Raw genomic sequence first — 60,948 nt, 5'->3', positions numbered from 1 at the left:
CCTATTCTGCATCCTTGTTTCTTCTCTAGTGCTGTTGAGTTATCTTAAAATATCGATGGGCTGGACAGTATGGATGATGCATAAGAGTTAGATCGGAAATGTTATGGGTTAGTTGGGCACCTCTTCGGTCTCTCAGGGTTTAACTGAACCAAATCATCACTGCTGAAAGGCTGATAACAGATGTTTTATTTTAAAAAAAAACATCCAACTATTTAAACAAGCTAAATCTAACTGATAGATTTATACATAAAAAGATAAGTCTACAGATTTGATCAGAAACTGGCCAAACTTTTTTACTAATATTGAACTATGTAATGGAGTTTCTTCTACTGTTTACCCTGCACACGCAAACACACACATGAAAGCTCTTATACTGTATATTTGCATGAAAACATTTTTTCAAAACTGATCTTATCCGTCTGAAATACAATCAAGATCCTCTCAATTGAAATGAGCGCCGTGTTGCCACTTCCATATTAATCCTTTGCGATTGGCAGGTTTTATTTTAGTGTCTTTATGAAGAAAATTAATGTCTTTGTGTAGCAAAAATGCAACCCTAGACTAATGTCACATAATCGTTAAACAATCTTAATCCTGTCCCGAGTTGGAAGCTGAACCATATGGAAGGCCTTTAGACAGTTCAAAATGTGATACAGAGAGTGGCCACCAGGAGGAGTAAACAAACCAGACAACACAAGCTGCAACTCATAAACACAAACCCAGCAACAAACATTACTGGGGTCCATTAACACGTTCTGACCAACAGAGTGGGCCAGAGAGTGTGGAACAAACACTGAGTGAACGATCTGCACTGTGTGTGGCAGTGGGAACGTCATGAATACAGGTGACTGAAGTCTCATTAGGGTTTATAGCATTGATGATGTATAAAAAATGCTTCTTCTTTTTTTAACCTTTCTGTACTTTTAGCTTGCCCACCTTCTCAGTTTTTACTTCCCGCTCTTTACCCGTGTCTGTCTCCCTCACAGGTTTGCAGCATGCCCTACAGCTTCTCTTTAAACCTCAGCTCTGCATCATGGATATGTTGCCACAGGGAGAAAAAATGGAAACTGGATGGATGTTTTTTTGGAAAGTTGAAACTTTGTTTAATCTTGTGCTTTTATTGAACTTCTGTGTTAGTCAGCTGGGAGAAAACTCACTCTTGACGCTTAAATCCCTGTGACATTTGGTTTTGGTAGAGACCCTATTCTAAGCCTATTATAGGCTGAAGGCACACATGCACAGGCATAAAAACACACTCACTGGCATGCACACATTATGAATACTAAACAGAAACTTAGTACCATATACTTGTACAAGGTGAGCCAGGGTGCAGAGCAACACAAAGGGGTTATTCTTGGTGTGGGATGGTAGTATTTGGCACACACCTGAATCTGAACCTTGGCACATGTTTCTTAATGCTCATCTGGACAGAGTAAGCATTAGGAGGCCTGAATGTGAGCGTGCTTCATACATTTGTTCGACAGTCCGGAGGTGGATTGTACTCTCATGCATCTGCCTATCTGTCCATGTGCATGAGCTTGCGATGCTAAATCAATATGCATGTTTGTGTGACTGGGTGCACGGGTGGGTGTGAAAGGACATTAGTCCCAACAGCATGGAGAGCACTGAGGTCCAGGCAGACCCTGTGAGTCACAAAATACATTTACCCAGAGCAATGCTGACATCTCTGTCTCTCCCCTGTTCACTCACTCTGTCTGTCCCTCTCCCTTCTTCCCCTCAATGTCTGTGGCTGAAGCTGTGGGCTAGGCTCCAAACAGTGCACTGACTCACTGCAAACAACACATCAGTGTATATCTGCTGCTGCATGCATCCACATGGATCTGTTTATTCAAGGCTAATGAGCTTAGACTCTTTCTCCTCTCTGTGTCTACCATAAAAGACAACCCAAGAGGTTTTTTTCTTCGCTAAAGCCAAAAGAAAAAAGCACTGTAATATACTTTTCCTTACTGGTGGGCCACTGTGCATTTGCCCCTATTATATTTAAAACAATGTAACAAAGAAAAGCATAGAATTAGCACCTATTATTGCATGCAGTGTGACTCAGTTAATTAATCAAAATTTGTTTTGTCGGATTTTGCTTGTAATTCCACTTCAGCCGACCCTGCAGCAGCACGTTTAAGTGAATATGACATTTTTAAAAACTGGTTTGGCTTTTTGTATGATCCTGTTAATAATAAACATGTGGAAATACACTGAAATAGCGTTGCTTCTCTTTGTGAAAGCCTGTTGACCCAGAGGCATGAGCTCTGGTTTACGTGTGGATTGTGCAAGTTCTCCATATGCCTGAGCTGTTGCTGTTTGCTCCCATGGTCCAGCCAAATAGATGTTAGGTTAATAAGCTATTCTAAATTGGTTGTAGGTGTGGATGTTGGAGTGAATGGTAGTCTGTCTTGCTGTGTTTTCCTTGTGTATGACAGGCAATCTGCATGATGTCAGCAGGGATAGGTGGGATCAGAAATGTTATGGGTCAGTTAGGCACCTCTTCAGGCTCTCACTGATCCAAATGGCATGTTACATGGCAGGAAATGATGGGCGCCGGAAAAATGCAAACAAGATGAGGACATAACGACAGATGTATTTTACAAAACAAGCAATACAGGATAAGAGAGCAAGAAGACTTTGGTATATAATGAATCATTAAGTAAATGGTGCATAGCATATAAATTTAGTATGCAAGCAGCTCAAAATTGCACTCCTAGGACACGCTGGAGTGTTATCCTGCTTTTTAAATAACTATCCTTGAGTTGTTAGTGTCTCGCAAGTTGTTTTTTCTTTAAATCACCACAGGAACCCTCCCCTGAGAACCCATAAGTCAGATGAGAAAATGGATGAAGCTCCATCACTACATGTGTGGCAGTGTGTGTGTGTGAGAGAGAGAGAGGGCTCCGGCCACAGAACAAAAGCATCTTTGTGAGTGATTGGAACCACATTTTTCACCCTCCCGTCTCTCTCTCTCTCTCTCTCTCATATTCACTCTCTCTTCCAATCACCATATCATTCAGAGACACTGAAACTGTTAAGAAAAATACTCAGATATGGACACTCATACTCCGAGTGTGCCCAGTTCCAGTTTCGCTTCTCTTTGAGCACCCCCTCCGTGTACACACACACACACACACCTCACTTTCTATGTCTCCGTCTGGGCTAACTTCCTCTCTCAATCTCGACATTTCCTCCATGTGTCCTCCCACCACATGAGATCATCTAGTACGCTCAGAATCCCTTTGAGAAGTGGAGCAGCTCTCTCACCTTTGTCCCCCACCCTAGGCACTAGTTAGCTAAACACAGCAACCTGTTCTTTCCCTGCTGGTTATCAGAGGACTGTAAAGCCTCTAAAACAGGCGTGGGGAACTCCAGGCCTCAAGGGCCAGTGTCCTGCAGGTTTTAGATGTGTCCTTGATCCAACGCAGCTGATTTAAATGGCTAAATTACCTCCTCAACGTGTCTTGAGGTTCTCCAATGAACTAATCATTTGATTCAGGTGTGTTGGCCCAGGGTGAAATCTAAAACCTGCAGGACACCGGCCCTTGTGTTCCCCACCCCTGCTCTAAAGCATCAGATACCTAACCCAAATGAAGTTCAGGTCAGTGTACTATGAAATCCATTCAGAATAGTTAAGAATGATTTGATTGCCTTTGGACCATTTGCCCGTGGTTGAGTCTGAATTAGAATTTATAGCCTCCCTGTATGCACTGCATATTTAATACCAGCTTTTAACGTATAGTTGTGACTCAGCTGATTTAAGAAAATGAGTACTGTAAGCAGACTTTTTCAGCAGGAGAAGAAACTGAAGAAACATTTCTCCTGCTGGAAAACGCTACATCCAACAGATTCAGCTTTTTGGGATCAGTGAAAATGGTGATATTGTTGACTTGTTGGCTACAGTGCAGATCATATACTGTACTGTTGCATATGCTTACAGTGAACGGTAATGGACAAATTATTCCATACTTTTAGACTGTCATTACAAGAAACAGTTACATGCGAGTGTCTCACTCTCATCTCTGTGAATTACTGAGATTCTGCTTGTTGCTTGGTAACTGAAAAATAGTCCAACAAGACCATCTTTAAACCAATAAATATTTCTTTATATTTCTTTTTACAATTCAGTTTTTGACCCGATTAAACAAATGAACAAAAATGTGTTAATAATTATGCTTTAAAAGTTGTTACAAATACAGACTAGTTGTTCCCCTTATTTCTGGTCTATGTATCAAGTGTGTGATTTAAGTCCTGGCGGGACAAAAGACACTAAATTAACTTGAAGTGGTCACAGAGATATAAACAGTGCATCTACCACATGAACTGGTTAATCAGATTTTTTTCAAAACTGCCTAAAAGTTTAATGACTTTGCCCCAAAATACTCCTACCAGCATATATGCTAGGGCTGAACGATTATGGAAAATAATCTAATTGCGATTTTTTGCCCCAATATTGCGATTGCGATGCGATATGCGATTATTTTTTAAGGTATTTGTCTTCTGTATTATTAAACAAAGACAAGCAATACATCATATAGTATGGCCAATACTATATTACATTAATTTTAAACTGTTCTTTCCTGGAAGACAGACCTCTGTTATGATGACATGAGGTGATGCATGAATTGATGACTGACATTTTTATTTAACTTCTTCAATCACAACAGTATATTTGAACATACACAATAGTTTATTTTTAGCTTACAAACATCTGAGCATAAAGTGCTGACAAGGAACCCTGGTGTAAACATTAAAATGAAAGTCAGTACAATGTGCAGATTGCAGAAATATACATAAAAAAAAATCAGTGGCTTTACCACACTCAGTTTTTCGACATCTGTGAACTACTAGACAGTCATTCAATTAAAAAATAATATTAAATAAATAAAACTAATAAATAAAAAATACACACATCTTACTGATCTCTGCAGTCAGTAACATTACACATAAAGTGCAAACATAATAGCAATTGTATAAACACACACACAAACACGCCTTTAAAGTTTAAAGGCGTGAAATTGGACGGTCTAGCCTTCTGAATCAGAAGGCTAGTTCTGATTAGCGTCACCGCTGTCTCGGTGGAGTTTAATAAACTCGGCCGTCTGCTTCTTGCTATCTAAAATATAACCAGACACTGGTGTAAATTCTCGACTGTCTCATACTTCTGTTTAATAAGTTTTCTGTTTGACGTTTAGTCAGCTGTGTGAAAACCAAGGAGGAACCCACCCGGGGGATTAATAAAGTTTTATTTTATCTAATCTAATAACTTTAATCTCAGCCAAACCGATTTACTCACGAACAAACAAAACACTGAAAAAAGCCCAACAATAACATTTTTAGGTTGTCTAAGTGACTTATATATTACGTTTAACCCGAGCAGCGAAACTCCGCGGTGATCTGAAAATGCCGTTCTCGGCCGCATCAGTAACCCTCGAGCTCCCGGCTAGCTGTCGAGCTGGTGGGTAGCAGACGCCTCTGAAAACGTCGAAGCACTTTTGCAAATATGGGATATCTTGATAAACCGAGCAGATATTTGATGTTTACACAACTACTTTCTCGCCTGAAAATATGTTAAAAGTTTATTTTGTGACCCAGAAAGATTAGTATGAGTAATTTTAAAACTTAGTAGCGGCCGCCATTGCTGGAAACTGGAGTTTGGCTGGGCCGCGCTATGAATTCTGGGATATGGTAGTAATTTGGACAGCCTTCGGCGCGTCGCTGTGACGTAATCGGTCTACAAATGCGGCCTCAGGAGGATGCAGCCCATGAATTGTATAATATAATCGCAGTATAATCGCAGCCTTTGCGGTTAGAAAATTGCACTTGATCATGTCGTGATATTATCGCAAATGCGATATATCGTTCAGCCCTAATATATGCTATTGCAAAATTCTCACACATTTAAATTTCTACTTAATGCTTTGAGTGCCTTGTCCATTGAATTGGCTTGATTTTCTGTATTTCCCAGAATGTCAAACTATTCATTTGACATAAATTATAAAGCTGTTACCCTTTTGCTATTCCTCTGCACAGAATAAATGGTTTAGGAGAAAGTGTCTGCATGTGCATCAACAAAAAAAACCTCTCTCCCATTATTGTATGCTGACTTGATGGCACTGCTGGAGGTGTGGAATATGGAAGGGCAGTGGGAAATTCATTTGGCTGGTCCATTAGAGCCTGAACAATCCAGTGTACCTGTTCACCTCTACACAATGCTGTCATTAGAACCAGAACAAAAGCAATCAGAAGACTGACAAGGTGTGCGGCGCCTACCACACACTCTGTGACAAATATGTTTAAATAATGAAGAAAAACCTGTTAAATAAGGCTAATTAAATTAACACTCAACACCTGTGAAGCAGCATATAAATAATTGTCTAAATAAAAAAGGAAGCAACGGATATTAAAGCAGTTAGGCTGTACTGTGAATAAAAACAGAAGCAAGATGATTGAGAGAATAACTTCTGTGGCTGATGACAAAAATGTCCCCGGTGCCATTGTTCAGTGCAGGAATTAGAGCAGAAGGGGAAACTGGATCTTTTAAAAACACACAAGACATTAATGGATCCGTGGGCTAATGGCCACCATTCATCCACGCATCCATTTCTTAACTGCTTATCCACTTCAGGGTCACAGGGTGGGCGGGAGCCTAACCCAGGTGTCAACCACTTTCCAGGGTTTTTTTTGTATGTGGTTAATTTATCTGGCACGCGTGTGTGTGTGTGTGTGTGTGTGTGTGTGTGTGTGTGTGTGTGTGTGTGTGTGTGTGTGTGTGTGTGTGTGTGTGTGTGTGTGTTAACCTAACTCTAATTGTACTGTATGATTTTTAGCTGAAAGTTTGATATCACATAAAAACGCAAGAATCTCCTCATTAGCACATTGTGATGCTGCAAATTACCTAAGATGAACTCTGAATTTTAATATGATAAAATTTGGGAGAGCACTTATCCCACTCTGTTAAAAACTGGCCTGCAGTAGATGACGAAGTTATGCATGTAAAGCTACAGGGAGGGCAACCACTCAAAATGTGTTGATAGGAATTATCTCACAGAGACTTTGAAATGCTGATATCAGTACTTTTTTAAAAGTCATCCATTAGCAACATTTATAAATGAACAGCCTCTCTAATATTTTATTTTTCAATTATGTGTAAAAAGTATTTTGACTATTAGCTGGTCTGAACTTAAATTACAACAGGGGTGGAGGATTTATGTAGCATAAGGTACAATAAAGGAAAATCAACCTAAGAATAAAAAGCACGTGCAGTCCCACTTACAGAGTGACATCTGGTCATCCTAATGTTAATTCAACAAGACTCGTTTCTTGTTAGAGTATTGTAATTTTTCCCCCCGGTTCTTTTGATGCCAAAACGTACTTAGTAACTGTTTACCAACCTTCATTTCAAAACTGAAAATGGGATTTTTAAAAGCTATCAAACCCAGTCACCACATTGGTTAGTTAGCACTATAAATCTTCATTATCTCTACAAATTAGGCGTCGCTTACACTAAGAACAATAAATATAACAGATGTATCATACATTTATGGTTTAATCTCAAACTGTTTCAGCATCACCATCACTGAAGTCATCTGAGTGTGTTTATATGACTATGAAGTGTAACATTTTGATATGTTGATTCATGCTGACATGCATTTGTTTCATAAAAAAATGTCTCTCTTATTCATTATTTCTACTTAATACTAATGATGATAAACTACTTTCAAAAGAGCCGGTATTTAGAGCCAGTTTTAATAATGGCACTTGTTGTTATCAGTGTAGCAGATTTGAAAAACAAGTGGCTGATGTCAGTGGTATGTACAGTAAGTACAAGGCAGGAATGTGCACCGCAAGATCTCTTGTTATAACTCTTTAGTCCATACTTCACACTGTGAACATGAATCACTGAGTGTCTAACTTGGCCTTAAAAGACTCTGAGAGCGCCGGAATGAATGATGAAAATCCCCAAAGTGACTAGCAGCAGGACATAAACTAGAAACTGTAAAAATTGTTTGTTTCTTGCAAGGAAAAACAAAGGTTTAGTCAGATTGTGTCAAAGCGCTATACATGGACTTGGCATCTTACCAAACACTAGTAATTAAAAAACGCAATAAGTTACTATCACTGCTAAATTATATTTTTGTTTTTAAAACAGCAGCTAATGAATATTTTCCTGCATATACGGGACTTTTATTGACTTTCATTAAGAATACAAAACGACAGAGACTCCACAGCAAACTAGAGAATGTCATACAGTGGCCTGTTTTATGTTTGATACATTAAAATGTTATAGAGACAATAAAGTAACTGTAAACATACTGTATTGTGTAAGTGTTTTTGAGCATAAATGTTAACTGCATTGCTGCAATTTGGCAAAAACGATTATCTTTACAGACTATTATTAGTGCCAAAACATATTTCTGGGCTCATAATTCCTGATGAAAGCTTGCCTTAGTTAGTCCTGCGTCTGGTTCGGGTTTTGGGGGTAATTATATGACAGTACAGCTCAGCCCAACTACTTTCTAGCCTGGAGGAAGCACAATCACTGCTCACTGTAGTTTCCTGTCCAACAGCAGGAGCAGAAGTCTGAGTCAAGTAGGATATAGAAGGAGTCAGGAGGCGAAACGGGTTGCACGAAGCGGGTACTCAATTTAAGATTGTAAATAAGTTTGGTAAGGTGGTGCAGAAACGCAGTAGAAAGCGAGGAAACCTGCAGCGCAGACAAAGAGATTTCAGCCTTGCAGCGTTAAACCTCCCAACATCTGGTTTGGAGGACGGGGCGAGCAGGAGTGAGAAAGTTTAGAGGCGGAGAGAGAATTATCTCCGCTGGCGAAAATGCTCTGAATTTGGAGTTTAGTTTACCTGCATGAGCCATAGACAGACTTGGTGTTCGTGTGAAGTGACAAGAGTTTGGGGGGGAGATTGGATTGGAAGAGGGCTTGAAGTCCACCTGGAGCGACCAGAAAATGAATTAGTTCAAAGGCCCAGTTGCAAAGAGTTCCAGCCAGAAAGAAGGTAAGAAGTTTTTTCCTGCGGTGTTATTGTTGTCAAAGTAAGTTGCATTTAGATTTTTCAGCCGCACTAACTCAGGCAGAGAAATTATCCTCACGCTGGAGCGGAGCTTGGTCTGAGCATGCAGAGACTCGTGTCGAAGATAACCAGAGCACGTCCGTCATTAGCTATCACTCATATTTGCGTTCATGTTCAATATTTCAGTCTGAATTTATTATGGAAAATGACACTTTATTATTGTTATAAAAAGCTCGCTACAAGTATACATGTTTCAGCTAGCTCTTGGTGAGCGTGCGCTGCAGTGACTTTTCTCTTTTCCCGAAACTTCTTCAAACTTTGTGGCCATGCCGTTTAAAACACTGAGAAACTCACCCGTGGGGGTGGGTGGTTGATGGTGAAGCTTACCAAACTCTGCTTCTTCGAACTTTTTTTTTCGCTCTAAAACTTGGCAAAGGTGGTCAAAACTTTTTGGGAGGCAGCGAGTGCGGAGCGAGCGAGCTACGGGAGCGCGCAAACAGCTGCCCAGCTGAGTTACTTTGGCAGGAAAAGCGCGTGCCCAAACTGGCACGTGAGGTATACGCTGAACTTCCCGATAATGATTTACAAAACTTGCTCCGATGGTCGAGGGCTCTCAAAAACGCATCTTTTACTTTAAACAAGGAGCAAGTGTAAGCAGTAAGTGCGGTGTTATTGGTTTCCGAGATTTGTATACATGTAGTATGATAATTTGTATTTGTAAAATAGAAATTATGTCTGTTTTCATGAATAAGTTATTTGACTTATACGACTTTTTTTGTTCTTGACCTATTCCTGTCTCTCTACCTCACGTTGCAGTGTTGAAGTGGCTTACAGTGTTATATATAAATAAATACTTGTTACTGTCAAAGCATACTTTGAAGACGTTATTTAAAGCAGGCTGTTATTAGACGTTTCCTTTGTAAACACGCACTGCTTCCTGTGGTGAGGATCCTGCCAAAAGGCGCTGATGGTGGTTCAGCAGTACCTGTAGTCTGTTAGCTTCTTGCTCATATCAAAAAGAAAACGAGAAATCTTCCACATGACTCATCTCTATGAAATTCTTTTTTGGGCTATCTCGTCTCCCTGCTTCAGGCTCAGTCACCTCCTCCCTAAAGAGCCAGGCCTACGCCCATGGATGAGGAGAGGAGTGCCGCTGCCATTTCGCGAGAGCCACCTAACGATGGAGACCCCGGTTTGCCAGCTCCACAACCAAGTTTGCAAACAAGCTCAAACGCAGAGAGAGAAAACAGCTGTCCGAGCCCACAGCCCTGCCCTGGTGATGGTAAGAAAGAGGTTGTTGGGGGAAAAAACAAAAGAGAAAAAAAGAAACATAAACATACTCCATGCGTGCCACGAAGGCCCAGTGTTTACAATAACCAATGTTGTCATCTTTGTGGAGGCGGTGTTTGAAAGTAGTGAAAAAATGAGTTAGTTATTAAAGAGATTAGCCATTTGGTATGAAAACAATGGAGCACGATTATTTGAGAGTGAAGCTTCACCATTTACTTTCATGCATGTGAAGCTTGTTATGTTAGTAGGTCATCCAGAGTGTGTTTGACTGTACAGTAGAACTATTGTAATACAGTTTTCTGAAAACAACATTGGAATGGATTTATTCACCCCAGCGAAAGTGTAATATAGGTTGATGTGAGTTCTCTAAAGTGGAAAAGTCTTGAGTCACTGTGGTGTTTAAAAGTTTGAGACTGAGTAATTAATAATCTCTAATGGTAGACTCAGGTAGGGGCTACACTGTAGGAACTCACACTTTATCCTGGGAAAACCACTGTGTGTTTTTGCTGGATGTTACTGAGATTTATAAGGTCAAAAGCCTTCTTAATGACACAACTGTTGTGTAGTCAGGTAATTGCTGAGACTGGTCCGAGGAGGGGCCGTGCTCTTGGGTGATCTGAGTGGTCAGGACTGATTCAGCGCTATGGAACACTTAAATGGCACAATTAGGCTCCTGGGAATTTGGGAATGAACCTGTGACCCTTTGGCTTTGAGAGATCGGTCATGCTCAGAGGTAACTGACACAGAGGCGGGGAGAGGAAGATGTGGACTCAGCTTCGGGCTGTTTTCATGTGAATGACTCATGCAGAATGAGCCAAAATTACTTCAGTCTCCTCAAGCTTCAATGGGAAAACAACAGCACTGAGTGTACGTAGATCAGAGCGCAGGTTCTATGGGGTAATTAGGGTAGGTGTGGTTAACAGTTAGGGTAGTGTGCAGAGATTTAAGTGCCTTGTGGCCATGGGAACCAGCCACAAAATTGCTTAATAGTTGATGAAAATGTTTTATTTCCTTTTATTTTTTCTGTCTATTTTTTGAAATTCAAGTCCAGACACAACTCTTATCATTACTGTGTTTAACATCAACACACACATCTCCGTTCAATGCTACATTGTGGTTAACCATGACTATAAGTACAGCATCATTTTTAATGATAACTCTTGGAGAGTTTGAGAGTTATTAAATTGAAGGTTTGTGCCCAAACATGTTCTCCCGGCTGTGCTGACTTTACCTCTGTTTGCTCATCAGGAAGCCAGCACAAAGTGTAAATGATCCTTCTTCTGCTAAAGATAAGCTTCTTTTGGCCGTCTGGTCTGTGTGTTTGAGCAGGTTTAAGTTATATAGGTTCAGGCTACTGCTGAGAGCAACAAGGTCATCCTTTTAGCTCTGTTGGACCTTTACCTATCCCTTTGCATCAAGAGTGGGCTGCTTTGCAACACCACAACAGAAACATGGGGCGGTTGCACACATGCGCTGTATCCTTGAGCCTTTCTAGACATTACTCAACAGAGTTGCATGCGAGAAAGTAAATGTCTGAAGCAGATGATTGGACATCAAACCGTTTTTAACCTTCCAGCATTCCATTTCAAAGACCGTGGGAATTTACAGTGAGCGAGTAGATGTCCTGTGACCTGTCCGCTGGATGCTCTTTTAAGAAAGCTCCCTTGACTAAACAAAACAGAGAATTTCCAGAAGTAAGACTGTCTCATGCAGTCAATCTTCTATTGTATGTTACATGCAGGAGTAGTCAGTTTTCCAGAGATCGTGTGCAAAATCAGCCATGTATATTTTTAATTTAGGCTTCAAAGAAAGATTTGACCACTGGTCCATAATTAGAATGGGGGTAACAGCTTCTAGGATGGCATCCTCTGTTCCTGTGAGAGGTACTTAACCAGCATAACTGATGATGTGAGTTTTAGTCTCTTTACCTTTTTTCTTTTTTTTTTGCCTGTCCCGTTTGGTTCTTTAGCGTCAGAATTGTTGTCTGAAGGCCAACAAAGATACCCAATGGTATCTTTGTCTCTTTACCTGCTCCTTACTAGCCTAAAAATTGTATTGAATTGACTGCTTTGCATATTTTTCACAGATGCGTCAGTATCAGATGTGTTTTTTGCTGCTTTAGCTAGGTAGGAAGCTAGCTTTGAGAGATGGCATCCCCATTCTCATTGTTGTCTTCTGAGCACCGATTAGCATTGATTCAAAGGTGCTGCGCTGCATTCATTTCTGAACACTTTTACCAAGTTATGCAGATAAGACCCTTCACAGTTAAAAAAAAGCAATAATTAAATTGAGAACAATTGATGCTTTGCCACAATATTTAGCACTCCTGTCTTCCAATATTAAAACAGTCTGATTATCTGAAGGTGAATGAAGCTCTCTCAGTCATCACTTGTCCATAAACTTGCGTTATGTGCGTGTTAAAATACATGTTCTTCTTGTTGTTGTGAGTAAGGCTCTCTCTCAGGCATGAAGATGCAGTGAAGGAGCCTTTTCTTACCACATCTGAGGCTTTCTAACCACTAGGAGTTCTTGCACTCTATTTTTTCTTCCTTTCTTCTGTAATCTTTACCCGATTCTCTGCCATTGTTTTCTTGGTTCTTTCTCTTTGTTCCCTGCCTGCATGAAGGATGAACTGCAGCCTTTTTTATAGTGAAATTACAATTTTAACAAATGTTATTTGAGATTTCAAATAGCTATCAGCGTCTTAAGATGCTGGAATTTACAGTTTAAGATGACTTCCATTGTTTTTCCAGCATTGATGGAAACAATGGAAAGCAATTTCAATCAGCTGTAGTTAGTTAATGTTTGACGTTATGACCAAGCAAAATGAAAATCTTGGCATTTATTTGACTGCATTGATCTCTGTGGGACAGAGTTTAAGCTGACTCAAGATTGGTGAATGGGTATAAGAGAAAAACAACTTGTGTGGTTTTTTTTATGTTGAAAAGCAAAATAAGAAAACACCAGTGTTATTGTGTCATTCGCATATAAACAGCAGAATATCATAGTTCTAACCTTATTCTACTCTGGCAGTTGCTTTGAATTATGACCTTCAGGCTTTCAAAGTGTGAGGTACTTCTTGTGTCAGCCTGTGAGTTGTCATAGAGTTTGCTGTCATCATCTGGGTATAGAACTACAGTGCTTAGTCCAATGCAACAATAAATTTGAATACCTTTAAAAAAGCCACGTGAGGCTATATTACCGCAAACAGATTAGATTTTTACTAAAATGATTTACTCTTTCTTTTTCTGTATTTTATTTTTTTAGTTAACATGATTGATAAAATTCTAATTTAACTGAATGTTTACTATGGATCAACATCCAGCAAGTGGCTACCTTTGCATAAAGATAGGAACAAGAGTGTAACAGCTTGCCTGACTCTGTCCAGACATGACAAACGTGCAGTCCCAGCAATTTGCAAATGAACTGAAGACTGAAGTATTAAATCGTGCCTGTTGTTGACTGTTGCTACACGTAATAACAAGCAACTGCTTCATTTATTAATTTATTTCTTGGGGGGTGGGGTGCTTGCAGATACAATTTTTGTCAACATCTGCACATCAAAAAAGCTTGATGAAAGCAAGCAAGTGTCCACCTTCTTCATCCTATGCCTCTTCAGCCTTTGTGATCAGCCTGGTGCTCTCTTCTGTAAAATGCACCTTCTGTGTCACAGTCTAACCTGTTTCTACCTATTATTTCATCTCTCTGTCTCATACACTAACTCATTCTCTTTGCCCGCGTGTGTAGATGCTATTTTCCTGCTTGTCCTTTTTTAGTCCTTGAGGTTTGTTGAGGCTTGTGTCTAATTTGGTTTCTCACAGAGATTGAAATAAACTCAGAGCAGTTTGAGGCATTTTTATGGCGTTTTTGACCAACGAAAATGAGCGTGCTTTATTTTACTTTACTACCTCACAAACATTTGAGAATGGCTCATTGCTGCTGCTCTGGTGGCCTGCGCTCTTTCTGTTTCTCACACTAATGATTTACTATAGCACTTTCTTTAAATCGTAATCAATCCTGTTGTACAGATAATGTCATCGTGGTATGAGATCACAAATTACAAATTTGAACAAGGGGCTTTTTATTGTGTATGTGTATGTGTATATATATATGTATATGTATGTATATATGTATGTATGTATGTAGCACGATCTGATATTGTCGTGTTGGTGTTGTTCCCAGATCATCATACTAAATGTTGTTCCAGGATCAACATTGCAAGTGACCAATCAGAATGTTGTGACGTCATACTTTTGCGACTTCGGGAAAAACCGCCGTAAAACAAAAAACTGTACTTAAGCTGCGAGAAACAGTCTCTGTCCGCCGATCAACGGACCCTGACCCTAACCCTTTAATAAATGGTAAGCAGAATTGATATTGTCCTTGCAACATTGGAATTTCATAAATGCACGAATGGCTTGGCGCGCAAAAGAATAATGTCACAAGAATGTGATTGGTCAGTTGCAATGTTGAACCTGGAACAACATTTTCATGATGATGTGGGAACAACACCAACAACACGACAATATCAGATCATCCATGTGTGTATATATATATATATATATATATATATATATATATATATATATATATATATATATATATATTTATATATGTGTGTGTGTGTGTGTGTGTGTGTGTGTGTGTGTTATGATGCTTGTTTTGTAAGTAATGGTATTATTTATAGTTAAATAGATATTAAAGCAGTTTATGCTTGAAGTCAGGTCACTACCACACAATGAGCATACAGTGTCCTCAGTTATCATTATTCCTCTCTCAGGTTTTTTCACATTTCTCTATTTGCCTCCATCATGAACTCTGTGCTGAAGGACGACTCACTTGTTAAAATGCATCTGGAGGAGAGATGAGTTGTCAGACGACTGATAATCAAGGGAACACAGGTATATTCTTTGTGCGTTATTACCCATTTTCCAAGAAACAGTCATGGGTAAAAACACATGACCCCTGCTTACTAGGGGTGCAACGATACACAAAATTCACGGTTCGGTTCGATACTTTGGTGTCACGGTTCAATATTTTTTCGATACAAAAAAAATGTTCATGCCTTTTTAATTTGTCATTTATTAAAATTATAAATATATATTTTAACTCAAAAGTACAGTTTTTAAATTTAACCCTAACCCTTGTGCGTGTTTTTTATTTTGACAGCGAATGCGCACCTGCGGACCACTTATATGCAGCCCTGGTTATTTAGCTCGTCATATTGCAGCCACAGAAATTATTTTGTCCATGAAACCATAAAGCTGCACTTTCTTTTTGCCTTATAGTCTGATTTGTCATAACTTCTCCATTTTGTGGTAAGCTTTTCTTTGGCTGTCACTTCTTCACCCTGACCTGTCTTATTTGGCTCAGCAGAACTAAAATATATATCTGTCTGTGAAGGTTCTCAGTCATCCAGGTCATCGTAGTCAAATATATATCCTGCTGCTTTTACACACGCACTCACATAAGCTCAGCGATTCTCTGCGCGATCAACCTCTCACATGTTTAAGCTGCGGGAGATTTCACTTGTCATGTTTGCATAGTAAGCTAACAATTAATAAGACGATGTCAGAGGAATTGGTGCACAAATTATCATCACTCACAGATCAGTGCTGTCGCTCTCTATACACAGTTCGCGCGATTGCAAAGTGAAAGCAAAAAAACAAGAGCAAATTCAAACGCGATTTCAATATGTCACATATTGACAGTGGCTCACCGATGCCAATGACATAATTACCCAGCTACATTTCCGAAAGAATGCAAAAGCATTGACATATATTTTTCCTTCCTACAATAGCCCGACGGGCAGGGAAGAGATAGATTTTGGTACCCCGACTGAAAAAAATCGCTAGCTCCAGGACGTTGGGCTAGCGATATTGCGAGCCCTGTATCTGATTGAGGAATCACTCATCTTTGGAAAAGAGAGTTTATTACAGAGAAATGTCTCTTTCCAAAATAAAAGCTATACTATCCGCTTCTTCTGGGCTATATTCTCAGCAGCATATTAAACATATAAGGAGAATCATGTGCTAACAGCTGTCTAAATGACTCGGCTAAAGTTAGTAGCATGCTTGTTGTTTTTTTTCTGCTTCCACTTGTCTTTGCACTAGGATGATGTCGGCGTAAATGTGCAGTCATATTCGTCGTGTTCCCACTAGTGCTTTCAGGTTAATCTCGTTGAAATGACCTTAACGCCACTATACGGCAAATCTCCGTTAATGAGCTACCGCCGATCGCCCGTGCATGGGGCTAGACGGCCAACACGTTAACGAGCTAACTGCGCTAACACACTAGTTCCCACCCATGTAATTGAGCATTGCATGGCACATCCAACATACTGTTTTACTTTAGTCCATGACTCGCTTACCTTCAGGGTCATACGTCACATGAAAACCAAAATAATTCCAAACGCCAGATCTGAATGAGGGTGGGGGAGGTCCATGTTGTAAGGAGAGCTTAACTTCTGTCTCACTAGCTTGCCCTGCGCTCTTCCTTCTGACGATGCTGTCTGTGTTGAGCGCTCAGTGAATCTGCGTTCGACTACTCCGCCTAGGCTGCACTGTCGACCCTAGGCGGAGTAGTCGAACGCAGATTCACTGAGCGCTCAACACAGACAGCATCGTCAGAAGGAAAGTTGATAAAATAAATTACAAATTTTGTATTGTTCGATACATATGCGTACCGAACCGAAAGCACTGTATCGAACGGTTCAATATCGATACGAATATCGTTGCACCCCTACTGCTTACATGTGACAAAAAAAAGATCTACAGAAATGTTCTTTCTATCTTTATTTAAGGCAATTGGCTTTGTAACTTTCTTACTTTCTCTGTTTGTTTGTGTGTTAGTTTAAAAAAAAAAAATCAAATCGTATTGTAGTAAGCTGTCACATTGCACAGTGGTGTGAACTAAAAGTAGGCTTGAATTTTAAAAGTTCTCATGAAGACTGTTATGCTTATATGGCATCTGGGATCATAAAATGTCGAAGTAGTTGGGCTGTAACAAAGCAATTTCTAATGCAGCTGTGCCAGACGTCATATTTAATGACATCACTTTGAAATGACAGCTCCAAAGCAGGGATTTTGTTGGATTTTATAAAATGCCTGTTGTCTCAACTCCCCTCTCCTCGTGTTTCTCCCCCTCCCCTTCCACTTGGATCTCTACTAAGATGATACAAATTTTTGCCAATTCAAATTTTTTCCTACGAACTTTTACATGTCAACACATACAAACAAAAATAGAATTTTCGTCAATGCAAAATATTTTTTTCATAATAAAAAAAGAAATGATCAAAGTTTGCAATTTTCCCCAAATTGTGGTAAGTTACAGCTGCAGTAAGTCTCACTTGGAACTGCTGAAGTAGAAATAATTAACTGAAAATTAGCTGCTGTACACCAATCTTTACCTGATTTATTTAACAAAACAAATCTCAGTTACTCCCATCATTTTCCAGTGTGTTCATAAGTTTGGTCAATGTCTGATTAAGATTTTTGTTTCAAACATTTCCACGATGGTCCCCCAACAGTCCCCAACATTTTCGTCTTCACTTACAGCAAAGAGTTTCCACGCTAACAACATGTTAGCGTATGCCTGTGAGTGTCTGTGCGACTGTTGGCTCATGCTGCCGCATCTGACTTGACCGGTAACCTACTCATAATCTGACGTGAAGCTGACAGGGTGGTCACCATTCAAGGCTCATAACGCTCAAAATCGTCCAGTTTCGATATCTGGCTGATCAATCAGTACCTCTGTAATAAATACAGTTACAGTAAATACATGAAAGCAATAAGAGGAAAGTGTTACTGTACACTATTATAAAGACCTAAAAACTAAAAAAAAAAATCGAAATAAAAACCGTTTTAAACAATGTTTTTCTAATGTCAAATCTTAGTGAATTTTGGATACATTACTCTGTTCATGATACTAAGACTGAAGCACAGTGTCCTTGTTTTACATCAGGTGTGTTTACATTCTAATACAAATAGAGTTCTGTTAGCTGCTTTGCTAACAGACACAGCCGTGTAGCATCTGTTAGCAAAGAGCCAGTATTTTCCCACGAACCAGAAGAATCCCACAGACAGAGTGGCACAATTAAATTCTCCTTAAGCCTGTTCAGCAGCAGACATTTTTTGTCTTTAATGAGCTTACACTGCTCCATTCTCTCACAGCAAGCATAATCTCTGATTTTCGACTTATTCTGTGAGTGTATGCTTATGTCAGTGTCAGTTTCTTGGTGTGGGATTTTCCAATTGGCTAGAATTGCAGTTTAAACATTGCTTCTTCTTCCCTTTTAATTTCTGTGTGTGTGTGTGTGTGTGTGTGTGTGTGTGCGCGTAGATCTGTGTTCTTGTCTTTATATTTTACTCCATCTTGGTCAGCACCCCACTGATAGTGTGTGTGTTTTCAATCAGTTCGAGTCATTACTGCTGCTCAGATAACTGCTCGGCTGCTCTTCGGCATGTCTTCTTCTATGCTAGTTTCTCTGCTAGTGGGCCTGAATGAAGTGTTTTAAAATGCTGTATGAACACAGGAACACAACTGCAACATTTATTTGTGTCAATATTGTCACAAAATATTAAGAAGGAAGTCGTTTACAAATGTATTTTTTTGTTTTATGAACACAAATTCAAATATTTCAAAACATCCAAATAATATTTCTATAAAAGAAGGAAAATTAGTGCAAAAAATAGTGAAAAAAGTCACATGGTGGGGATATTTTGACTTTATTAAACAGCTTTAGTTTTTAGAGTTTTAGCTGTCATCACACAGTGAAGGTTTTGCTTTATTTCAGCACACGTTTGTTTCTTTCTTTCTGTCAGTAAATGTACAAAAGTTTAAATAAAGCTTTCACAGAAAGTTTTTGCATCTATTTAACACTTCAATATTTCATGCTGCACACTCATCCTAAACTTGACTCTTTTTATTTATTTTCTGAGTTGCACTCACAGTACTTTACTATGACAAAACATTTTGAATATTTAATTCATGTACTAAAACTAAGAGACTAACTTATACCATTCACACAATTTTAAGACCCTTGACCTATACTTATTGCACCTTTGGTAGCTATTACAGCCTTGAGTCTTCTTTGGCATTATCCTTTAAGCTTGCTGCTACTTCTTTCTTTTCAAGTCTCCTTAATGTTTAGATAGGGAAAGCTTGCCCACACCCTTTTTTAGGTCTCTTCTTAGATACTCCACTGTGGCCAGGTTAGGACACTCTAGGCCTTTTGCAGAATCACTCATATGTTTTGTAGTAGCATGCCTCAGGTCTTTGTCTTGTTGAAACGTAGCTTTTGCCTCAGTCTGATACAAAATAAGATAACCTTCGTTGCATTGTAGAGAGTTGTTACATAAGGTATGAAAGATTTCCTGTATCTGCCCCTGTGGGAATGGAGCTGCTAGAGAAATAGCTCCAATCCTGGAGTCATGACCACACTCGAAAAGGTTTTCAACTCAGGATTTTTTCTCTATCTATATTAACCTCCCAGTTCCTGATACTGCAATCACCACATTTTACTGTGCAGATGGTATTAATGAAGTGATGCCAAGTATCTGTTTTGTGGCATGGTTTAATTTATGTCTCATCAGACCAGAGTTCTTGGTCTAAATGTGGTTAAAATGTCAAACTCCCAGCATGCTGTCATGTGCCTGCTAGTGAGTAACCGCTTCTGTCAGGCCTTTGCTGTTGGAGTACTGCGCCGTGTTCTTCTCTAAGGTTCTGCCAACTCCAGAAAAAGACCACAGTGTTTGTTTGAGCCTGCCTGACCAAGGCTGCCCATCCCCAGTAACTCACTTTGGCCAGATTATAGAAGACTGTTAAACTCATCCTGTTGGTGGTTCTCATTTTTTAACCTCATGGCTTGGTTTTCACTCTGACACACCATCAACAGTGAGCCCTAATACCCATAGCTGTGTGTGTGTGTAGATTATTTTAATTAAGCACTGGATTCAAGTCAAGTTGTAGAAGCATCTCAAAGACAATTGATTATGGTAGGATACACCAGGTGTTTATCAACGATTTTGGTCTTTTGCTGAAAATGAATTAACAAAACATTTCAAATTTGTTCTTGTTTTGTCTTTGTGGGTTTACATGGATGAATAAATGAATGTAATCCATTTTAAAAAGGCGTCTGGAATATAGCATAACATGGAAACCTTTAAAGTGTCTGAAAACATTCCAGGCACACTGTCTTTGCCACAGGGCCTAAGAGACCTCCTTTTGCATACACATTAGACATTTGCGTTTTTAAAGATGTCATAGTGGAGCTGTAGAAACAGTGTAGAGATAGTTTGAAAGGAAGCAGGTAAACTCAGCTCAGCCCTCTGTTCTCTATAAACCAACACACTCCATCCCCAGGAGGAACAGCAGGAAATGCTTCCCTTCAGGTAATTCAGGATATGTCACATCATTTTCACGTTCATGTAAATAGTGTCTGTGTGTGTTGTGTTTATGCTAATCATTACCCTATGGGATCCATATGTTTTTGGTTTAATGGTTAACTGTTTGTTTACAAGGAGACTAAAATTGCTCTGAATCGCCCCTTCAGGGCCACCGACACGTGTACATATACCAAACTACAAACCCACATGAACTTGCAAATACAGAAATATACACAGGTATATAGTCAAGCTTTGACAAACAAATACCCACAAGTGTAAACACATAGTCGTATCTCCTCACCGGCTCTTGATTGGTCTGGTCTGATTTTAATTAGAGGCTCATCTTTCATGGTCCTCAGAACTGGCTCTGAGGTCGAGCGGTTATGTGTTTTGATCCTTATGCCAACGCAAAATTGGTTGATGGCCTGCTTGGATGGCACTGAGGGTTTGTGGGAATGTGTTTCGATCCAACAATCGTGGGTTCGAACATCTACAAAGGGAACGCTTTGACTAGCTAAGTCAAAAGTCCCATACACTTTTAACCCTTGCTACCCCACAGTCAAAAAACAAAGACAAACTGTAGTGAAGGATTCAAGAGTACATAAGATCATATGATCAAACGGCTTGGGGTGCTCCCTTTTTCTGACGTGCCCTGCTTCAGAGTTCAAACCCGATATTGTTTTAAAGTCGATCATTAACAATAACAATTGGAATTTCTTTTGATAAAAGTTTGAACGATAGCATCAGCAAACTCTTTATTTATTTTTCAAAAAATTATATTTATTAACCATAGTTTCATATTCACACTGTTTGTATGTGTCCCATCTGCAACTCACGAATGGAGCCTATCCCACTTTTATTGTTTTTTTTGTTTTTGTTTTTAAGCCATCATGGGGTTTTTCCAACAGTGTCTGCGGTATTCTGTAGACTTCTGCTGCAAAGTTGTTTTAGTTTTAGCAAATTCTGTATTTCAATTGGATTCTTACTGGGGACTCAAATAAGACTGACTTTTAGTTTTCAGAAGGGTTTTTTTCTGTGCTTTGTGTGACTGTGGTAATTGGCCCCAAAAGCAGTTTCCAAAGAATGAGGAAAAACGAGAAACACAATGACTTGAACTGATAAATGCCCTTTTTAAAAAATAAACTATAATACTGATCTCAATATTTTTAAAAACTTGCCAGCTGTCTAAAGTTATCAGACTCAGTTGTTGCCTACCAGCATATGGTGTCTTATTATTTTTTTACAATCCATTCTCAAACATTTTATCAAATTGATACCAGTTGTGTAGAACAATAGATGATTATATGTTACTTGCAATTTTGAGTGATAGCGTTATCATTGATTATAGGAATATGAAACACAATGTTCAATGACTTTATGATTAGCCTCCTGAAGTTACACATACTGTTTTTTTTTTTATTTGCTTCTAATTTACTATTTACTGAGTTTCAGCACTGAGTGTTATTTAAGGAATTTGATAAATATATAAAGGTGGGTTATTGCATGCATAGTACATAGACATGTACTGCTTGCCAGTGATACATGTCGACTACAACACACAGTTACCTCTAAATCAGACATTTGGTGTCAGGACAGCTGTTCTAACTAGTGGTTTTCATATCTGAGCAGACTGATTGAGTCTAATGGACAAAATATGGGTCTTGGAAAAATCGCTTCCACATGGCAGAGATAAAAGTATGTGTGATGAGAGTGAGTGTGAGATGCAGGAAGGTATTATTGGAGTGTACGGTAAGTGTTTTAAGTGTGTTTGTATGGGTGTGAGTTTTGTGTACCGCTATCAAATAGAAGAGAAAAGCAGGAAGTATTTCCCGTCTCCTCAGCTCCTGTTCACATGGTCTCCCACACAAAAATACCCACACATACAAAACGCCCTTGAGAGACACAGATATATACATATGCACAGGTATACAAACACACGCAAACCTTTGCAAGAAAATCACGCAAGGCTTAAAACACTAGGCCTTTTCATCAAGGTTAGCTCAAGTAACATATTTTCATGCTCCATGCTAAAGAGCCCAATGGCCTCAGGGCAAAGCGTCTAAAAACTACATAGGAATGGCGCGAGGAACACAACAAAGAGCCCAAATACTGACGTTCCCCAGACCCATCAACATCCACGGGTTGCAGAACAGGCCGCTGAGGCCACAACCCACAGGACCCAAAGGATCTGCTGCCAATGTCCTGAAAGTGCCAGACACCACAGGACATTTCATGGTTTTAAAGTTGTGGCTGATCAATAGGTTTGTCATTGCAACATTTCCAAAAGACTAATCACCAACAGATCAATGTAAAAAATAAATAAATAAATAAATTCTAACATAAAATAAATCATAATACTTTTGACGGCATCTTTTTCGTCGTGTATATTATATGGACTTAGTTTTATTTTTGTCAGATGTGACAGACATAGCAGTGCTCATAGTGATCAAGCTATATAGATGTCTGTAGTTAATATTACAATTTATATATTTCAAAGTTTAGTAGCTTTAAATGTGGAATTAGAATGATTATTGCAGAAAGTTTTTCTTTTCTATAAAATTTTTAAAACCTATTTAAGAAAAATAACAGTCTGATATTTTATCTGACCGACAATGCAGAACCCCAAAAACTGTGTTAACAGTAATAAATAATAGGACAAAAGACAAATTAGTGTGTGTGAAAACCAAAAGACATTTGACCTTAAGATTGGCATTAAAATGCAATTATTGCGCAACTCTACAACATTTTTTCAAATGAATAAACATATTTATTCAAGTTGTGAAATCCCATCATGTTGTTTTCATATGTTTAGGTGGAACAGCTAACAGTATCGTAGCCTAGACCTAATTTTAATCATGCATGTTACTAGAAATGACATCTTAAGAAATGCAAATGTCATTGCTTCTCAGTTTAGTAATTACATTTACTGTCATGTGCATTGATTTGTATTTTGATTTTTTTTCATTTAGCTAAATCACCCAATGATTTGCTTGCTGCTGTTTATGACTTCACCTTGATAACTATATCTTTTCTCCTTCTCGTCCTACTGCACAGCTATCAGTAAATTGCAGCATATATTGGAAAAACCTATCTCACGACCATCTATGTATACTCTAAAAAATTACACAGCTCTTGCAAAAAATTATTTTTTGTTTGTTTGGGTTGTCTTTCTTGTTTTGTATAATTACTCAGTTTGCTTAAAGCCTGTGGCTTGCTTATTTATTTGAATATTACATTTATACGGTCTTTACTGGACAGACTGTATAAAAGTTCAGCCATAAAAATGAGAATGGATCCATAGAATTATGCCAGAAATGCACAGGAATGTATCTGCGTCAAAAGGGAATGTGAACCCGAGAAGCTGGGGACAGGAAAGAGAGAACAGATAGAGGAGTGAGGGAGAGTGGATAGAGTAAATAAACAGAGCCGGGAAGTGTTGAGTCCATGCACAGGACGTGGTTTGGTTTGTATGTGTGTACGTGTATGTGTGTGTTTATCAAGCCCAGCTGGCTCCCATTTGCCCAGGAATGAGTCTTCACCTCTCAGAGGCCTGCCTCACTTTGAAGGCCTCTGTGTTTTGTGTGTGTATGGTGTGCATATGAGTGCATGTGTGTGTTGGTATAATAACAGCTTCATTAGAGGACTGCATGGTACCTTTGAACATATAAAACACCCAGACATGTATTTACTGCATATATATTGTGTGCATGCACTCTTATGTGTTCAACAGACACTGGCTTGCAAAAAGAGACATGCACACACATATAGACCCACAAAGATTTCAGGTTTCACAAGCATACACATGGACCCCTAAACAGTCACAAGGGTTTGGATTTAACTACTTCCAGATGCAAGTTTAGGACAGAGAGAGCACACACCAACACATAGACAAAATCTTTTGCTTTGTTGAAGTCAGCAGAACTACTCTGTTAAAATTAATTAGGTGCTGGTGGATGGGAAATGACAACAGAGTAGGCAAGTTTACCACAAGTGGGGAAACAGCTTGCTGGTTATTTTTGATAATAGGAAACAAAACTGGGAATCTGTTCAAGCATAAACATTAATACATTCATAAAAGTCCCCCCAGCTACTCAGCACATAACATACAGTAAATCTAAAACACTGAGATCTGGTTTTAGACGTTTTCTTTAACTTGTTCGTGTGTGTGTCTGTGTACCTGTGTGTTTTGCAGATGTGGCCCACACCTACACTGAGCCCCTCATATTGAGGTTAAATGGCACCCCGGAACGGTTGCAAGGCGATGATGGCGACAACTGCAGCTCCGGCACCAGCCATCCAGATTTGGCGCTTACAGCACCTTACAAGAGTATCACATGTGAGTAAATAGAATAGAATAGAATAGAATTCAACTTTATTGTCATTGCACATGCACAGGTACAGGGCAACGAAATGCAGTTTGCATCCATCCAGAAGTGCTTTAGTGATATAGATATATTACAATATATATTAGCAATAATATAGATATGTGAGTATATTACAGAAATGGGTCTATTATGGTATGTTATAATGTACACGGTATGAAGTATGTTGTGAATATTCTATAACTATAAGTATGTACAGGCTGTAGTGAGTACAAGCTATGTACAGGATATGAACAGGATATAAATATGAAAAACTATACAGAATATGAAATAAATAACTTTACAGAATCTGGGATATACAGCTATACAGAAATGGGAACTATGCAAGTTGTAAACAGTTGTAGGATTAAAGATTATCGAATGTACAGAATGATTATTTACACAGAGCTATACAGTAGTGCAAAGCACCCTCACAAACACACATGCATACACATTCACACATCGGGACACACTCGCACACTTGAGAGACCAGTGAGACTTTTTTTCCATTACTGATCACTGGTTTGATGAGTCACATTGTCCTGACCTTTAACAAACACATTTGCACACCCTCAAGAAATAGGTCAGGTAATCATACACGCAGACAGAAATATCTACATCCACATCTGTCAGCTAAGTAGGTTAGCTTTCTGATTTTTTTTCCCAATACAACCAAGTGTGCACCCAAGTCTGAACACTCAAAATGAAACACCTTTTACTCTTTTCTTTCACTTTCCTACATTTTAATCCTTCCCCAGGTTTGTTAGAATATCACCGTAATAAAAATAGTCGCATGACAGCAACTTTTCTTAAGTTAGTTTTTCTTCTTCTTCTTTTTTTAGGTTTTTATTATTATTAATATTCAACTTTGAGTTAGTCAAAACAAGAGGAGTCAAATCACATAGATTTCATGTAATTCTGTAATCACCTGCTCTGTAGCCCCAGCTGTCACCATCTTTGGGTTTTTTTTTAAAGGCCTAAAAAGCAAGGAGGGAATTTGACTGATACACATGGTCAAATCCACATGTTTAGTAGCATCTTGTGAATCGTAATGTAGCTACACTGCATTACGAACAAGCCCTGCATCTGGTTTGCTCAAATGGGGATTATAATAAACAAAATGAAAATCATGTTTTTTACAGATGATGTTAAACACAATAAACGTTTCAAGAAAGTGTTTACAGAGGTCATAAATCAAGTTAGCAGCAAACTAATTTTCTCAAAGACATCTATGCAGTGAGACTTCTTCTTCCAAACAGAAGAGACTCCCGCTACTGGCCATTAGAAAGAGGGCAAGTACATCTGCATTAGCCCAAGTTTTTGGTAGCAGAAGCTGACTTAATCTTTCATATTCCCTCTATAGGTACAGCTTATTTGTTGCCTCTCCCCACTAAACTCATCCATGATGCACAGAGCAGGCCCATGGCATAGAGATCATTATATAGTGAAGGTGGATATTGGAAATTACACTGTTCTAGCAGCAATTCAAATACATTGTAAAAGCACATATATTACTATAGTACACAACAAGCTAAATATATATACACAAAATTAAAAGGTAATGCGACGGAGTATGCTTTGTTACCACCTCAGTGTCATACAAATTTCTTTTTTTTCCCCCAACTTAATGCACCTCTTCACTTTTCACTTACATTCTAAGCTGGTGGATTGATTTAAATTTCTTTTTCTTTATTTTTTTATTTGTCTTGTCGCAATAGTCTGCACTAATAGCTTAAAATTGCTTGCAATGATTGTTGTGGTGTGTGTGCATGATACACACAATGATAGGGAATGATCAGATAATGTCATGCTGCTTGCTATGCTGGTTTGAGAGAGACAACAAATGCAACATGGCATGCAAAGACTCTTCTTTAACAACTATCCTGATCTCGCCCAAGGCATCAAAACGATCCTGCAATGACTCATCTCTTTTGTTGTATTTTGAGGAAACATAACCAGTCTCACTGTGCTACAGGTCGCATATCTTCATGAATCACACTTAAGTTTTGAAATGAGTCACCTGAGCCTGTCTGAGTTAAGCGTACTTGGATGAGATTAAAAGAAGCCAGTGTTTCGGCTTCTTTGGATTTATAACTTGGTCAACAAAAACACATTTAAGAGTAGGTGCAACTGCATGCAAAGTTAATGAAATGTGGCAATTAGAGACAAATTCACATATGGCATTCTTCCACCATTTATCCATTTGCTTGCTCGAGCTGTCATCCTCATCATCTTTAGTTTAGGCTTGTGGGACAAGATTTAAGTTGGAGGGTACATAAAATTTAAAAATAAACAAAATAAATATTCTCATATTCCTATATCAGTTCTCATCCAGGAAAATAGATTTAACAACACAACATACTGTTTGGGATTATGGTAGATTTGAATCGTTTTAAAAAAAAGTCAGTGTGATTTATTTGTCTGTTTTATTATTGCTGCAATGCAAATCCAGATTTCAGTTTTAATGTCTTTGTTGGTGCTGTTTAATTCGACCCGTGAAACAGGTCTACTGATGCCAGTAACATTTTTCACTGCTGTAAAATAAAATACCTATTTGGCAATAGCACTGAAGAAAGAAAATTGCAAGAGGAGAGGTTATTGTGTTTGCTTTATTTACGCCCTTCAAGTCTAAACTACTTCCTAACCTCTCCAGCTGTCCAGTCATCACATTCTACACTGGGTGTATGCACAGCCCTCAGTATCAATTTGCTCATTTGCTGGTGACTAGTAGCACAACACCTAACAATTCTCTATACAAAGTAGTGATGGGTCGTTCGCGAACGAAATGGCTCTTAGAGCCGGCTCTTTGACGTGAACGACGCGAGCCGGCTCCTTATCGCGAGCCGTCACGTGGGTTTTTTTTTTTTCTTTTTCTCAGCCTCTCTCTCGCACTTTTTTTCCGCTTCACTCTGCACGCGAGCCTTGTGCTTTACGCTGGGCAGAGGGGGGAGGGGCGGTAGTTACACTCAGTAGCACAGGAACAGAGCCAGAGAGAGAGAAAGAGAGGCAGGGACAACAACATTAGAAAGGTATAGTAATCATCCACAACTATTTTCGGTTGCAGATGATAAAGGATTGAGAAAGTTTATTCATGCAGGTCCATATGACAGAGAATATGCATGTTCTTTTAGTTTTCATATTATAATTTATATTTAATTGTGTTGTGGTTTGCAGTGTTTTGTGTTCTTTTCACTTTAAATTTGTGAAAGGAAAAAGCTGAAAATTTAAATAGTTAAAAGTTGAAATGTGAATAGTTGATTTTTGTATTATATGATTTATTTATTACATTTTATGTGGAGTGAATAAATAAAAGTATATTTACGGTGGCCCCTAGAGACAAAGCACATACAAACTTCAAATCACGTACGAACTCTGAAGCATGTACAAACTCCAAAACACGTAAGAAACACGTACAAACTCCAAAACACGTAAAAACTCCAAAACACGTAAAAACACGTACAAACTCCGAAGCACGTAAAAACTCAGAAGCATATAAAAACTCAGAAGCACATACAAACTCAAAACACGTACAAAAGACAACAGAAGTGCTCCAGGATGCTGGGCGCAGTGTTGAGCCTTTGTTATCTTGTGGCTACACAAGCCAGCAAGTACCAACGACCGGATTTGGTGTGTGGTAATAACAGGTAAATGAACTTTTTTTTAAATTATTTGAATATATATATGAGTGCCTGTGTATAAATACACAAATACACACATGCTTTCAATTGTGTAATTTAAGTGATCTAGTAGCTCTGCTTTGGAAGTTCAGTTAATGCTAGAAATGTGTTTTGGAGTTTGTACGTGTTTTGTCTCTAGGGGCCACCGCATATATTTATATATAAACATACATAAATAAAACCACTTGTTTTTACGTTAGTAATTCCTTTTGTACATAATTTTATATTATTGTTAATAATAAATTAATTAAAGCAACAAAACAACCTGAAGAGCCGGTTCGGAGCCGAAAGAGCCGGCTCTTTTTAGTGAGCCGAACCGAAAGAGCCGGATCTCTAAAAAGAGCCGGAAATCCCATCACTAATACAAAGTCACACAGTTAGCACCAAAACCCATTTTCCTCCCTCCTATTACTAGTCTGGTGATTTTCTGTCTGCACAAAGGAGCTGCTTTTACTTTCCATGCTGTGCAGTAGCTCAAACTCTCTGTGTCAAAGCCAAAGATTGCACAATTTTGCTGTCATTACCAAATGGCATTTATTTTTATTGCCTTTACTCTGTTTTGAAATTACAACATTCTCGGCTTAACTTCTAAACTATTTCTAATATGTTATATGTTATTAGGTCAAATTTCACAGTAAAAACACTCCCAAATGTACCTAAAAAGCATGAGTCTCAATTTGTCTAAAGAAAAGAATGGTGATGAGTGAAAGTGTGATGAATGAAAGGAGGAATTCGGGGGTGAGAAGGTGGGGGTTGAGCATAGTCAGAAAACTCTGAGCGCATTTCCTGGAATCCAGGGCCAATATCTGTGACAAACACGAACACACAATGCTGTCTCATCCTACTTTTCTAACTATATAAAGAGTATTTCAGATTTCAGGCAGGAAACCTATAAGTAGGTTAACAGAGTTTGTTTTGAACTGAGTAGGTGTGTGAATGTCTGCTGTCTTGGACTATTTTTTGCCTCTACCTGTCCTGTCTGCTGTGTGCGTCTATTTTCAGACCTGAACTGGAAGCCCTAGAAGTTTGTCTGCCTTTCCCTGTCTCTTTCCTTCTGCTTTATTTGCCAGTAAAAACCGTGAAACCCACCAGCTCCATTTGCTGCACAGAGTGAGTTATGTAACTATAGTGGGCTTAAACAAAATCTGCTTCCATGGACTCGTCCTCATTGCCTTCATCCATAGCTTTCTCCATTTAAAACTTACACAATCACACAATGACCACAAAGGAAACAATACTAGTTTCTAAACTTTATCCCTCACTCAGGTGAATACTGACAGCTTATGTCTGCTTGTCTGCATAATTATACGTCTGAGGGCCTCTATCAGTATGAATGCAGTTTAAATATGGTCTGCAAACAGTCAATCAATCATCTGTGTATCTGGCTTCATAATGAGCATGTAGACCTCATAAAGTAGCTGTGACTCAGGTCTGTGGTGAGATCATGGCTGTGTGACATCTGCGTATATGTCTGCATGTGCATCAGAGTGTTTGGGAGCGACGGCGTGAAGAAACAGAAGCATAAACAGAAAAATCCACAGCTCGTATGTTCTGTCTCCCGGTGATGACATCACAGTTTCATTATGTGTCTGGCCCTGGGCAAGCCGGCTGAGAACAAAGTGCCAAGAGATCTGCAGACATATCTGAGTGTGTTATGGTTTAAGTGGAACAGACACACACACACACACCTTCCCAAGCTCCCTCAGACACACACTTCAGTCACTGATGTCATGAAACACCACTGTCTTTGACGTCATGGTCACAGCAGGACACACGTGTTCACAGCTGTTCCTGCTTACACTCACTGGTACTGGAAACAATAAAACGCGTAGCCTAATCAGCGACACAACTGAAGAAATATTTCTCATACTTCCATTTCCTTATCTTTATTATTTTGCAGCATCTTCACTGTATGAGATGAATGTATATGAGAAAAAAGGCGACCCAGAGCAGAGCTGTTTGTTATTATCTTGTCATCAAAGGGGAGGAGTGTGCAACGTGTTGTTGTCGGGAAATCTAACAGTGCTGTGACGTTGCTTTTAATTAAAGACCAGTCACTGGGCTCAAACTGTTTTCCCTCTCTGTTTTCGTGACTAGATTCTCTTTCACCTTACCCTTTCTTTGCCATCTCTTTTTAGTCATTTGTAAATATGCACATAGCATGGTGACAAGGTGAAGGATGGCGATTCAGTTATGAGATGTCACAGGGGTCATGTGTCAACAAAGTGTTTGGCTGGTAACTCAGGTCAAGTAATTAATGCTGTTGTGTATTATATTATACTTGCATGTTGACTGGCTTTGGTTTCAAATTCAGACCTAGCCTCCTTCTTGAATTTGTGATTTGCACACTGTGTTGTCTGTTGAAAAACACACAAATGAGGCAAATGTTGCATTTGTTTCCAAATGTCATATTTCATCTTTCAGTGCAAAAATGCAATATAGAACTGTACTTGGCAAGTTGCAAGTCAGACTTTGTTGTTGTTTTTTGTAGTATAGAAAAGCTTCTGCAAATATGTGCAGACACAAAGTCAACTTGTAATCATTTAGCTTTGTGAGAGATTGTTTTGATCTTGCGCTGGCTTTCCTAAATACTTAGAGGTGTAGAGCGTTTTAATTAGTTGCCACAGTGTGCGTTTTGTGAAAATTGCACCCCATAATTCAGCAGCTTGTACAACCACCTCCAACAACAATAACTTGAAGTAATCACTTTCTGTGTGACTACCAGTGTCTCACATTGTTGTGGAGGAATTTTGAAACACTCTTTACAACGTTGCTACAGTTCAGTGAGATTTCCGGGCATTCATTTATGCACAGCTCTCTTGGGTTTAAGTCTGGACTTTGACTAGGCAATTGCAACACCTTGATTCTTTTCTTTTTCAGCCATTTTGCTGTAGTTTTGTTGATGTGCTTGGGATCATTGTCCTGCTACATGACCCGATTTAAGCCAAGCTTTAGCTTTCTGAAATTTGACCTCACATTTGACTCTACATTATTTTGATAAACAGACGATTTTATGGTCAACTCATTGAGTCAAAATGTCCAGATCCTGTGGCTGCAGAACAGCCCAAATCATAACCCCTCCACCACCGTGCTTGACGGGTGATGTGAGGTGATTACACTGATATGCTGTGTTTGGTTTTCACCAAATGTGGTGCTGTGCATTATGGCCAAACATTTTCACTTTGGTTTTTCTCTGCCCTTGAATCTTCTTTTACCCTGACAACCTTTTAATACAAACCAAACTTGTTCAGTCTTCTTCTAATTGCACTGTCACTGACTTCAACAGCTGCCAAAACTTTCAGAGAGGCGCTCACTTTTTGCAGATGATCACTTAGCACACGGTTGCTACTTACACTCTTAATCTCTTCATATATTCCTAATAGTAAGAGTGTACTTAGTTTTTTACATGATTTCATAGAATGCTTTGTTTTTCAAATGCTTGTAAGAAGCTAAGTTAAGCAAACCAGACTCCTCCATTTGATAGCTTAGCTAGCACTTACAGTAAGAAGTAATTGGTTGCTTGCAAAAATATATTTTCAGAATTGTTTTTTCAACACTGGTTTTAACATAACTGCAAGAAATCTTTAAATCTGTCTCTTGCAGAAATTTGGTTTCTGTGATGCTGTGTTCAAATCTAATTTTATGAATAGTAGCAACAACACTATAAGAAATCCATCAAAGTTTTCAGGCTTATCCACAGTAATTTAAACAACCATACTTATAGTAACAGCGACAACGCCTCAGAATGGTTTGTACAGTATATTCCAGTTATGGGTGAATTTAGTGACAATATTTTAAAACTGCATGGATACAAGGATAAAATGATAAGTTTCAAGATTCTTAAGAACAAATATTTTGTTATTTAAAATGACAGCAGTTTGAACCTTGTGGCCAAAACTGAGTCACACTTTTATCCTGCACACACCTCATGTTGAGTCACCATTCTTGTGCCTCTGACTGAACTCTGCTCTCACATTACTTTTCACCATAGTGAGTGGGTGCAACTAAACAAGCCTCATTAACACTGTAATGCTGGTTACAGCTCTGTATAGCAGCCAAAAATGTGGGGAAGTCTCATTGAAAACTGTTTTAAATAGCACTTTACAACACTCGCTTATCATTTTCCAATTCTCATAGTTTTAGTACTTCGCACTTATTGGCCAGCTTTTTAAAAACAATCAAACTATGAAGGAAAAAAAACTCAGAGGGAATATGGGAGCTGGGGGACATTACATGCACTTCGTTTTCAAATGCACAGACACAGATGATGAGAAACTGATTTGTTTCCATGTATGTTATGCAGTACAGATCATTCTGGATTTTCATAATTAAATGCATACATATAGATGTTTACTGGGGAAAAACCTGAAGCAATCCAAATTTACTGTTTTCATTTAGAATATAAAGTTTAACGTTCACAGTTATCAGAAAATACTCTGACATCTAGATTACTCTGCTAAGCTTGTTGGCTTAATAGTGCACAAAAGCTTGCATATAGATTTAGGAGTCAGGAGGCTCATCCTGCATGCATCTTTTCTTCACGTGCTGTTAAGGCTGTATTCGGGTTAAGTATTTAGTTTGATTAGAAATGTTATAGTTTTACAGGACACAGTGGGACAGAGCAGCTAGAACAGAGACAGACAGAATTCACAGTCGCTGTGTTTATGTAGCTGAGAACCGCCAGGACAGGAGGAAGAGGTGGAGGGTGTGTAAATGGCAGCGTGCTGCTGCATTCATCCAAGGGTGACTCATACTCGGCACCGATAGACCTGCGCATGCACATTTCATACTAGAGGTTACAGGACCCCCAGTGGCCAACGCAGCTGTGTACCACAGTGTGTGCATGTATGGCACATACATGCACACACTGTGGTTTCCCAGTCTCATCATGTTAATCCCGCAATCATTTGGCTCTTTATTTGCTGTTATTTTTAACCAGCTCCCAGCTCCCTCTAAAGCTGAATCATTGTGTTTATGTGTCACACCCATGCATCCTCCTGGTCCAAAAATGTACAAGCAGCGACCTATTTTATTTTCACTTCATCTTTCTAACTAACTTTCTTGATCACAGACAAAGAGACCTTGTTTTTTTTCTGTGTGTGTTCATGAGTGTGTGTTCACACGTGTTCTTGTATGCATATATGTGTGTATGAGCCTAACCTCAAGCTCTGTTTGGAGACAGTCCTCACTCCACGTCCCTCTCTCTGCCAAATCCACCTATGTACTTTGTTCGCACAGGCACACTCACGCACCACAAACTCACAGGACATATGATTTTCTCAGAAACTAAAGAGGAAAGTGAAAAACTGTGCACAGTACCGCTACAGTTTGACTAACCCCCTTCTTCGCTTTCCAACATAAATTCTGCTAGGGTCAGAGTGTTACAATAGAGTATTGTGCAAAAAGGCTAAAAGTGAGTGACAATACGCAGAGAGTGTAAGGGAGAAGGGGTGAACACAGAGGGCAGTACGAATTTCTCACACAAAAGGGAAAAGAAGAAAAAAAAGAGAATAACATGGAAGACTTTTGACATACTTTAGAGAAGAAAGTATGGCTTCCTCATACTGGCCCTGCACATGCGATCATGTCAACAGACTTGTGCACGTACATATTCACATACTCTGGGCCTGCAGTCTGCCAAACATCTGGAGCAAAGTTATAAAAACGCTGAATGACAGAATCTTTAATAACACAGATTGGTTTTGTGACCACAGCCACCAGCCAATCATAACATGCCTAGTTGGGTTATCTGTCTCTGAGTGCTTATCGAACACACAGTTTCCATGTTCCAGACATGTCTCATAGTTACAGATCACTCTGTGTGTGTGTGTGTGTGTGTGTGTGTGTGTGTGTGTGTGTGTGTGTGTGTGTGTGTGTGTGTGTGTGTGTGTGTGTGTGTGTGTGTGTTAGACTTTTCTTTGGTCTTTTACGCCACATTCATTCTTACCACACCTTTTCACTGCACATGGTTTTAGGTAAGGAAGAACTGTAGAGCTATATCTATAGAATCGTATTAAATACTAACATGATTTATTCTTTTTTTAAACAGGCTTCCATAATTTCATTTTCAGAGTATGTGTGCTTGCTTTGGCAGTGAAACTGAGCTTTTCTGCCCCTCTACTTTCTAGCTGAATTGTTAATACTCCATAACACTTGGTGGTAAAATATACAAATTACTGAGCAAAATTTAACACTTGTGAATAATGCTTGAGCGTTTTAGGTACGGTTTATCTTGGAACAAAAGTATGTTTGCAGAAAATATCACATGGAGGTGTTTCTACCTAGAGACAAACTCCTCTCTTTGTCTGTCAAACTCTTCATTCTTTCTTTCTAGTTGTGAAAGAGTCTAGACAAGTAAGTTCAGGGTTCAGCTCAGTAAATACATAGTGCTTCCCATGAGCAGTTTCCTTTAGGGTGGACTCTGTAATTGGACTCAATTTCCCGAAACCTCCCTCTCGATGACACCGCATCTGCCCGGACATTAAAGTCTCAGAGCTTCACACAGAACAGGTTCATTACACACAAAAGACTCCTCACAACCAACAGATAATATAAATAGTTCCATCCCGTTTGTATAAATGCTGTAAAATTTTATGGATTTTTTTCTGAAGTTTTTAGATTTGATCCTTGTTAGGTGAAGTATGAAATGAAGATCAATGTTTCTTTGTCCAGCCAAATGATTGAGCACATAAAATCATAAGTACAGCAACACTGATCTTTACTGAACTGCACTGATTTGAAATGATATTCATTTAAAATAAAGTTTATGTGAGCCTGCTGTTAATGGATATACTTTTGTTAATCCCTAGCTCAACCGGCAGCCAGATCCACGCCCATCCACCACACCCAGCCATGTCGGTCACAGCCCAGCAGCCAGATACGCAGTGAAGCCAAGAACCACGCACACACACGCTCCCCTCACACGCACTGTCCGAATCACACGCACACACCTCACACGCATGTACTCCAGTCCAACGGGGTCAGGAATCCTAAGCTGGGCTCCCTACCGAGAGGCGGCTCATCCACCTCCTCATCTTCTTCAGCGGGACCCAAACACACCAAGAAATTGCGGTCCAACCCTTCCATCAACTCACAGAGCAGCAAGAGAAGCAAGAGCAGCTCCAAGAGCAACAGCTCCCAGATTCCCACAGAGGCACAGGACGGTGAGATACCGATGCTGACACAAAGACTGGAGCAGGAGGAGAGGGAGGGAGTGATAGCAAAGTTCACTTTTGCTTTGTTTTTTCCCCCAATTGGCCGTTCATAATAGAAGAGCAGACTTGTGTTTTCCCCTAGCATATTTTCCCTGTGGCAATACATTTTAACTAAAAAAGTAATCAAAAAAGGTAATTGATTGAGTTCAGTACTTCTCACCTATTATAATCTGTAATGTAAATTGCATGTATAAATGTTAACCTGCTGTATATGGCAGCTGAAAATGGATTAATCAAAATCGAAAGGAGAACAAACTTCAGGCTGGAAAATGTCAGAATTTGTTAACCTTGTCACTCTAATAACTCCGAATCGGCAGTCCTCCATTAAAATCCAGGTTTATCTCACATCACTTCGGTTTTTGAAGTTGGCTTAGCTGACGAAACTCTTTCTGTGTGTCTCTTTCCCTCTAGACTGCTGTGTTCACTGTATTTTGGCGTGTCTCTTTTGTGAGTTTCTAACCCTGTGCAACATTATGCTGGACTGTGCCACATGCGGCTCCTGTGTGGGAGAGGACTCGTGTTTCTGCTGCTGCTGCATCACCGAGGAATGTGGCGACTGTGACCTGCCCTGTGATATGGACTGTGGGATCATTGACGCCTGCTGTGAGTCTGCAGACTGCCTGGAGATCTGCATGGAGTGCTGCAGCCTTTGCTTCTCTTCCTGAGGCCCTTAGCCAACGCAACATATCTGCTATGCATTTTTACAAAGCCCAGGAGCAAGTTCGAGCAGCGTCTTGTCAGATATAAGAAGTGCTACACCCAGTCGCTGTTCCCTGGACATTGCGGTTCATACTGTATTGGCTGGTCTTGTAGGCTCCGCAAAATGTCCAATGTTTCCTACAGGCGAAAGATTGTGACCTAATGCTGAAATCGGTCACCGGTGATTTATTCTTTCCTTTACTGATCACGCAATGACACAGTAAACTTCACTTCGTTGTCTTTGCTGTTGGGTCATTGCTACACAGCTGGGTGAATGGTGTGGACTGAATTGTAGTTGTGGTCTATGAGCGTATGCCAGGCTATGCAGACTCTGGACCCTCATGGAACAAGCCATTATTACAATGGAGCCCCTTGTGCCGTCTGAATGACTGGAGTTCTCCAAGCATGAAAAATGACCTCTAAAGGCAAATGAGAAAATGGCTCAATTTAACCGGATTTTAGTGTTTCTGTAGATAAGAGCAGCAGCATAATGGGAAAATGGATGCTCAGATCTCAGTAGAAACGCAGTCTGTCCTTCTGTCCTTTCCAAGGTTAAAGTCTGGTAGTTTGATTGCGTACATTGGCCTTTGTGACACACACACACAGTCAAACGTTGAATCCAGCCCTGTCTTTGTCCTTGTTACATTGTACAAAACAGAGAAAACATAAATGGTGGCTTGTGGCAATATTAGTGACTTTTTTTTGTTAATATGCATCTTTCTCTGACTGACCTATTGTGAAAAGAGATCATCATGAGATTGTTGTGCTTCAGCCTAGATTTGAGTCCTGTTAAATCAGTACTGTACGGAACAGACATCACAGAGCGAATGGTTGATAGCATTTGCAGTAGAGTCTTTTTTTTTAATATGTGAAAATTCATTTAATATTTTGCATCTTGTTTACTTTTACATTTTATTTTAGGGGCTTTGACTGTATTCAATGAATTCTCGCTCATCTGGTGAAGGACTGGAAGGCATCATCTCCTTTTTAATACGTTTCATTTTTCCTCCGTCGTTCATGCTATGTGAACAAATGGCCTCGGCTTAGCTTAAGGCCTGAATTTTCAAGTAGTTTCTTTGCCTTTACCAAATCTCTATTAATCCTTGTTTTGTAGATTTTAGTTAAGATATTTGCATCTCTCCTCTAATGTGAAAATCACATTTCTGTGTTATCGGGTTTTGCCGGGCTCTCTGTAAGGCAGACATTGCTCAACATCTAATTTAATTCCTTGAGTGAAAATCTCAAGACATTATGCTAAGTTAGATCCATGTGCTCGTAGTATGAATGGTACACTTTTGATAGCAGGCCTGCACTCTCGTGCGCTCCGGCGCATACCTTCTTCAACTCAATACCTCTTGAGATGTCATCTAGATCTGTTGTGCATTTTATAATTACTTGATACAAATCTCTCTTTTCTCTGATGAAATACTGTTAGAGAAATCCTTTTTTTTTTAATAGTTTACTGTTACTGGAACTCAGTTTCTTGACCTATAATTACATGTAAATAGAAGTGCTAATGTGCCTGGCTAATGTGGCTGTGTTTGATTAAACCCTATTTTAAGGGTTGCAATCTCACACTGATGATGAAAACACACTACAGTTTAAATCAACTTCCTGACAGCAAAGTAAAAAATTCTGAAGCCAGCAAATATTACTCAAGAGGAGTGCCTGATTTTGACATCAGTGTTCAGCTGACTAAATTTTCAGTGACATTGTGAAGAAGGGCTGAAATGTTTTAACTCCTTACCCCTTGAAACCTTACTAGTAGTAATCTTTGAAGCTCTTTTCTTAACTGAGCGGCTTCTCTCATATTTCAGGTCTGCTTGTAGAACAAGATGACTGCATTCGCATCATATCGTAGTCAGGGTGGTCTCTGCCTGTGTAGCTACCCTTGGAAAAACCCAGAAACTATTCTAATGGTCATCAAACTACGTCTTTATTGATATATACTAAGGTGTCAAAACTTGTCATTAAGGGTACATGGGAGGTCTTTAAATGTTGCTTTTATACTGTTCAAGCAGTACATATACGTTTTATGATGAAGATTTCTGTTGTTCCATGGAAGAAAATGGGGGCATATATAACAACTAAAATAAAACAAAAAAATCTTTAATAGCATCAGCAGCCACCCAGAATTGCAGAATTAGAATTAGAGAATTAGAGATGCAATTGGTGCATCTCTAATTAATACCTGACTGGACATATCATTCAAATTTAGGGACATTCTGATTAACTGATGCAAAGAGCCCTGGAAAACATGCCATTATTAAAGTACAGAGGGGTTTATGAAGGGAGAACTAATTATCCAAGGTTATAGCATGTGTAGAAGTGATAACAATATTATTTCTTTTTATTTACAAAATATTCCAAGTGGATATTCATATAATGGTGCTTCATCTAGGGATCTACTTCTGTGTCACCAGACTAAACCAAATATCTCTGGTGTGTGCAAAGTTAACATTTCCTTAACAACACTGGTTCGTTAACAATGGAGAATAAATAATAAAAATAGTTTTGTACCACTGGAATAGATTTCATTTATGTGCCTGCATTGCTACAGAGTCAACAAATATAATAGTACCACCAGACTCTATTGTTAAAAAGTGAAGGGCTATTCTATGTAGAGCCTAGCCAGTATGAGATTTTAAAGCTCGATATTGATATTTCGTGACGTAAAAAGCTGATATTCCGATATATCGGCCCATATCGTTTTTTCTTCCATGCACACAAAACAGGATTTCCTTAACATCTGTTATATGTAGCTATTTATTCGCTCGTTTACGATTTTCCAGACTCTGCTGGTTGTTGTGTTTGTTCCAAACACGTGTTGCAAACACATAAGTTGCAGAGTGCCCTCTAGTGGACATCGTCAACACCCATGATTTAAGGGTGTTTCTCCCATGTCTTTAGTTTTTTTTTTAATTATCCTTTATCAACTGCTATAAATGACAACAGCCATAGGTTAGCAAATCACTATTACTGGCAAGTAATATCCATTCTGCCAGTTAGTTTACCTTACTATCATGCAATCTACTTGGCTAAGATGTGTAAAATTATGAATACGTAGTTTCATGTTTCCTACCATCAAATTTTATGCCTTGAACAAAGACAACCCATTTGAAATGCTTTTTCTAATCATTTATGGTTTATCAAAATCCCAGACTATAAGTTTCAAGGCTCTTAGCACTCTGCTGCAGTTTCTCCCTGAGCTCAGACTCCAGTGTAAAGCAGGCAATCTTTTAGGCCTTTAAAACCAGGATTCATTCAGTGTGGGAAACTCACTGAACTTGCTTGTTGCGTTTAACTTATTTTATGTAACTTAAATTCTCCAACAAAGGCTTTTTTACTCTGTTAACATTTGCCACTATCTTGTGAGTTCTACATTTTTCCAAAAGTAGCTTCACTTAAGCTTTTCAGAAAATAAAACATAATTGTGAACTATAAACGTTCAGGAAGAAGGTGCAGCTTGTTTGAATCCAGGTTGTACTATGCAGAAAAAATCAGGTTAATGTCTGCGTTGAAAAACAAAAAAAAATTGTACAGTTCAGTTAAATTTTTTTAAATATATTTTATGATTCAGTCATTTCATATTATTTTGTTTTGTTTCCCAGCTTATAGAAAATGGATATGGTCTGGAGGTACTGAAAATGCTGTTTACTTGGTCTGGTGATGGAGAGCACTCTCTGTCTGGACGTTGAAAGTTCCTAGATGAGCGCCAGTTTTGCACTTAGATCAATCTCTAGAACATAGAGATGGTTTTGAGATGTGGATCTGATGTGTTTATATCAAACAGTTCATCATCTCATTTCAAATATTTCCCTTGTATTCAGAGAAGCTATTATGGTAATACTGGAAGAAAACAAGTTTGCTTTTAGTGATTTTCATACTCAGTATTATTGTTTTGGGGTTTTTTTTACTCACATTGACCAAAGAAATGTCTGTTGGCTTTTATGGCTTTTTTATCTTATTATGGGGATGGAATAGAATTGAATTTCCAAATTGAATTTAAGGGCTGGCCATCTCTGTTAATAGTATGAAAGTTATCCATATCCCAGCTTAAATGTTAGTAGACTGTAGTCCACTATAATGTTGTTTTGTTTACATTTTTCCCATGTAATGTCTATTTGAGTTGCTATTCTGAACGTTGCCTTAACTTTTTGTTTAATACTGAATAAACAATGTGAACTCCACACATCTGCCATTCATTCTTCATGTGAACACACTGTGGGATTATGAGGGTGATGATTTGCACTGTTGCCTCTCAGCAAGAAGGTTCTGGTTTCAAACCTGCTTGCAGCCTGGGTGTGTTTGTTATGTTAACATTAAAAAAATGCTGGTTCATAATCTGAGTAGTTTTGAAAAACAAAAATTCAATATCCAGTCAAGTTGTATTCTTCCCATTCGGACTGCAAGGCACACTAGTTTCTCTCATCAGCCTACATTATACTTGACGGTGTCCAGCTGTTCATTTGTGTTCAGATTCCATTCAGCTTACAGTCCTGTAAAAAAAAAAAAGAACATTTTCACAGGACTTTGTGCAGTCCCATGAAAATCTCAGTACACCCTTACTGCTTCCATAAAAATGAAGAGGGTGAATCAGAAGCACTTGATTAACTAATCATCAGCAAAGGTGGGCACTTCTCTAATACCAGAAGATTTCTGGCATTTTGCTTGTCTGGAGCATTCAGGTGTCTGATAAGATAATGCCACAATGTTCCCAGGACTAGATATCCTAATGTTTAAACCATGCAAAGTTCAGAGAAATTGCAAGAAACCCAAGAGTAACATCTCAGACTCTACAGTCCTCTTCCAAATAAGCCACTTATTTAGTCGTTTTCTAAGACTTTCTAAATATGGCTTGTTTGGACGGGCTGCCATTGATACAGCGTATCAGCACAAACACCGCATACCAACTGTCAAGCACGGTGGTGGAGGAGTTATGACTTGGGTTTGTTTTGCAGCCAAGGGACCTGGCACCTTGCAGTCAGTCCTTCTTGTCTTGTATATAAAAATACTCTAGAGTGAATGGTGAGGCTATTTGTTAGACAGCTAAAGCCTGGGAAATGGGACACATTTACAACAGAATGGCTGAAAAAGAAAAGAATCAAGGTGTTGCAATGGTCCAGTCAAAGGCTAGAGCTCAACCCAACTGCTGCTGCAAGACTTTAAGAGAGCTGTGCATAAACAGTTCATGCTAACCTCAATGAACTGAAGCGATAGTGTGTAGAGGAGTTGACCAGAATTCCTGCACAACAATAGAACAAACTGATGAGGACATAGAGGAAACAATCACTTCACGTTATTGCTGATAAAGCTAACTGTACCACCTGTACTTGTTTCATGGGATGTACTGACTGCAAAGAGTCATGAAATCTTTTTTTTTACTACCAAAGATCGAACACATACTGTGGTTAATAAACTGATTGCATGGTAGAAGGGTTGGGTTATGGCAATTTTGTCCATTTTAATACTGTTTCTTTTTGTTTGTGGAATTTTGATACTGTTACAATCATCACTTAACATTGTCAGATTTTGCAGCATTATACATGTAACCCTAACAGATTCTGAGTTCTCTGCTAAGAGGAGGAAGAAAACAGAGCAACACTGGGACTCATGCATAACAGAGCTCCTTAATCTGTTCTTTTTTAATAGTTTGCCAATTTGTTCAGTAGGAATGTGTATTCAAGCCAATGTGTGGAGAAATGCAGACGTTTACTGTTTGAAATTGTATTCTTTTTCTGCCCTTTCTCCTCTTTCATGTCTCCCCGTGTTTTGTCTTTTGTGATCAGTAGTGTTTTCTCATGAAAGCAACTTCTGTCTTCAGCACTTACGCGTCTATGCATACTTAAGTGTGTGCTGTCCACTGGGTGTGAGATGCTGGCCAACCTCTGTTTCTTGTGCAGAGTGCCATGGCAAGAGCCTCCAAATTTGGCTTCTAATGCAAGTGGTCAGCTACTGTAAGTTATGTGCACATTAGTGTGTGTACGTGTGTGCCTATGTGTGTGAGTGTATGAGGGAGGCGTTTCAAATGTCTCGGGTCAGACAGAGACGCAATTCAAGCTCCTCGGTGGGAGTAGAGACACAGAGGACATCTCTGGACATCTGCAACTGTTTTGCAGAAAGCTATTCTGCAGTCAACCCTTGCTTCCTTTTTGCATGAACACACACATGCACAAACACATACACAAACTGAACAGATCGAAAATGATTCCCCCCCCCCAAACCAGAAATTTCACATGCACAAAGCAGGCACCGGGGACAAGTGGCTATTGAATATTAACCATGAAATTACAAAGGCTGCATTCTAATGGAGGTGATGAGGTCAGAAGCTGGGATGGAAATCATAAATTAATACCCCTGACATGACAAGGCACTCGCCCTTGGCTCCCAGCAAACACAGCTCTCCCTTCCTCCACTAAAGTCAGAAAGACACCTAGAGAAGGAAATACTCGATTTATTATTAATAGTGGGTCAAAGGAAAACCACAACAGAGACAGAACTCATACAATATGCCTGATCCTTTTCTGATGTGATTATTGTATGAAACGGCAACTATGTAACCTTCATGTGTGGCTACGTTTGTAAGGGTTATTGTTCGAAAAGGACCTCTATTACACTGTCAGCTATTATGCATCCTTTGTAGCTTATTCAATTTTGTACCTTTCATGGGTGCTTTGGCAACATATCTTACAATGGTTCAAAACTACAATTCTGGTTCAAATGCACCTTCTGGCATGGATGGCGAGTTTAAAATTGATGGACACAGCTACAAAAATGCTACATCGTGTTGCAAACCTGAGTATGAGTACTTTGTTCTTTCTTGTTTGTCATGCAAACAAGTGCTCAGCCCACAGGGGTCACAACACATGAAGGAGTGAGCATTTATACAACTAAAGCTATGAAACAACAGACTTTATTCATTGTACCAGAGAGACTATGTTTTGGACCAAATACTTTTGCTCTAAATGTCTCCCAATGCATTTAAAGTCATTGTGAATACAGTTAAGATCTTTTATAATCGTCCAACCAGAAAAAAATTAGCAGGGAGAGAGATGTTTTTCTGTTTTTCTGACATTTTTCTTTCTGTAGTCTTCACAAAGAGCAAAGAAGCATAAACAAGATCACTTGACAAAATCCTTTCCCTCTGAAAGACTGACTGTTTCTTTGTGCATCAATGTGTGTGAGCTCATAAGACAGTCTCACAATATTTTGGTGAATGTTGGTGAAATTTTATTATGTGAAGTTTAACCATAGACTCAAAAAAAGGACAGACTGATGAAAGAATTTTTTGAGAACAAAAATGAAGCAGCAATGGCAGAAACCAAAATCATCAACCCTTTGAAGGGTGGATTCAAAATCAAAGTTAATCTTGCATTATAAGGAATGTGAGGGCCAGTCAGTGGCATCAATGCTTTTGTCATGGAAAAAATGCCTAAACAATCTAGTCACATGAGGCCACAAATGAGGAGGGGCCATGGGTAAAGTGCCTCCCTGTTAGGTGTGACTAGGGTACAGCAGGTACAGCTGGTGTGATCGTCCAAGGATGCACCTGGGAGAATCTGCGATCCACTGCCAAACTGATGTCGTGGGCATCACAGCACCGGCATCTCCAGATTATTTAACACATTCTCTGTTCTAATCTGTGAAGAAAATGTGGCACCAGTGATGGAAAAAACAGTTCCAGTGTTCTCTGGGTTAATGCTAATCGAACTTCACGGCACTAGCTAAAGGACTTCACACCCTCATGGAATCTGTTTTTAACTAGTGGGCATACTAGTGGTATGCACATTAGCAGCCCACTGGAGGTCATTTCGTAGCGCTCTGGCAGCGATCATCCTGTTCACTCTTGCACAGAGGAGCAGATAGTGGTCCTCGTGCTGGTTTGGTACCCTTCTATGGCCCTGTCTAGATCCTCATGTTAAATACCAAACCTCCTGGTATCTCCTCGAGACAGCAAACCTTCTTCAGAAGGCAAGTATGGATGTGCCATCCTGGAGGACCAAACCTAGGAGGAAAATTAGTCAAGAGAGATGAAAAGAGAGCAAAGCTCTGCAGTCACCAGCTGCAAAACTCTTTTTGGGGAGCTGTCTTGTTGTTGCCTCTCGAGTGCACCTGTTGTCACTTTTATTTGCACCAAAGCAGATGAAACTGATTTACAGTTGTTTCCGCTTCCTAAATGGACAGATTGATATCCCTGAAGTTTTAACTGACTTTGTGTTGTACTATGATGACTGAGTGTTCCAATTTTTTTTTTGAGGCGTGCAAAAAAAAACAACCCCAAAAATACTGAGGGGTTTTATGCCAGAATTGACAAACTCTAGATTTTTCAGCTAAGAATATGCAGATAAAACAGAGTTTTAGTCACCAAAAGTTGAACATAAACTTCATGTGCAGGTGTGCAATGAACTGCACAGCAAGCAACATTACAGTATTTGTCAGATAAATGACACGGACGGCCTTAGCTGATCACCTCCTTAATGACTGAGGCCTTTGGTTCTTTCATGTTCTACCTGTGCAGATATGGGTTTCCTCTGGGTTCTCAGATTTCATTCCATGGCCTTAAAACATTTTATATGTAAGATTAATTTGAGATTGCTTTAAAAATGCTTGCAAAAGCAGCAGATATGATACATGGTCATGGGGTGCAGTTCAGCTGCATTTCAAATGTCTGACACTCCAAAAATAAAATTGCAAAACTACCTTCAGATCATTGCTACTTCTCATCAAACAACATGACCACTGGTTGATTACCTTAGTAATTGAACAAAATAGGTCATCACATTGTACTTTTAAAGAGCACCTCTGAACACTCTGTAGAAATACAGATAAACTAAAAGTAAATATCAAGCAGAAATCTGTAATACCACAACTGGTTGTAAATCAGGAGGAGAGGGGGCTCTTTGGAGGCAGCTGTGTGAGTCAGTTAAGCTTTTGCCAGTAAGTTCCTTCAAAACAAAATCTTTTCTTCTTACATGGGAGACGGGGTGGGCGGCAGACGCACAGAAAGACAGAGGGTATTAAAGAGAGGACTCTATATAATGCAAAATTTAGAACAGGGTTATAGAGATTTTCAGTTCAGCTCTTCTGAAACAGTGGGAAAAAACACTGCAATAAAATATGATTTAAGGCCATTAAAATGCTAAATTAAATACAAGTCCACAGTAACAAATCAATTTCATTAAAGGTCATATAATCATCTTCCAAAACATAGCATACTGTGTTCATTAGATGCTGATTACACGTTCTCCTCTTTAACAGCGCTCAGCAGGCTTTTACAACAAGTTGAACTAAACCAAAATCGTGGCAAGCAGACAAGCTTGGATCAGCAACAAAAATGTGTGTGTACTGTATCGAGTTACTGCCGCTGCAGGACGGCTGAGCGAGCCTCAGCTCAGTGGGCTTTCATGGAATACACACTCACACATATGCACACTCATACAAATGCACGTTCACACAGAGCTGGCAGGATTGAGACATTTGTTTCTACTTCAGTGTCACGGAAGCAGCAGCAGCAGCAGCAGAGCAGCAGGCTTGTGCAGTTCGAGTGGGTGGAACACAGCCTGGGCAGCCGTGATGACCATTCACATGTGTGCTTTAAAAGCTATCCCAGGATATCTGATATGTGTTTTGACGTCATTTGGTGTGAAGAAGGCAAGACCAAAAAGAAAGCAACAGCATCCCTTTAGAAAAAAACTAAATATTCAAAAGAAACATTTTATTATAGTCCACAGGTAGAAGAGCCCCTGACTTCCAGTATGAGCTTGGAGTGATGTTCTCGTTACAAAATGTCTGTCTGCTTCTGATACAAACCCTCCTCCTTACTTCATCCCTACTCTGATGAACAATGACCATCTATCATTCTTATAAGAAGGTGACAGATAGATTAATCTAGTGAGCTAGATCCCTCTGCCGTGAGAACATCCTTTAGATAATGAATCACTGATGAATCACCTGAAAGATTTTGCACTAAGACAGGGTAAAGTCATTTGGTTTAATGGTTATGTATGCCTTTATAGTGCAGCAGGAAGTCTCTGATCAATCTGATATGCTGCTCTGTGGTCAGTTTGGTCATTTTCTTGCAAGACTTATGAAAAATTATTTATTAATTTATATAGCACCAAATCACAACGGTTGCCTAAAGGTGCTTTATACTGTAGAGAGAGAGAATCCCAACAATCAGACAACCCCCCTATGAGAAAACACTTGGTGAGAGTGGGAAAGAAAAACTCCCTTTTAACAGGAAGAAACCCTCTGGCAGAATCAGGTGCAAAAAGACAGTAGAGGGTGACAAGACAAAAGACACACCGAGTTTAATAATAACTAATTATTAAATGCAAAGCGGTGTATAAACACACAGCCAGTGAAAAGAGGTGAGTGAGGAAGAAATACTCACTAAGCCTATTGCAGCATAACTAAGGTATGTTTCAGTGTCACCTGAGCCCAAACTATTTGCTTCATCAAACCATTTTTATTAAATAAATGGTTATCTACATCCATTGGTTTATAAATATAATCAGCATAAAGTTGTATTGGGTATAATCCACAGTGTAGGGCATGGACAAAAACTAATCTCCAGGATTTGAAGTAGAAACCTATCCCCACTCCACCAACTGCTCGTGGAAATTTCAACCACAACTGTAACTTTACTCTTGTCTCAACTTGAAGTTGGGTTTAGGAGCGAATGCTGAAATCAGTTGGGGATGATTAAAATGCTTTATCCACCCCAGCTGCTTGTGAATTCAGCATAAAAGGAGAGAAAAGCGATCTATAAATAGGGTGAAATTGAGAGTAGGGGGAGACATAACTCCTAACTGAATACATAATGAATGCCATGTTATCAAACACATATCCGCACACATATTAGCTCCCTCACAGTTTTGGCACTCTTCTCTCTCCCTCTCGCTTTCCCTGAGAGCAGGGCTCCTATGTCAGACATGGGAGGTGCATTCAGAGCAGACATTGCCACTTAGGAATTGGCTTTCATCTGTGTGGGTGGGAGATGCCAGATACCTAGCGCTGGCAGTACTATACAGTAAGAGACTGCTTACATGTTGGCTCTCGGTTAGCAAGGAGTGCTCCTCCTGTTTGGCTGCTTCTTAGTCCTGTGCAGTTGGACTGATGGCACACTTATAGTCTTAAAAAACAGTAAAACTCATATAGCTGATATTAATATTTATTCTCATCAGTGCAAATCTTCTCAGCTTGTTTTCATATTCAGCCAAATAGCCTAGATTGCCCAAGCCAAATGGCTTCAGTGACATACTGTTGCAAGAGGGAGTCATGTGCTTACAGTGAGTAATGAAATATTCAGGGTGTGAAATATTATTTTTTTCTGTACTGTTCTACTAGTGTGATCACATAAAAATGGTATTTATACAGCATCAAATCACAGCAACAGTCTCCTCAAGGCGCTTTATATTGTAAGGCAGACCCTACAATGATGCATAAAAAGAAAAACCCAACAATCATATGACCCCCTATGAGCAAGCACTTGGGTGACAGTGGGAAGGAAAAACTTCCTTTTAACAGGAAAAAACCTCTGACAGAGCCAGGCTTAGTATGAATTAATGCAGAGAGGTCTATTAACACAGCGGTCTCCAACCTTTTTTGTGCCACTGACTGGTTTATGCCCGACAATATTTTCACGGACCGGCCTTTAAGGTGTCGCGGATAAATACAACAAAATAAAACTAGTACCGAAAAAAAGAAGATTTATTCATAACGCACGTGAAAAGACCCAGGAAAACCGAGTTAATGATAAAAACGATAACAAATTAACGCTGAAAACCGATTAAAACCCTGAAAACCATACAAAGCCTCAACTCTCGCGGCCCGGTACCAAGCGACTCACGGACCGGTACCGGTCCGAGGCCCGGGGGTTGGGGACCGCTGTATTAACACATAGTGAGTGAGAAAGGTGACTGAAGAAGAAATATTCAATGCATTATGGGAATCCCCCAGCAGCTTACACCTCTTGCAAACTTAATAAGGGTTCAGGTTCACCTGATCCAGCCCTATATGCTTTACCGAAAAGGAACGTTTCAAGCCTAATCTTAAAAGCAGAGATAGTGTCTGTCTCCCGAATCGAAACTGGAAGCTGGTTCAGAGGAGGTGCCTGAAAACTGAAGGCTTTGCCTCCCATTCTACTTTTAAATACAGTAATTAATTACAGTAGTCCAGCCTAGAAATAATAAATGCGTGAACTAGCTTTTCAGCATCACTTTGAGACAGAATATTTCCAGTTACAATACAGTACAATAACTTCAGTTTTTCTGAATTTAGAAGCAGAAAATTAGAGGTCATTTAGGTCTTTATGTCTTTAAGACATTCCTGCAGTTTAACTAATTGGTGTGTGTTATCTGGCTTCATGGACAGATAGAGCTAGGTGTCATCTGCATAACAGTGTCTTCTACTGATACTGCCTAAGGGAAGCATGTATAATGTAAACAGAATTGGTCCTAGCACTGAACCCTGTGGAACTCCATAGTTAGCCTTGGTGTGAGAAGAGGACTCGACATTTACATGAACAAATTGGAGTCTATTAGATAGATTTGATACAAACCACTGCAGTACCTGTAATAGCTACAGCATGCTCTAATCAATCTAGTAGGATATTATGGTCAACAGCAGAAGCAGAGTCCACTGTCAGAAATCATAAAAAGATCATTTGTAACCTTCACCGAAGCTGTTTCTATACTGCGGAGAGCTCTGAAACCTGACTGAAACTCTTCAAATAAGCCACTTCAAATGTGTCACTGTTTTCACTTGATGTATTTGCTCAAATATTTTTTTTTCTATATGTTTATTTTTAACGAGTTGCAGTTTGGTTGTCATGTTGTATCCATCTGCCTTGACTGGAAAGCAATTCCAGTCAACTCCTGCTGGTTTCACCTGTGGCACTTATTCATTTGTTTATTCATATTAATTTATTCTTTGGTGAACATGCTCAACCATTGTGCTGTGATCATATGCATTTTTGTTTCTGCCTATGAAAAATGAAGATATTCCCAATTAATGCTTTTCAGGTGGTACTGCATGGTAGATCAATATCTGACTGTAGTTTTCTGTGTTCAAATTCGTTCAGTTTGACAAGATTCCCAACACCACTAACATGCAACCACGACAGTGCCTCCACCATGTTTTACAGATGGCTCCATCAGACCTGTTGTTATTGATTTTAAGTCTAAATCTTGAGTAATTTGGCACATGTCAGCCTTTTTCCCATGTTACCTTTCCTTAAGAATGACTTCTTGACAGCCACCCTTCCATCGAGAGCATTTGTAGTGAGTGGATTTTTTTTCTTTTTCCTAAGAACGTGACTTTTAGACACTGTTAATCTGCTGCAGATATGAATTTTTAGGCCTGACACTTATGTTCTTTACATTTCTAGTTTCCTCACAGTTTTTGTAGAACACATTGTACACCACACATAGGTAGGCCTATGCCAAGTTTTCAGCTAATAGCACTGTGGGCATTATCCAGCTAGCCATTGTCCAATTCTGGTGCAATATTATTACTACTGCAAAAATGTTTTTATGCCAATCAAGTTATATTATCTTTGAAATATTGTGGCTTCAATTAAAGAAATGAGAAAGAAATGATGCAGTTTTGAAATAGGCCACTAATAATTAAGTGTGTAAAGACGTAATTTAATATTGGTTCTTTACTAAGTTGTTTTTTATGTGTAGACACAACACTAGTTCATCCCTTGATTAAGGTGCCTTTTCATCCTTGAATGTTTCATAGATCAAAGTAATGTATTGCATTTCTGTACTAAATTCAGTTTAATTACATTACAGTTTCAATTGTGCTATTACTTGCACTACAAAGGATCTTCAAATATCTGAATGCTGGGCGGATAGGAGGAAACAAACATTTTTCATCCCAAAAAGTTGATTCTGTTCATTCATTCATCCAAGTGACTTCTTCAGTCTCAGCTGACTGCAGGTTTCCCCAGCCTTATAAACAGTATCGTCTTGACGCATTCTCAATAGGCAATATTATTACTACTGCAAAAAAATAATTTTATGCCAATCAAGTGACGAAATGTTTCTCCCACTGAAAATGCTACATCCAGATGAACAGAATCAACTTTTGTTGATTTATAAAAAGTGCATTGAACAATAACTGAAACTAGCACCACTGAAGGTACAATGGGCTGGGAGGTCAGTTCCTTGAGCATTAAAATGCAAATTCTCATGACCATTGATCAACAACTACTGATCAAAGTATATTAATCAAAGACCACTGATTAATGGCCATGAGTGCCATTCACAGAGAGTTGGGGAATGGCTGCAATCACAGCATTGTAAGATGGTGAAAGATGTACCCTTAGGTCCCCTCCTCGATTCGGAGATGGTCTTTCCCTTTTCACGTAAACGGCCTCCTTTACTCCACGCTCCAACCAGCATTCCTCCCTGTCCAGGATGTGTACATCCTCATCAATGAAAGAGCGTCCACTGGCCTGTAGGTGCAAATAGACTGCAGAGTCCTGGCCTGTCGAGTTAGCTGACGAGTTGTTTGGTTTTCCCGATGTATAAATCCTGGCAATCCTCCTGGCACTTCACAGCATACAGTATGTTACTCTGTTTGTGTCGGGGAACCCGATCCTTGGGGTGGACCAGTTTTTGGCGCAGCGTGTTTTGGGGTTTAAAAGCCACAGAGACCCGATGTTTTGAAAAAATGCGTCTCAACTGTTCCGATACTCCTGACACGTACGGGATCACTACAGGTTTTAGTTTAGGCAGCGGTTGTCCTTCTCTCCTGGATCGACTGGAGCTTTCTTTTGGCGCCTTCCCAGCTTTGACAAAAGTCCAGCTGGGATAACCACATTTACTCAGGGCCTTCTTGATGTGATGTTCTTCTGCTTCCCTGGCCGCTGTGTCTGTGGTGTTCGCTCTGTGTTGTAGCGTCCTAATGACACCCAGTTTATGCTCCAGTGGATGATGAGAGTCAAACCTTAAATACTGATCTGTATGTGTAGGTTTACGGTACACATCAGCTTTTAGATGTCCCCCAAAAATAAGGGCCTGTAGAACTGACCCTTGTATCTGAAGTAGGTGGAATGAAAACACAGTTCCAAAAGCAAACACACTTGGTCGGTTCTGTTGCTCAGGTTGGTCAACAACAGGATCAAGGAACTTCCCAGCCCATTGCTCCTTCTATGGTGCTAGTCTCAGTCATTGTGCAATGTACTGTTTATAAGATTGGGGAAACCTGCAGTCAGCTGAGACTGAAGAAGTCACTTGGATGAGTGACGAAACATTTCTCCCACTGAAAACTCTACGTCCAGATGAACAGAATCAACCTCTTGGGATTTATTTACCTGGATGACTGACCATGCATGAAGACATGCTTTTTTTTTGTCTTGACTTTAATTTGTGTGCCGGAGGAGAACAATGGTGGAAGGAGTTGATATAAAAGGACATGAGCATATTGGTAAAGGGGAAACTACATCCAAGACAGAAACAACCAGATTATTCTGCTAATCCAAGATTTATTCCAAGATTATTCTGCTAATCCAAGATTTATTCCACCAGCAGAGCCGGTGTGCTAACACAAACCTAGCCAAAAACTCAGAGCGATTTTTTTTTTAAAGCTGAGTGAATGCCAACCACAGCCCAGCAGCCAAACTCTTAACTTAAACAGGTAACAAAGACAGCGATGAGCAGTCAGGCATGTAGCCTCTTTTCCTACTTGTTTCTACTTTCTAAAGTATTGGCTAAGTACTCTGGTGATCACTTTGAAGTCCCGTTGAGCTTTTGTGTTTTTGGCTTTGTGTTCATATGCAAACACTAGAAGAACAATTATACGTCGAAGTTGTGTTGTTGTGTGGAGCTAAGACCTGTAGGTTAATATTGTTTCAGATCATTTTACAGACTAATAAGAAAGTAATTCTGGTCATGTAGACAGTTGCCCACCAGGGTTTTAATAGTTTTGCAATTTTCATTAGTTTGTTTTTATTTAGTTTTGACTTCAGATTTTCAATTTTATATAAGTTTTAATTAGTTTTTACCAATTGTTTGCTAGTTTAGTTTAGTTTTTAGTTTTTTGAAAATCCTTAGTTTCAGTTTAGTTTTGATTAGTTTCAGTTATAGTTTTAGTTGTGTTTGCAATAATTAAGTGTAACAAAATCCCAGTTTCATCATATCAGTCATGCTCTTCTGCTTATCCTTGGGTATGTTGCTATTCCAGCTACCATACCCTGCACCCTGGACAGGTCGCCTGTCTGTCGCAGGGCTAACACGCAGAGACAGACAACTCACATTCCCACCTATGGGTTCTTTAAATAAATAAATAAATAAATAAATAAAGGAAGATGAACAACCATTGATACCAGGCAACTATAAAATGTATATCTTGGCCCCAATGAGACTATTAACTCTTGCAGCACCGGGTGTTCGTAATTTTGGTTCAAGTGAATTGATAAACTTTTTGAAGGCAGTTGACTCACACAGTTATGTAGATATCCCTGTCCTGTTGTCTCGGGATGCATCACGCTGCCTTGCCTGGGGTTAGCTTCTGTTTCTGGGGATGAGGGTTAGGCATGCTCCCATACCTTCTCAAGGTAAGCTAGCTTAGCCTTCTTGTGTGAGCTTTTCAAGTGCACTTTAAGGTTTGTGGGATTTTTTTCCCTTTAGAAATGTCCCTCATAATTTGTCTCTTTCCACTACAAGACACTTGCTTTATCCAAAACACAGTCATATTCAAAGTAATCCCAAATTGGACTCTGGCGCTTTCTCCCGACTTTTCCTGACATGATTCTGCGCGTGGACGGAGCAGCAACACAGACGACTCGACTAACGTGCTGCCACCTGCTGGCATAATGAGACAGCAAGAAAAAATCTGGAAACTAAACTTCATTTTCACTCTTGACTATTGTATGACACACACACATCAATGAAAACTAAACACATTTTTGCTATAAATTCAGTTAATTTTAGTTAGTTTTGTGAACACTCATTACAGTTTTAGTTAGTTTTCCTTTTTTGTTTTTATTTTTATTTCCGTTAAAGAAAATGTTTTTTCACTTCTAGTTTTCGTTATTTCGTTAGTTTTCGTTAACGATAATAACCTTGTTGCCCACTATTTATTTTTTACTTTTTAAACTGCAGTCGAAATGTCCAGCACAAGAAAAATGTAAATCAATTAACAAAGAAACACATCCACTGGTTCTGCTAGGAATTCAGTTAAGAAACAAGGTAACAGACGGAGGTTGCAGCACAGTTAAAATGTACTTTACTAACACCAGTTTGTATTTTATTTTATTTTTTAAACTAAGTTTATGTCATACCCCTAAAGAAAACATCCAGCCCCCAAGGTTTCAGTTAATCACCTATAGCGACTCATTTAGCCTGGAGGAGATAATTTTGCATAGTGTTCCTATAACACACCAGCTCCTAGTACAGCAAGGCTAAAAGCATTGAGAACTGACCAAACATCAAAATATCACTTACCAATAGTACAGTACATCGACTGCACATAGCTTGGAGGACTGTGCTGAATCAACCCTGTTCACTGAGCAAGACAAAGGCCTGCCACACCTGGTGCACACCCTTTTGTTACCTCAACACCTCCCACTAATGCACCCACTATTCTCAGTACTGCTGATTCCCTGAGGGACCTGGGAATTCCCATACTCTATATGTAATGAGCAGTGTTGGTCAAGTTACTTGAAAAAGTAATCAGTAACTAATTACTGATTACTTCCCCCAAAAAGTAATCCCGTTACTTTACTGATTACTTATTTTCAAAGGTAATTAATTACTTAGTTACTTTTTAAAAACACGATTTACAACCTGAATAGGTGATAAAGCGATAGATCTTTCAGCCCAATTCTACTTTTTCTACATAATCCATCATACAAAATGTAATCAAATGGAAAAGTCCCTTTTTAAAATGTGTTTTATTAGTTTTAATCTTTTTTTTTTTTTTCTTTTGGCCTGCCTGTCCCGTTTGGCTCTTTTGCCATCAGAATTGTTGTCTAAAGGCAAAGAAAGATGCCCAACGGATTTACTTTACCAAATTGACCATCCCAGCCTTGCCGTAATGGTCCATTTGATTCACCTTTTATTGTTTATTTTATTTTCACTTACTGAATACGGGACAGACTTGACTGGGGGAAAGAAGGGGAGAAAAAAAGAGGGAACGAGAAACAGCTAAGAAGAGGGACGGGGGAGAAGGGCAAAAGACAAAAACCAACAGAACGGGCAGAGAAAAAAAAAGAAAAAAAAAAGCATATATCAATCACCTGGATCACCTGCTGAGAAAGAAAAAAGAAAACAAGCAGAAGAGAACAAGAGTAATAGAATAAACAGCATCATAATGATATATGGGAATATGACAGTAAATACTAAATATTAAACATTATTGTGCAGCACATAAGATCAACAGAACACAGTGTGCTTTGAGGTAGGAGCCAAAAAGGGTGTAGTTTGTGGGTGTGATCACCCGTGTGTACACCTGTGAGCATGGACGCGCTTGTTTTTTTAAAAGGTTCCTTCATGTAATGATCTGCTAGAGGGTGTGGGGGGGCCACAGCCCCGTCCTCCAGGGCATGAAGCAGGTATGGAGGAGATCAAAACTCCAGACATCCAGAGGCCCCCAGAACACAAGAGACCAAGGAAGACCAACAGAGGGGCAGCCGCGCCACTGTCCCAGAAAGAGCTGAGGAGAGTCCCAGATGAGGGCTCACTCAGCAGCCGCGGAGCAGAAGCCAGGGGGGGTTGCAGTGACGCGCCCGTGAGCTCCGCCGGCAGCCAGCCGTGCCTGAGTGACCGAGCCCCAGGCCGGGAGGCCGGGGGCGCCCCACCTCCGAAGTGGCCCGAGCGAGCCCCAGGCTCTAGGCCCTGATAAGCGGTCGCCAAGGAGTGAGCCGGTGTGTACCTGGACGCCCACCCCCGGACACAAAGAACCACCAACGCACCGATGTCTGAGGGAGTCCGCCACTGGCAGGGGAAGTGGTGGTAGGGGGAGATAGGCCTCCAAACCTTGGAGGGCCTGAGATGTCCCCAGAGAGGTGGCGCCTGACACCCAACCTGACATATAGACACAGAAATACAGGCACACACATATACAAACATCCATTCCCACCCTCATGCTCTCATATGCACTTAAGTTTTAATCTTTTAACTTTATGCATCAAGCAAAAATTTATTTATTCGTTACTTGAAAAAGGTAATCGGATTACAGTAACACGTTAAAAGTTACTGCCCATCTCTGGTAATGAGTAAGATGTAATACATTACTTTTCTTGTGTAATTACATAATGTCATAATGAAACAGTTCAAAATAATAACTGATGACTGAACAGGGACTCTTCATCTGACAGAGGAATGACTGTCATATATAAAAATATAAATAGATTAAAAGTCACTGGAAAACGTATCAAGAATGAAAATATAAAAAGCAAAGTGACAAAACTAAAAAGAAGAGAAAGACAGCGAGGGGTGAAGCGGAATGGCACCCCATTGGTTCAAGGGCACGATTGCAGAACTTCTCATCCAAACCCTTTTACATAGAGCTTCATAATCGCAGAAGCATTACTTCAAAGGAGCATTACTTCAAGAGACATGGAGACTCACCATAAGATATCCATATCCTCTCACCCCCTAACACCAACCCAAGGTCCCAGCTCTCTCCCATCCTGCCTGAGGCATTAGATGTGCCCAGAACCATCATGACTGTTTCTCAGCATCCAACTTATCCTATCTCTTAAGTTTCTTTTCTTTACAATTTCTTTTCATTCTATATGAAAAATTTTAGAAAAGAAATTGCTTGACTTCTTATAACTTCTGGTGGACATTTGAGCTCAGAAAAGGAGATGAAAGGTGAAGACTGTGCAGACGGAGAGAGTCAAGAGGGGCAGTTTGGCTCCGGGCGGTGATGCTGACTTGCTGCCAAGTGAGTATGTGTTCAAGTGTTCAAGTGTGTGTGAGAGAGAAATCTAACTAAATGTCAGACAGGCCGTTGGCTGCCCAAGCGAAAACAGGCTTCTGTTTTTGAGTCAAGCTGAGTCATGCCACCTTAAGCAAACAGAGAGCACAGACCAGAGCCTTGTCCTTATGCACAGACACGCATGCATGCACACACACTCTCACACACGCAGAATGCAATGGTAACACGTCAACATCTTACAGGCCTAAACAACCTCTCTGCTTTCTGCTATGTCTCTGTTTGGCTTCACCACATTACCGTCTACAGCACTTCACCAGTGACCTATACTGCACAACTGGAGCACTGGGCTCATGGTTGAAAAACCCAATATGAAGACGTTTACTCATCCGGGGGGGAAAAAACTCTCGTGAAGGTAGATCCATGAACAAAACTCCATTGTTGTCCATAGCCAGTAAAAGCAGTGAGAAATAAGGAGGGGGTGACACAGTGTGGATTAAAAAAGACAGAAATAGGAAAATCAAATATGAGAAAAATATCTTTCAGAAAGAATTATATCCAAATTTAACATTTTAAAGGGGAGGTGACATGCAGAAACACATATAGACTCATACCACCTTGTGGAAACACACAGGAAGGGGCGCCTTGTCTGCATAAACACTTATTTCCTGTCCTTCGTCAGCAAGAGCCGCTATTGGACTATTGTCTGTGTATATGTGCATTACTGACTAAAAGAAAAGAGGCCGGACACAGTAACAGCAGTGTGGGTGTGTGTGTGATGGCAGAAATTCAAACAGAAATGGTCCAGTTGACTTAAACACCAGACCTAGCCCTCAGCTAGTGTGAAGGCAGTTGGGGGGGTCAACCAACGGGCAGCAGCATGGGTTAGGGTAATATCCCAGAGACTGTTTGGGTCATAACGCTCTTATTACCACGATAACCTCAAAGCCCATTTCCCTTCACTGCTTGTTGCTTTGGTTTAGTTACCCACCTGCTGTCCGGCTTGGGGAAAAGACAGCTTCCAGACAGTCAAACTGCAGCACATCAGAGAGCCCCACCAAAAACGCACAATTACAAGCAAGGCAGGATCTCAAAGCGTGTTATTTTTATATTCACATGTGAAAGGAAAGCTTTGAAATCTAGCTGTCACTTCATTTACAGCAGCAATTTAAACCATGCTTATATCGTGCTTACCGTAACATGTGGTAAATTACTGTTAGCAGCGCAATGAAGTGATGTACACATGATTACATGATTGTGTTGGTCCTTGTTCCTCTGGCACTGTTGTGATCATTTGTGTTTCAAGACAGAATATAAATTAAATGTGTTTTTTCTCCTCAGCTTTGTATTTATTCATACAGGACATTGCTAACTGATGTTATTGTAAGCATGTTAGCATGTTGACATTAGCACCTAGCTCGGAGCATACATGGAATAGTGATTGTTCAGTGTAGCCATTGTGATGTTATGAAATAGTTTCTGGACTAATTTTTAAAGCTTCTAGTTGTCCTTTTTGTCTCTTGCCATCTTGTTTTCTGGAACCAGAGGAGATCTGAATAAGAGGTTGGTGTACTAATTAGTGTGGGTGCTAATTATTTCTAACATACTAATAAAATAGAGTTTCACCTGCCATCCAAGAAGTCTGTATACTGTTGTTAGGGAAATTAACTGCACATCAAACCGTGTTTGTCCGATAATTACACTTAATTATTAAGTCAGAGTTCCATATGTCATGATAGTGTCTTTCTTTACCTGGCTAAGTCACTGTGATTACTGATGTCGTCGAACACATTACCTGGCCAGCAGTTTTGGTTTAAAATGGTTTAAAAAGCACTAAATTCACTTATTTTCTTGTATTCTGAGCATGTTTTAAGTACAACATAGAGTCTCTGCTGGGGTTTATGTTTTATATGTGTACATTTTAAGCCATACCTTACCAAAACCGGTGAAAGCATGCAAAGTGTGTATCACAATGCACATGTATTATTCAGAAAACGTGTAAATGTTTTTATGCTTGGTTTTAATCTGCTGCTTAGTCTGTTTTACAAGCTGGGAACTGCAGCTACTTGCACACACATAAACAACCAGTCAACTAATTTCTTCGTGTCTTATTCTAAATGAAATTTTGTGGCGCTGTAATGATCCCAAACAAAATTTCACTTTCCTTCTTTTGTTCTATTGTTCAGTAAGTCTTGCACCTAAGGACTGAACATCTGAACTTCTGTCTCAATGAGTCATAAGCCTCACTCCATTATCAGCCTAACGGAGCTAGAAAGTGACCAGCAGGCTACAGCTATCTTGGTGTCCTATCTGTTTCTGGGGAAGGTGGGAATGAGGCTATTCTCAGTTGCCTGCCTTGCCCTGGTTCTCCTTGGGCTGAGCCGTTAGATAGGATGGCGTCTGCAGAGATAGGGGGAAAGAGGCAGCTCCACAGACAGCTGGTAATGATGTCCTCTCACACACTGCACCCTGTGGATAATGGCTGTGTCGAGGCCTGGCGCACAGAGCGAGATGAAGCAGAATAGCCGGCATAACCGAGTCCAGGGTGCAATTGAGTGAACTGCCTTGTCTAGTCGTCTTGCTCCGATTCTAGGCTCATTTCACACTGTGATTCTCTTTCTCCTATCTAGATCTGCTGCCTGCCAGATTCAGTTAAGAAGAACACAATTAAGCATTTTTCTTCCAGATGTGAAAAAAAGTTATAGAATTGGATAACTTTTCTCAATGATGTTTTCAATTGCAGGAGCTCAGCTTGGCCTCTTTTCCAACCGTGTAATAATAGCAGCTTTTCAGCCAGAATATATGCATCTGTTTCATCCTTCTGACAGAGTCTAAAGGCTGCCTGAAAGCCGCATTTGCAAGGTGCATGCTCCTACTCAAAAACATTTTATTTTGTGAAATTCTCCTTGGGGAGGAAGAATAAGGTTGTACGATTCACTGCTGATAAAAAAAAAAAACCTAGACTGCACAATGGCTGGTAATAGCCTCACGTCTGTCAGTGCTCTCCTTATAAATTTCCTGTATGCCCTCTCCCTGTGACAGTGAGGAGCAGAGCCACAGTGTCAGCTGCTTCATGGATGAGGACATCATGGAGGCCCAAGAGCCAGATAGCTCAATTACACAGTACTGCTATTCTGTATTACTAACGACAGATTGACTGGTCGGATGGAGATATTTAAAGGTGCACAGACACACGCACACACCCCACCCTGTGCATCAAATCCTCAGTTAAGCCCAGCTGCCTTATTGTGGTGCTGAGCGTGTGTGTGCTCGTGTTTCCTCTGTCAGGCCCGGCAGTGGACGGTGCTGACCTGCTAGGCAGAAGAGAGGAGGAGAAGGGGAGTGGAAAAGCCAATTAAAGGAAAGATCACTTGTGTGTCTGCTGGAGTGTCTCTGAGAGCCTCTCACGGTTAACCTTTCCTGCTGGAGAGTGAGAAAACGAGAGAGGAACGAGGGAGAGGACGCAGAGGAAAAACCAGCCAGGGAGATCAGGCGTTTCGACTTTAATGGTCCCTCAGTGTTAGAGTGAAGCTGGTTAATTTGCCTTTCCTTTTTCTGGGTGCTGCAGGGTTTAGCTTTCTGTCAGGCCATTGTTGTGTGAGGAACTTGTGCAGGAATAATAGAGGCAACACAGATGTCAGATATTGCATGTGTGTGCTGCTGAGGAAAGCGTGTGTTGGCGCGGTTAGCCGTTTTCAGATTCTACTGTGGGTCAATTTTAACATGGTCCTGGAGTCAGAAGTAAATTATACAAACTCTTCATGAGCTACTGTTGTCTTGCTGAGGGTGTGTTAGAAAGCAGAAGTGCTTAGCGTGTGATTTCTTACTATTAAGCACTTGTGATTGCGAGTCCAAATGTATGCTATGCATCACAGCGGCGGAGGACAACACAAATTGGGGTTAAATTAATGGGGGGAGCATTGTGTGTATGTGTGCGAGTGCAGGGTGGGAGGGGCGGATGAGGCAGTGCTGCGACTGACAGTGTGTGGCAGCATAAATTGGGGTTAGATTAATGGGATGCAGAACTGCCTCTGTGCTCTGACCCTCATCAGGGTAGAGATGAGTTGTGTGTCTCAATTAACCTCAGCAACACAGAGAAAGCATACATATAAACATGGACACACAGAAATCAAGATGCTGCTGCTAACACTGCTCTGTCAGCTTTTTAAGGATCGCTAGAGCTGAGGCCAAACAAACACTGCATTCAGAGGAGTTTGATGTGCTTTTCAGTTTTTGTTTAAGTTTGGAAGGAAATCTCCTCTCCTTCCCTCACCTCTTTAATTGTATGCATGGCATGTAGATCCCTGCAGTGCTGCCAGAATGATTGCAATTAAAGGGAATCCCTCTTCCATCCCCCCTCCACCACTTCACTCTACACATGAACACACACCTTTCTAGT

General features: G+C 39.7%; 1 protein-coding gene across 2 annotated transcripts; it reads left to right on the top strand.

Annotated features, from left to right (window-relative positions):
• Window positions 1–8,557: 8,557 nt before the first annotated feature.
• On the top strand, window positions 8,558–40,840 carry mdfi (MyoD family inhibitor). 2 transcript variants are annotated; one of them, XM_085406235.1, is made up of 5 exons: window positions 8,558–9,015; window positions 10,123–10,312; window positions 24,898–25,041; window positions 35,553–35,906; window positions 36,369–40,840. In XM_085406235.1, exons 2-5 carry the CDS (start codon window positions 10,162–10,164, stop codon window positions 36,620–36,622), a joined length of 903 nt encoding a protein of 300 aa, XP_085262361.1. In that variant the 5' UTR covers window positions 8,558–9,015; window positions 10,123–10,161; the 3' UTR covers window positions 36,623–40,840. The 2 variants fall into 2 exon arrangements, with proteins under 2 accessions (XP_085262361.1, XP_085262362.1); XM_085406236.1 differs by lacking the exon at window positions 8,558–9,015 and adding an exon at window positions 9,593–9,687.
• The last annotated feature ends 20,108 nt before the right edge of the window (window positions 40,841–60,948 follow it).

The sequence above is a fragment of the Rhamphochromis longiceps genome, linkage group LG5 (assembly GCF_057381845.1).
Source record: "Rhamphochromis longiceps isolate RC_006_pf linkage group LG5, R_longiceps_female_GT1.1, whole genome shotgun sequence".
NCBI lineage: Eukaryota > Metazoa > Chordata > Actinopteri > Cichliformes > Cichlidae > Rhamphochromis > Rhamphochromis longiceps.
Note: the sequence above shows the minus strand (reverse complement) of the source record. Positions and strands in the feature narration are given on the sequence as shown.

What these genes read in the sequence shown, in the direction of transcription:
- mdfi (XM_085406235.1), top strand. Translation starts at nt 10,162, where the DNA reads ATGGATGAGGAGAGGAGTGCCGCTGCCATTTCGCGAGAGCCACCTAAC. An exon ending in ACAGCCCTGCCCTGGTGATG is followed by an intron (nt 10,313 to 24,897) that starts GTAAGAAAGAGG and finishes TGTGTTTTGCAG; the next exon opens with ATGTGGCCCACACCTACACT. An exon ending in ACCTTACAAGAGTATCACAT is followed by an intron (nt 25,042 to 35,552) that starts GTGAGTAAATAG and finishes GTTAATCCCTAG; the next exon opens with CTCAACCGGCAGCCAGATCC.